At 41.4% G+C, this 72,089-nt stretch overlaps 1 protein-coding gene across 1 annotated transcript; it reads left to right on the top strand.

Annotated features, from left to right (window-relative positions):
• The first annotated feature begins 25,734 nt into the window (after window positions 1-25,734).
• BTBD3 (BTB domain containing 3) lies at window positions 25,735-56,374 on the top strand. Its single transcript, XM_032461823.1, is given in 6 exon segments — window positions 25,735-25,890; window positions 47,566-47,866; window positions 48,359-48,449; window positions 49,016-49,134; window positions 52,385-52,685; window positions 52,687-56,374. Coding segments are annotated over 5 exon segments (1,386 nt in total). The 5' UTR covers window positions 25,735-25,890; window positions 47,566-47,723; the 3' UTR covers window positions 53,419-56,374.
• The last annotated feature ends 15,715 nt before the right edge of the window (window positions 56,375-72,089 follow it).

The raw sequence follows: 72,089 nt of genomic DNA, 5'->3' as shown, positions 1-72,089 counted from the left end.
CTGAGAGGCACTGTGAAGTCCACAGTCCAGAAGCACAGGCTCATTAAAAGACAGAGATCCATTATTGGACAGTAGAATGTTTCCTCTTCCCCGCACCTCACCTCCACGTTACAAAGACCACTTACTGCAGTTCCTTTTACTCAGTATCTTGTCCAGCTTTCAGTGAAAAATGACAAGGCATACTAAAGGCAAAAAAAAAAAAAAAAAGAGCAAGTATCAGAACTAGAGTCAGATATGGCAGGAATGTTGTAATTACCAGGGTAGCAATTTAAGATAACTTATGAGTAATGCACTAAGAGCTTTAATGGGAAAAGTGGACAACATGCAAAGACAGATGGGTGATATAGGCAGAGAAATGGATATTCTGGGAAAGAATCACAAAGAAATGGAGAACACCTTTGATGGGCTCCCTAGCAGACAGGACATGGCTGAGGGAAGAATCTCTGAGCTTGAGGCATGTGAATAGAAACCAAAAAGCTGAGAGAAAGCGAAGACTGAGGGGGAAAACAGAACAGAATATCCAAGAACTGTAGGACAACTACAAAAGTTATAGTGTATCCATAATGGGAATACCAAATGGAGAAGAGAGAAAGGAACAGAACAAATATTTTAACCAATAATGATGGAGAATCTCCCCAAATTCATGCCAGACAGCAGACCACAGACAGATTCAGGAAGCCCAGAGAACAAACAGGAAAAATGCAAATGAAACAAAAAACTACAGCTGGACATATCAAAGAAAATCAAAGGTAAAGAAAAAGTCTCGAAAGAAGCCAGAGGAAAAAAACACCTTACTCCCAGAGGAGCAAAGATAAAAATTACATCTGACTTCTCAGAAACCATTCAAGCAAGAAGAGAGTGGAGTGAAGTACTTAAACTGTTGGGAGGGAAACCCCACCAAGCTAGAATTCTGCATTCTGCAAAACTATATTTCAAAAGTGAAGGAGAAATTAAAATTTTCTCAGACAAAAATTGAGGAAGCGTGTAGCCTGTAGGACTGGCTTGCAAAATAATGTTCAAAGAAGTTCTTTAGAGAGAAGGAACATGAGACAGATCAGAAACTCAGATCTGCATAAAGGGAGGGCATCAGGGAAGGAGTAAGTAAAGTTAAAAAGTCATAGATTAAAAGAGAAAAAGTTTGAGTGCTCTCAATAGATTTAGGAAGGAGGTTTCATGAAATTAACCTTCCATTTATCATATGTGTTAAAAAAGATTTCAGAACAAATTAGGAATATAAAGAAATTGTGTTAGTTTGATAATAGTATCTTGTGAGGAAGGAAGGCAGGAAGGCAGGCAGGCAGGCAGGCAGGTAGGCAAGCATCTAATTTTACCTGAAAATTCTAAAATGTTTAAGAATAGGGAGAAGGAAAAGAACAAAAGCCTGCTACCAACACTTCTATTTGTTATTATCCAATGAAGTGAGGCAAAGATAGAACTATAAAGGATTGAAAAGAAAAAATAAAGCTGTCATAATTCAGAGCAGATATGATTGTCTAGTGAAAAAAATCCCTCCAAAAATCTGCAAGTGAATTATTATAATGAATAAGAGAGTTTAGCAAGTTTGCTGGAACAAAATCAACATAGAGAATTTAATCTTATTTCCATAAACCATCGACAGTAGATATAGAAGTCATGATTAGCCAAAAACCGATTTAAAATAAAATTTAGCTTGTGACTTTCCACAAACCTCTAGCTGAAATATTGACTGAATTTAAATTGACAGCTTAACAGTATTCAGTCCTCTGATCCTTAAAGATGGTATACCTCGCCTTTTATCTAAGTCCTGTCTAATTTCCCTCACCAGTGTTCTGGAGATTCCATTCTACAGGTCTGTTACATGTTATTTTGCTCATGTTATCAGGAAGTATTCCATGATTTTATGCTATTGTAAATGGTAGATTTTTTTTCCCATTTCATTTTCAAATGGTTCATCACTAAATTCACTTATTTCTAGTAGCTTTTGTCCTGTGATTATCACAAAGGTAACATTCTCTGTTTATCAGCAGAGAAAGATTGATATTTTAACAACTGGTTATTGTATGGAAAAAGAAATGAATTGGATTCTTTATTACACACACGCATATAAACATGTGATAAACTAAAAAAGGAAAAGAGAAGAATGATACAACACAACATTCCAGCTGGTTACCTCTGAGGGAAATGGTAGGATGGGATTAGAATGGGGAACGGGGCACTTCAATTTCAATAGAAATGTTCTATCTATCAGACTGGGTCACTGGTACTAGGGTGTTCATAGCATTATTATTCTTTATCTCCTCATTTGTTTTATACCATATTTATTGTATTTGCTCAATGTTTGATAAAAAACAACAGCAATCAATGCTAGAGTTATCACTAGTAGTGGAGAATTATGACATACAATTTTTAAATGATGACAGAAAGAAAAAAGGAACAAATAGATTTCGATCAGGTAACAGAGGGCAGGAAAAAGAAAATAAAGAAATCCCCCAAAACCTAGATGTTCTAGAAGATGGCACAAATAAAATTTGCCAAAACAATTATAACAACTTCGTTAGTTAAACTTGGTTATTATAAGGCAAAAAACCAAAACAACATTCAGCTATATGAAGAAGTATATTCCAGGAAAATACAAACAAACATAACAAAACAGAGAATAGCAATATAGGCACTAGCTAAAATAAAGCCATTGAGACAGAAAGTTTTAATTTTGACAAAGGAGCTCATTTACTTTTCCAAAATTATAAAAACTTCCTGGAAAATAGCATAGTCTTGAATCAGCCAATTAATAATCTCACAATTTACAGTTGTTCCTTGTTATTCAGAGTCCATATTTGTGAATTTGCCTACCTGCAAAAATGCATGTATAATCCCAAAATCAATACTTGTGGCACCTTCACAGCCATTCACAGACGTGCACAGAGTGGCACAAAAATTGAGTCACCTGATGTGTAATTACCCACTGAGGTCAGACAAGGCTCAGCTCTGCCTCCCCGTTTCAGCTCTCAGCCTAAAAAACCAGTGTCCTTGTCATGGTCTATTTAGTGCCATAATTTTTTTTTCACTTTTTTATGTTTCTGTCGGTGATTTCACTGTTTAAAATGGCCTTGAGCATAGTGCTGAAGTGCCAGTAACATCCCTACATGCCAGAAGGCTGAACATGCCTACATGCCTTATGGAAGAAATATGTGTTAGTTATGCTTCATTCACACATAAGTTATGATGCTGGTGGCCATGAGCTCAATGTTAATGAAACAAAAATGTATATTAAGTGAGATGTCTTTAAACAATGACTCAGTGCTTGCTAATCCAGTCTCTGAGGGGACTTTTAGAAGGCAACTACCCCAAATAACTAAAAATCAACCACATAAGGCAAAAAAATCATAATCATAGCAGAAGGATTTAGCATATCTCTGAAAAGTCAACAAACTGATTGGATTAAATTTAATTTAAATAAAACAAAAATACTAAAAATAGACTTACCATATGATTCAGCAATCCCACTCCTGGGCTTATATCTGGAGAGAACTCTAATTCGAAAAGATACACGTACCTTAATGTTCATAGCAGCACTATATACAATAGCCAAGACATGGAAACAATCTAAATGTCCATCAACAGATGACTGGATAAAGAAGTTGTGGTATATTTATACAATGGTATGCTACTCAGCCACAAAAAAGAATAAAATAATGCCATTTGCAGCAACATGGATGGACAGTAGAGATCGTCATTCTAAGTGAAGTAAGGCAGAAAGAGAAAGAAAAATACCATATGATATCACTTATGTGGAATCTTAAAAAAAAAAGAAAAAAAGAGGACACTAATGAACTCATCTACAAAACAGAAACAGACTTGCAGACATAGCTAAACAATCTTATGGTTACCTGGGGAAAGAGGGTAAGAAGGGATAAATTTGGGAATTTGAGATTTGCAAATGTCAACCACTATATTTAAAAATAGATTGAAAAAAACAAATTTCTTCTGTATAGTACAGGGAACCATGTTCAATATCTTGTAATAATGTTTAATGAAAAAAATATGAAAATGAATATATGTATGTATATGCATGACTGGGACATTGTGCTGTATACCAGAAATTGACACATTGCAACTGACTATACTTCAGTTAAAAAAAATTTAATTAAAATATAGAGAATCTAATAATAAAATACAACAAACTCATTTTGGCCTCTAGTTTTCCTCTCAGCCTAAAGTCAACATCCAGAGATGAATTTTCTCACACATCCAGACCCCTGGACCCTTATCCCTTCATCACCAATGATTTCTCCAGTCCAATACAGTCACCCAACCCCCCTGGTCACATCTTAGATATTGTCATCACCAAAAACTGCACTGTCTAAAATCTTGAGTTTAAGCATCCCACACACTGTCTGCCACCTTTGTTCTACCCAGCTCACTAACTCACAAACCCCTACGGCCACAATCCTTCAGCTCTTTGGAGATTGCCAAAATACTGGTCCCATAGCTTTCTGACTGCTTGTTTTTATTTCCCTTCCCTAATCCCAAGTCCATGACTTTTCATTGTGATCCTTCCCTTGCAAGTACCATCAGCTCCCTGTTTCTCTCCCATTCTCTCTCCAGGGAACACTCTCCCTCCAAACCTTTATTTGGCCAGTAGCTTATGATCCTCTAGGACTCTGTCCAGGTATAAGCTCTTCTGGTGGCCTTTCCTGACCAGCCTATGCAAACTGAATGCAGCCTGCTGTCTCTACCTCAGTTCCTCACTTCCTTCGTAGCACTCACGGCAACTTATAAATATTTTATTTGCTATGTCTTTTTTCCCCTCTGTCTCCTGCACTAGAACATCAGTTCTATCAGGACAGGGATCCTGACTCTCTTGTTCTCTCTATATTCCAAGTACTTAATGTGATTCCTTGCAAGTATTAGAAACTCAGTAAGTACTCGTCATACAAAGGAATAGTTATCAACTTTTCTAAGCCTATAAAAAATGCATTATTTCCAAGTGTCTGTGGAATAATTATAAAATTTGATCACATGTAAGGACATAAATATAACCTTAATTAATTCTGTAATAGAGATTATACCACTTGCATTCTTTCACCACTGTGTAATAAAACCATATTATAATAATTTAACCCATTGGAACCAACATTGACGCTAACCCATTGTAAAACTAGAAAGTCTATTTTCAATAACTTTTGGGGAAAAAAGAGAAAATGAAAGACTACAATTACATTACAAATATTTTAGAAATTAAAGAACATTATATATCAAAATCAATTGCATAGATCAAAAGCTATCTTCAGAAAAATGTATAGTCTTTAATGTTTTCTGTTATTAAGCAAGAAAAATAAAAATAAACTAAATATGTATTCACCAAAAAAGTTAAGGGAAAAAAAAGCACTGAAATGAACAAACATAAATGAGAGTTAAATGAATCAAGATAGAAACAATACATTGGAGATAAAAGGGAAAAAAGAAAATTGTTTGAACTTATCAATAAAATAGATAAAGTTTTGTCACATGAAATCAAGGAAAATGAGGTAAAATAAACAAGTAGAGATAAAATTGGGCACATATGCACATGGAGAAAAATTAATTTAATTGCTAAGTTTCTTCTTTTAGCTAAACCTTCCTTTTTGCTTTCTCTAGTTCCCTGACTTGGAGCCGAGCTCAGCGGGACAGAGTTGTACAGCAGTTCACACAATGGTTTTCCCATAAAGGCACATGTGTCAACTTCAAAAGCCCTTCAACCATGCCCTCCAAAACAAGGTAAGTGTCTCTGTCCTGCCCTGAATGACAAGGCTTTCACATTTCCCTTTGGGTCTCCCCATCTCCCTGCCATCTTCCTTATCAAAACAGCCTGACCTTTGACTTCTCAGAAAAAATTGCTGTCACATTTCCCTTTAATGGGTAATCAAACCAAAAAATATAGTAAGGGAAAAAATAAACAATACTGGCTCTAACTTCATAAGATCTTTGTCTGCGTTATTCAGTCATGCATCTTGAGCAACTAAGATAGTCCCTGACCCAAAGCCATTGTTCAAAAATACAATTTGGGGAATGAATGGATAGCAGGTATGCAAATTTCCATCCATTAGAACTCATTCTCTCTCCACACTTTTCTGATTCAATGAAAGCACTGGCTCTCTTCCCAGCCAAGCCCAAGCCTTCAACTCATGCTTGAACTCCTGCCCTTCTCAGCTTCTCAGGAATCTTACATTATCAGTTCCCCTTTTTCTCTTATTCATAGTCTAAACCATACTCTTCACAACTGCTTTTAAACATGTTTGAGTCTGTCCCATTCAAAACAGAATTCTCCTTAAACCAACAGCTCACCTCCAGCTTCCATCTCTCTCCCTCTTGTGTCTTTCACAGAATTCTCACAGAGCAGTTCACATTTGCTGCCGTAAGCCTTGGACAATCTCCATCTATCAGTGTGGTACTAGCATCTCATTTTAAAGACCACAGCCTTCATCCATTCCTATTTGGCTTTCTTCCCCATGACTTCACTGAAGTTATTCTTATCTCAGGAATGGACTATTTGAGCACAAATCCAGTGATTATTTTTTTAATACCTCATCAAACATGACCGTCAATCCATTCTGAGCTGTTGACTGTTCCCTCCTTCTTAGAAAACATTTATCTGAGTTTCCACCTACGTTTCAGATTCTCCTTTTCTGAGTTCCTTGCAGGTTAATATTCTTTTACACGGTCAGTAAATATGGTAGTCTACTTCAGCCTTACCTAAGTCTTACAGGCATAGTTTTTATGACCACCTGCAAGCAAATGACCCACAGAGAGTTCTAGCACCAGCTCAGGTTATCTCTCTGACCCTCTCTGACTGGAATATGCGAGTGTCTTCTTCCTTCCTTTGCATGCCAGTTTGGATATCTCCAAATCCCTTCAAACTCTAAAATCCTTGAGAATTTTGTCCTATCCAAGTCAGCTGTAAACCCAATAATATATAGTATAAGTAGAATAGTCTAACCCTTCTCAGAGTGCATTAATATTTGCCTACAAAATATTGCATATGTCTTCAGGCAGATTGCACACCAGTAATCTTAGAAAAAACTGAACTGGTATTAGTGAGATTGATAAATTAATGTTGACAGATTACGTGATGACAAAGCAGACCTCACTAACATCAAGTTCAGGAAGTATTTCCATCAAGTTCCCACCATATCAACAAACCTAAAAGCAAAGGGCCCATGTATCCTGTTTTCCTTTCTGTTGATTAGGAATGATGTTTCTCCTATTCCCACTTAAAGTAAACCCTCTGCCTGAGCACTGGGCACCTATAAGTTTTACTCTCTCTCCTGTCTCCTCTCTTTCCCCTCTTCTTTATTGAACCATTCTCTTCAGTATTCAGATATGTTGTAATTTCTCCCATCTTAGAAGTATTTTCTTAGTCTCATTTCCCCCTCCAGGTGCCACCTCAGTTTTGTTCTCCTTTATACCAAAGCCTTCGGGGAAAGTTATCCACTCTTTCTTTATACTGCCTCCCATTTCTCCTTTCTCTCTTGACCATCAGAATTCGACACTCACCCCCACCACACCATCAATACTGATATTACAAAATTCAGCTCTGATGTAAAGTTCAGGAAGCAGAGCAGTACCTAGCCAAGGAGAATGAATAGGCTGTGCCAGGGAGGTAGGAGGAAAACCAAGACCATGCGGTGTCCTAGAAACCAAGGAAAGGAAGTAATTCAAAAGGAAGGAGATGACGACTTGATTCAAAAGCTGCTGAGAGGTAGGATAATATGAGGACCGAGAAATGACCTGTGGACTAGGCAACTTGGAAGTCCCGAGGCCCTTGACAAGAGTGGATTCCATGGAGACACTGGAATGAAACCTTCATGGAGGGGGTTCAAAGAGAGTGGGAAGTGAGGAGAGTGACAGAGTCCCCAAGACCGCGTCCAGGCTCGACAATTTGCTGAGAGGATGGCATATAGTTGCATTCACATCTTTGAGTTGTTGCAGTGAGAGAATACACAGCAAAATCAGCAAAGGGAACATGGTGCAAAGGATGGAGTCTGAGAGAAACCAGGCACAAGCTTCCAAGGGGCCTCTGCCAGTGGAGTCGCACGAGCACAAGATGGGTTTAATTCCCGCAGCAATGAGTCGTGACAACAGGTATGAAATTAAGAGAAGCTCCCTAGAGACTCAGAATCTAAGTTTTTTATTGGTGATTGGTCATGTAGCAGCCTCTGCCTGCATGTACCAAAATTCCAGATTCCCAGAGTGAAAGCAAGTGTTCTGCATAAGCCACATTGTTCATGCAAACAATTTAGATATAATCAGCGAGTCTTACAATTAATGGTGGTGGGAGCCCTCTCCCAATTCAAGTCCTTTTAAAGTCAGGCCTGCTATATTAATTCTTTGTTTCACAAGGAGAGAAAGCCAGCAAGTGGAGAGCTTTTCTGTAAAGAAGGTGAGAGAAATCAGATGGCAGCTGGAGGAAATACAGGATGTCAAAGAGGTCTTTAAATTTAATTTAATTTAATCTTATTTTATTAAAATAGGTGAAGTTAAGAATGTTTGAATGCTAAAGGGAAGGATCCAGGAAGAACAGAAATTCCAGTGATGCAGGAGAGAGAGGGATGCTTAAGTAGAAGAGAAGAATGGGAGGCAGCACATGGTTCAAACATAGGCCTTTTAATAGAACATGGGAGGATCCCCATTGTGCCCATGATCACTACTGTTGATTGACATTGTAAATATATGTCTGTCTCAGTTATAAATTTTATTAACAAGAGAGCTCATGATAACAACATATGTTATAAAGTATAAAAAATCAATAGTTGTCTTATTTCAAAAATCTAATGAGGAACGAAAATCTGCATTCACCGTACCAATAGCAAAAAACACACCTAGACACACTCTATGAAGAACTTTTATTAAAAAAAAACACACTATAAAATGTTACACAGTGGCATAAAGACAGACAAGAATAAAAGGAGGGACGTACCAATCAATGTCCTTGGAAAGAAAGGCTAAATATTGTAATAGAGTATTTCCTCCTCAAGTTAATGTAATCCAAATTTATTTATTGAAATCAAAACTAATTTCAGAGGGAAGGAATTTAAAAGACCAATTTAAAAACTTTTTATTAACTAAATTATCCTCATGAATTAAATTAATTTCGATTCACATCAAAGCCTAATTGGTTTTTATTAGAGTAAAAAGTAGGCACTACAGTTTTTTCTTAATAATATTTATTTTTGTATTATACAAATAATATATATTAATTGTTGGAAAACTTAGAATACATAGAAGGACTTTTTTTTTGAATAAAATAAAACCATCCAAAATGCGATCCTCAGAGAGAGCCACTCACTCTGAACATTTTACTTCAGGCTCTTTCTATGTTTGCAGTCCTTGATCTGCAGGGTGTTGAGAGGCAGAGCTTTCAGTTACCATGATTAAGTTATAACTCAGTCCTCCAACAAGATGTTTCAAATTTCAGTTTTCTCGTGGTATTAACTGTGAATAATTGCACAAAGTGCAAACTTTTCTCTAGGTCTTGGGTCCCCCAGCCATTTCACAAATAACCGATATGTGTCATGATCAGTGACCAGTGATACTGTTTCCTTCAGAGTCTGTCAGGGATGGGTCACTGTGCATTTGTTATTCCACTCACACAGACAGCAAAGCTTGTAGCTGTGTTGCCTCCTGGTCTCTCAGGGATAAATCTGTTACATTTTAGCAAAATGACAAATTGAAAGAGGAAACTGGCCAAAAAAGGGAAAGTTCAGTTAAAAAAAAATAAGGGATAATGATGGGAGTGATATAAATGGCCTATAGAGGAAATAGCTGACCATTGGAATGCTGATACTGCTGCCACTGGAGAGGAACCAAGTGAAGGCACGTTTATAGACACAAATGAGGAATGTAGTTCTAATGAAAGGATGAAGACATCCCAAAGGAAGTCTAACAAGTCTTTCCATTAAGGAAACGCTCAGACATTTGTCATGACTTTGATGGTGCACAGAATACAACGCTGGAAGATAATCCATTCTTAAAAAGGAGTCTGACCATTCACCAGGGCACAGAAAAATGTATCATATCGTAAGTTATATGACAAGAAGGCAAGCACTATTCATACTACCTTTAATAATTTTCTAACGAAATAAAACATTTTAATTGCCACTGCTTCTAATGCTTTAAGTTAGAGTGTCCTAAATAGATGTTAATTTCCACAGGCATAGAAAATAAACTTATGGTTAACAAAAGAGAAAAGGGGAGAGGGATAAATTAGGGTTTATTTTACTTCATATATATTACTTCAATATCAACAAATATAAATAAACACCATTTTGCATTCACTGATTGTGTCAACATTCATGCAATGATTCTCCTATTTAAAAAATATGAATTATTGCTTTTGCTTTATGATTATGAACAGTGCTACAAGGCACTTCCTAAAAGTAGGATTGCTCAAAGGGTAGGTGTATTTTTTTTAAATTTGATAACATATTACTGAACTGAGAGTCTGAAAGGTACACCAATTTACACTTCCTTTGGAGTAAAAGAGAACTCAATATTCAAATTCCACATTAAAATGGGTATTTTAATCTAATCTTTGCAAATCCAATCAGTAAAACATTTCTTTGCATTTTTAAAAATTGTTGGACTGAATTAAACTTGTGTTAGAGCAAACTAAGAAACCAAGGCAAATTTCTACTTTACATTGGGAAGTATAAATTTTTAGGTCAGATAATTTAGAGATACTCATATTCAAACAGGCCTTTTTGTAGTTCTCCAAAGACTTCAATTGTTGTATAGCAATCAATGATACCTCTGTTTTCGTGGACTAGAAAATAGAGGATACACAGAAACAGAATACAAGTTTTGGATTCTGTTTATTGTTCTTGTCACTGGTTTGTTGGCTACAGATGTTTCAATGTTCATAATGGTCCATACGCATGTCTATGTATGCTGAAGATGCTTCTAACACTGGAATCCCCAGAAAATGGAGCAGAGGTTAACAGATGTTGGCTAAGGGACTGCTTTTATATCAAGACTCTTAAGCATAACACTGAGAATGGAAAGAGTTGAGGGGAAAAAAGTAGACGCAAGTTAAAACTAAGTAATAAATCAAATTTACTGCAATATTAATATCAACATAAGGTTAATTATAAACCTTAATATAACTTCAAAGTTAAGCAGTAACTTCATAGTTTATTCTGCTATGAAATAATGCCCTTGCAATGTATAAGGTTTGGCTAGCAATTTTTTTAATAATTGACAAACTTTTAATATTAGAAGTGTTCAAATTTCCAATTTTTCTCAAATCCTTGGAAGATCTGATAACGCGATATCTCTCATCCCCATGTGGCAACTGCAGACAGGGGCTGGAAACGTAGTTGCTTCCTCTACCAAGGAGCAAAGTCCACAGTCTCTTGCTTGTCTTTTTTATTCGTTTATATTCCCTGCCTATCTTTTGCTCAAGAGAGTAAATCAATCTTGAATTTCCTTATAAATTTATATTACTGGGGAAAGAAATGAAAACTTATTATGGACTCTAATCCGACTATCAATTATACTTGAAAGGGACAGCAGAAAAGTGTATTACTCTCTTTAGACATTTATTTCAGGGAAATGATTTTTTTTTCTTTAATATTGTTCTATTAAGTTCTTTCTGACTAGCTGCCCAAACAGATGACCTAATGCCCGAACACTGTGAGTTAACACACCATTTAGGGGTTAATAGATTTCCACCGAATTTTCCACGGTCCTGATGGAAGCACTTATCGGCCTTGATGCCAGTGTGATCTGCAGTGTAGATGAGAAATCTAGTCCTTTCATTTATTACCCCCACCCACACTAGTCCATTTTTCCCTAGAAAAGTACACAATCTGCCTGAAGTCACGCTCAATATTTTGTGGGCAAATTTTAATGTCCTCTTAAAAAAGAAGGGTTAGGCCCTTCTACTCCAACTGCAAATGATTTGCTTCAGAAGTGACTTGGCCATGACAAAAATTCTCAAAATACACGTCGTAGATAAGTAACTAAATTTACTTACTTACTTATTATATGTTCTTCAAAACAACCATCACCAAGCAAGATGGGCACTGTGCTGGCGCAGCCATTTCTGTGAAAAGATTTTACTTTTTCAAGTCTTATTCATTTTCAAACATTAGGAAGAAAGAAAGAGAGACATTTAGCTGGTTTCCCATTAAAGAAACAGACTCCATTAGGACAATGAATAGAGTCACGAACAATGTGAGCCTGGAATGAGACTTCCCAGCTCCCTAAAATAAAAGCTGACCAAGGTCAGTCACCCCTTTCCTGATGGTCTCACCTCACAATGACTGTTCCTTGATAAAAAGCTCTTTTTCTTCTCTGTGACTGACTACAGCTACTCGCTTACTGATTGTCAGAGGTCTGTACCTTCATCATCTTTAGAGATGCGCCAGCAGTAACTAGCTTCTTGGTCTGCCCAAAACAAGCACTCCGTAAACGCCGGTAATCCCCTGGCTGGCTCACACGGCACCTGACTGAATACTCTTTACGTTCCTATTGTGAGCAGGAATATCTATCAGGTTGATCCCAATGCCCCATTAGCTCTAGTGATTTTCTGTCATATCCACCCTTCTCTTTATCCCTCCCTCCTTTGCCCAGAGTCAGGGATGGGCCACCTCTTACTTGGACACTTGCGATATCCTACTGTCCTCTCTGCCCCTGTGATCCTTCTAATATTAAATTTTGAACATGCCCTCCCTTTCAAACTCTTCAGTGCCCTCCCCTCCCTACACAATGAAAACTCTCAGGATAATATAAAAGGAATGCTCTAACACTTGCCCACCTGTCTAACTTCATTTTCCATTACACGTAGGATCCTATGATAAATTCCCATATTACTGAACAATGTCCAAATACGCCATCCTCTTTCAGATCTTTTCTTTACGTAGGCTGTTTCCTTGGCCTGGAATATGCAGCCCTGCCTGTGGGCCTGGATAACTCCCACTCATTCCTCTCAGCTCCAAACAGCCTCCCCTGAAACCTCCCCTCACTTCTAAGACACAGCAGATCTCACTGTGCTGGCACACGCCTCCAGTAGAGTATGCCTCACGTTGTAATCAAATTTGCTTGGAAGTGTTTCTCACTCGTAGACTGCTGAATCCCTCCAGGGAAGCAGCTGTTTCTGTTCTTACTTGCATCCTTGGTACTTGTTACTAATAGGTTGACAGGAGCTCTGCACACAGAAGGCCATCAATTCATTCTGATTGAATGTAAGAAAGGACAAGAGTTGACCAGTCATTTCCTTGAGAACTTCATTCATTCATTCACCCATGCATTCACCCATTCATATATTCATTCATTTATTGACTGCTTCCTAAAAATGGGTAGACTATTGTACTGGATGCCATTGAGAGGCTTAATAAAAATGAGGCCACTTCACTCATCAGGGCCAGAGGCATTGAAAGCCAAACTAACAAATCTTGGAATTTTTCTTAGGGACAATACAGGCCAATTATTAGGGCCAATGTGTAAATATAATAAAAAGAATAACGAACATCATCATCACAATGGTATCTCACAGGAATACATCACCTAACAGTTTATGAAGCTCTCAGGTGTTTGCAACCTATTTATCACATTATAAATCATTAGAGATATTTGGGGAAGGGGGCAGCTCTGGGTTATGATCGTCTCTAACTTACTGACAACAGAAATGAGGCTTAGAAAGACTAAGAGACTAGTCTAAGCTTATTCTGTGTGTGATAGCCCAGTCCTTTACCCTTTCCTGTGCCCATAACTTTAGCCATCAAACTTAGCAGTTCCTTCCACTCAGACTCTGGCTCGACCCACATGACCTACTTTGGCTAACGGGATGTCAGCAAACATAATGCTAGGAGAGGCTTGAATAGCCCATGCACACCTGGGCTTCCTTGTTCTTGTCCTCTGCCATCACCACACGAAGCACTGCCCAGGCTAGCCTGTTGGCCCCAGAGGAAGGAGGAAAAACACTTAGAGCAGAGACTTCAGCCATCTGAACCATCACTCTATAGACAGCTACGAGTCTAGACATGAGAGTGAACTCGGTCAAGGCTGGAACTGCTTGGTTCTTCAGCCCAGGATAAATCACAACCCTCAGACTCATGAAGGCACTAGTCTGTTTTTTATTTTAGGCCACTGAATTTGGAGGTGGTTATTCATAAAGAATTATAATGACAGTCCACCCAGTTAATAAAATAAAAACCAGGACTAGAAAACATTCTTATTGCAGTCATTCTTTATAGATGCTTGCAACCCTGTAGGACATTAGGCGTCTGGGTATTGAAGGTGGAACACACCCAGTTTAAAGAGTCCAGATGCCTCTCCATTTCCTGGGGATTATCCACCTTGAGGAGTTCCGTGACTTAGTGAGAGAGTGCAGACACTTCTTTATGTCGTGGACAGCTCATGATTCCTAACTTCCAAAGTATCTTTCCTATGAGGAAAAAAAAATGTTTTTATAGCACAATATCCCAGGCTATGCTAAACCGTGATTTGGAGACCAGTTGAACTATTAGCTGAGGGCACTCTCTCACTGGAGGCAGTTCCTTGGTCAGAAGTGGGAGGAATGAAGAGAGGGATGAAAAGGCCAGTGGGGGACATTTCTTCCAAGCCCCTTCTAGCAATCAAGTATAAGGACCCCAGGGAGAGAGGAAGGTCATGAGACATGATCTGGAATGTGGGGTTTAGATGAGATTTGGCCAGTTGGATCAGCACAAAGGGATGGAAGTGGAGGCAGAGATAATGCTTTGGGCCCAGATAACAAAGAAAATCTTTTGTAGGAGAACACTGAGCATGACTCTCTTGAAGGGAGAACCCAGAACAGAACATGGCATGTGCTCTTCAGTAGTCCTGGACCTTGGCAGCATTTGTGCTGGGCAAAATCCCTCTTGGCGGAGACACAGTCCACTTAGGGGCTCGGCATCCATGGTTCTGATTGAATCACTCACCACACGCCTTGTGGGTACCAAACACTAACAAGTGGTCAGAGACAAAATCCAGAAGCAGTGTTCTCTGGGCTAAATGGACATTCAGAACTAACTGGGTAGCTCTGAAGTGGGTCTTAAAGCCCTGCACACGTGTCAGTAGGAACTAGGGACAACAAAGCAAATTTTAGTGTTAAAATTAGTGTTTAACCTTAAAGGCTGGTGATGCCAAGAGGCTCAGGTTCCAACTATTAAAATTAAAATCGAAATGTACTATCTCCATGATGTGATACCACACCTAATAGAATGAATAAGATTAAAAAAAAAAGATGATATGAAGTGTTGGCAAGGATAAGAAATAACAAGAATGCTCACACAATGCTGGTGGGAGTGTAGATTTTAACAACCACTGTCGAGCAATGTTTACTAAGCTGCCTATGTGCAAACTCTGACTGAGCAATCTTACTTCCAGGTATAAATTGAACAGAAATATGTTCCTATGTTCACCAAAGACATGTGCAAGGAAGTTCACACCACCATTATTTTAACAAGGAAAAACTGGAAACAGCCAAAATGCCCATCAATGATCATACTGGATGATTACATGTTGAAATAGTCACACATACTATACAACAATCAGAATGACCTACAATCACACCTGATGATCTGAATGGGGCTCACAAACTTCACGCTGAGCAAAGGAAGACACAAAGGAGACACAGTGTATGACTCTATTTATAGAAAATCTGAAAATCGGCAAAATGAATCAACACGGTCAGAAATGAGGACAGTGCTCTCCTGGGGGACTTGGGCAATGGTGTCCAAAAGGGGCATTAGATGGGCTTTGGGGATGATGGTCAGGCTCTGCTTCTTGATCTGAGTGCTGGTCACATGGATGCTTTTACGTTATGAAAATTAATTGAGTTGCACACTTAAGACCTGCATACTTTTCTATGTCTGTGTTATACTTTGATAAATTTTTTTTTTAAATTTGACATTAAACATCATGTTGAGGTAATATGACGTGATAAAAACTTGGTGGTTGTACAAACGGCAGACACTGTCTTCATAGCTGAATCAATAAATTATGATCTCTGAGTTTTAGCTGCCTCATTTTAAAAATGGGGAAAATGATAACTGTGCTGTCTATTCATAGGGTTGATTTGAGAATCAAGTGAGTTAATGGGTTTGAAAAAAAAGAAACTTGGTAAATTGTGAAAATGTATGCATATGGAAGATATCCTTGTTGGAATAAAGCAAAAGGGAGTTTTAATTTTAATTTTTAAATGATTTTTCACTGTTAAGGAATAACTCCCTTTGGCAAATGATAGTAATTGCAAGTGTTTTGGATCAAGTTTTAAAAAGCAGGTTTGTCAATTATATAATGGTCTTTAATGTACCCAGATTGTTGCTTTTGTTTCAGAAAAACAGAAAATTACATGATAGCTTGTAAATGGCACATTCAATTTCACACACTGAAAATGCTTGAAAAGCAAAAGGTCCACATACAATGCAGGAACTCAAATATAATGGCATCAAATGATACATAATTTGATTCGTTCAACCGCATTTCCAGAAATTAATCACTGAGTGTCAGTGTCTTTCTGTCTTCTACGACTTGGTTTGTCAAAAGAAAACTGCCCTTTTTGCCATATCACGACTAATCAGTAATAGTTGGTTCTCTTCAATCCAGTGCTCAGCATCTGAAAACATCTGAAAAGGTTCAGACTGCTACTCCCTCACTCAATTTACTAAAGTGTCGCAAACGTAATGAGCTTCCTTTTTGTGCCTCCTAACGTGCTTAGAAACACCTTTAGCAATCAATGGAAACTTTGTTAGAGCAAAAATTGGGAGTAAAGATTAGGAGAGGAAATTGGAATGCACGACCTGTAGCTTCCTCTCTCACTGATGTTTTTTCTCTAGATCACAGTGTCTGAACAGTGTCACAACTGAACTTTTAGGACGGCTAATCGTTTGTGGGGTGGGAGCGTGCTAGCCTGTGCATTGTAAGATATTTAGCAGCACCTCTGACTTCTAACCAGCGAATGCCAACAGTACCCTCCCCCCAAGTTGTGACAACCGGAAAGGTCTCTGGCCGTTGCCAGATAATCTTCGGGAAGGTAGAAGGGGTTAAAATTTCCTCCAGGTGAGGACAACTGCTCTAGATGGAAATCAGCTAATGCGTTTGTCTTCAGATCTGCTCTAAGATGTCTACACCTTCATAGAATTTTTTTCAAAACTGTCTGGAAACAGTCTGGAGGTAAGGTGCCCTGCTCAGGTGTACAAATAACCGGGTGTTTTGGCAAACCCGTGTTGTTCTCTGGGCATAGTGGGTCACTGTCTAGTGTGCACAGCTGTAGAGCATACCTCTACATTTTGAGAAGATTTTGAGGAGATCAGAGAGAAGAAGAAAAGAAAACAAGGGGAAAGAGGCAATCATTGAGGGGAATGAAGATAATATCCAGGTCTGCCTGGGAAGGGGCTTCGTGATGCTGTTGTGGGTCTGTGTACCCAGTGCCCACTGGAGCCGCCCTGCTCACATTCCCTTACACTTTCTGATGCCAGATACCAGCAATTGATATCCTGTGCCTTTTTTTTCTAGCCACGGAACCACCTTCAGCTCATGAGCAAGGGTTGAATGAAAGTGCAGGGAAATCAGTTTCTCTGGGAGCAGAACTTCAGTCTTTGACAGGCTCAATGCTAATCGGTGGATAAGGTCCCTTGATGAACGGGAGTTGGTGGATAATGACCCCAGCTCCCCTGACCCTCGGCTGGGATATCCCTAAGGTATGTGTTCTGCACTGGCTCCCACAGTCACCCACAGGACTGAGCTCCAGCTGGTAACTAGGCTGCATCACCTTTTTTGTTTCAGTCCCCTGCCACACCGTCAATGTTCCCTTGGTTCACCTCCAAAAACATGACTTGTACTTGAATCAGTGGTTTGGTTCTGGGGAAGATCAAAGCAAGATGGTCTGGTGGGATATGGCTTTTTGCTGTTGCACTAGGTTCTGGAATATTCCAAACCCACAAAGCTTTCCTTGGGAGAATTCAAGTCCACAGGGATCCTCCTGGCCCAAGCTATTTGATCAGAAAGAATACCTTCCCTCCCTTTCTGGGGAGCTACACAGTAATAACCCTTTTGAAGAGCAAACAGCACAAGTAGGTGGTGTTTTCTTAGTCTATTTTTTGTCATTTACTCATGTAGGCACAGAATGTTGCATGGTAATTCACAGCTCTATGAACTATAATTTACTGTTATAAGGTTATAATCTAGGAACAAACAGTTTACAATGCCTGTTTAAAGGGAAAAAGAAAAAAGGTTTCTATGGGACTCTGAACCTCCATAGACACCAAGTAAGTAAACCCAGGGAAGGAAATGTACTCGTTCTATTTCTAAAAACATAGCGAGGTTATATAACCAATTGATAAAATACAATGCCTTTTCTGTTAATGTCTGGATTTAAGAAAACCTCTGTATGTAAGTCTTTAGTATGTTTTCCTCAAAATTCAGCTGGGAATGGTTTTACATGATGAACTGGGCCATCAATTACAAAGAAAAGCAGTGATAAACACACGTGTGAAGTACAATGTTATACGAACAAAAGACAAGCAGGAAGTGAGGGTTTATCAACACTGTATGCTTATGAACATGTGTTTACTTCATCTTTTTGAAATCAGGTTTAGAATTCTGACAAAATATACAGCATTTAAAACCTTTTTGGCACTGAAGACAATGCACATTCTTTCAAACACATTATATCTGTTTACTGACTGTTCAGTTATCAAAGATTGTATTCATTTTTGTATGTATCCATACAATGAAGTTTAAAAAATGTAGAAATGACTAAACCTCTAAGAAAAGTTCTGAAACACAGAAGGATACTAATAAAACTTAGAGAAAGAGAGATCCCATTTACAACATGCAGAGATATTCAACACTGCAATACCTATAACAGATTTAAAAAAACATACAGAGTAAGAACAATTGGAAATGAACGGAATCAAACATACTAGGACTAATCAAGTAAGACCTAGGCATGGCAGATTGACTGAACCCATGGCTGTATCCATTCTGGGCTTGCCAACGTGGCCTGCTTTGGCCAATGAAACTGTCAACTTGATGTCATCATAGACTTTAGAATGTGCTTGCATATTTTTACTGTGTCCCTGGAAGACCACCACGGCTCTGAGAACACAGCTGGGCCAGCCTGCTAGGAGATAAGAGACCACCTGGAGCAGTGCCAGCTTGTTCCAGCAGAAAACATCCTACACCAGACTAGCCTCCAGGCACCCCAACAGCTAGATGTGGATGCTTGAGATTGCTCAGGCAAGATTAGCCAAGCCTGGCCAGAAGCAGACCTGCAGAGCAGCCCCCGAGACTTGATGGAGTAAAGGTTGTTGTTGTAAAGCCACTAAGTCTTAGAGTGGTTTGTTATTGAGCAATATTAGGTATGCCTTATATATAAGGTATAGCTAATCAACAATCATTGGAGTAGAAAGCAAGATGGGAAATACTTGTCATGAATGTGGGTTCGCTCTTACACTCGCAGTAGGAGAGTGGGCACTAGAGTTAAATAAATGTAGGCATCACAGAAAAGATTCATGATCCCATTGGCAGACGTGATTTTTCTATTCTAGGGGATTTGCTCAACAAACATAAAGTAAAAATGCCAGAGAACAAATACAGAAGGGCCACTACTCAACAGTACTTACCTAGCACTGAAGTTAAATCTTTACCTGAAATCGTCCATGTTACATCTGAACTCATGACCAGATTAATCAAAGCTTGGAATTTCATTAGGCATTCTTTATTTTATTAAGAAATCCTAGATGTATGTGTGCTATATATGCTATATATATGCCACACCATTAGTATGTTTCAGCATAATTTTTGAATGCTATTGGTCTCAAAGAACAACACTGATTTCATAATAGTTTCAATAATGCTTTAAAAAATATAAGTGAGACTAGTGATTCTCAAACTCTGTTGCATATTAGAATCAATTGAAGAGTTTTTTTTCAATCTCCATACCTTGGTGAAACCCCGGAGCAAATACACTAGAATTATGGGACCATGACACAGGCTTCATTTTTTCAACTTACTCAGCTGACGCCAATATACAGCCACGTTTGAGCACTAACTGATGCAGGAAAAACGGATGTGGGGCATGAGGGGGGCCACGTCCCAGGCCTCGGCTGAGCCCCTCGGATGTGCCCCACCAAGTGTGGGTCCTTGGTTTCGCGCAGGAAAAAATTCAAGAGCGAGCCACAGTTGAGTAAAGGTAGATTTATTTAGAGAGATACATACTGCATTGAGTGGAGGCTGTTTCAGAAGGTGAGAGAAAGGCCATGAGGTGTGGGGGTTGGGGGCTCAGGTTAAAGTAAAAGTAGGTACACACTCCACAGACAGAGTGCGGGCTGTCTCCAGAAGAGGGGGGGGAGCAAAAAGGGCTATGAGGGGCAGTGTTGCCAGATTTTATGGGTTTCGTAGCTTTATATGCTAATAAGTGGAAGGACCAGTCTAACTGTCCTAGGGAAGGGGCAGGGATTCCCAGGAAGTTGGCCATTTCCCACTCTTTGACCTTTTGTGGTCAGCCTTGGAACTGCCTTTGTGTCTGTGGGCATGTTATTCACCATGCTAATATATTACAATGGGTGAGTAATGAAGCTCAAGGTGTAATAGAAGTCAAATCTCCCACCATCTTGAGCCCCAAGGCCTACTGGGGGTTGAATCTTCCGCCATTCTGGTGTTAACTGCTGTGTTGTTCCTTGAAAGGCTTTGCCCTGCCCCCTTCCTTCCTGTCTCATAATGATCTAGTCCTAGATCTGTGCTGTTTAGTACAACAGCAACTAGGCACATGTGGCTACTAATGTGAAATTTTAGTCTGAATTAAGATGAGCTGTAAAGGGAAAATGCAAACCAGATTTCAAAGATGTATAAAAACAAATGTAAAAGGTCTCATTGATAGTTTTTATATTTATTACATGGTAAAATGACACTATTTTGAATATCTGGATTAAATAAAATACATTATTAAAGTTAATTTCACCTGGCTGTATTTTTTTAAATGTTACTAGGAAATTTTAAATTTCATATGTAGCTCAATTTTGTGGCTAATATGTCTTTCTATTAGACAGCCCTGATCTGAGATGGTCCACTAAACTAGCATATAATGCATATAAATAATTTTAATATTCATGTGACTTTACAAAAGCTTGCCTAATGAAGTATGTGTTTACACTCTAGAAAACTTGATATGATGTTCTGTAGGGGGTTCATTTTTAAAGAAATAACCCTCTGTAACCCATTACTGGTTGTGTTACAGTGTTTTTGTCGTTGCTTATGCAAAATAACTGACATGCATTTAATTTTTATGATTATACCCAATTTAATATCTTAAATGTCATACTGATGGAAAGTTTATTTAGGATTTAAAACCACAGGTATAATTAAAATGTGCCAAAATCATCTTACTGAAAAGTTGGGTGTCAATCAATGACATTTTGTCAGTGAGATAAAATATTAAAGGGAAGATGGAGGTAGAATCTGAAAAAAAAATAACTGATATTGTGCCTGCTAGCTATATTGTTAAATTTTGATTTTTCATGATTAAATACTGTAATAGAAAGAAACATTTATATTGCCATTTATATTTGCTTTACTGAATGGGCAGCATTCTACTTGTGATGCTGATTAGGTTGAATTCTTTTGAATAGCATTACTTTAAAAAAATCATGGGAAAAAGGATGCTACATATGAATGTGAATATGTAGGGTAGAGCTAATTGTGTGTTAAGTCTAATTTTAAAACATTTAATGCTAGCACATTGGTTAAATTTGCAAGGCACCATTCCAGGGTTTGTAATGTTTAAAAAATCTGGCCCAGGTTGTATTTTAACTTATTTCACATCTCCTATGACCGTCATTATTATTCATCAGATGATAATTAATATCCATGGCTGGAGGCCATTTTGGATTTTATTAAAACTCTTCTTTTTCTAGTATAGAGTTTCCTTTATCCCATATTAATTTATTTCCCATTCACTGTGGCAAAGCTCCTAAAATGAATATATTCATAAATTCTTATAATAACATCCTGATTATTTAAAAATGACTAAAATGCTGTGTCTTTTCCCCAAATCACTTGCTTTTGTCAGTTGGTTTACTCTCATCCATAGTGGAATATTTCACTTTCAGCCAAAAGGAAAAAGGAGGTCACATCACAGCAGCACTGGATGCAGGACAAACATGACGGCCATCTCTGTCCACCTGGTTAATGGTTTACAGCTCAATTATTCCTTGTCCTTCTATAAACACCGGTCCCCACCCTTTGTTATCGTCATGTTAGTTTTTATGTATTTTCCTCATAAATCTCCATGAGGTCAGGGAAATTTATCTTAGTTTTGTTTTTTCATTTAACTCTAAAGTTAAGTTCTCCTTTAAACAAGACAACAGCCATGACAAAAAAAGAAAGAAAGAAAGAAGAAATAAAAGAGGAGCTTTTACCTCTGACTGGGTTGTAAGGGCCTCTCCTGCCTCACCCTCTCTTACTATACCCTGTAAGCTCTGAAGGAAGTGAGAGTTGAAAAGCTGTTTTATTCAATATTTATCAGCTTTGCTCAAAACGTTTTTAAAAGATGTTGCTCTCCCCCACTGGCTTGCACCAAACCAACTATGCAAAACTAGAGGCCACAGTGAGGGCAAGATTAGGAGAGTGAGCTCCCAGCATCAACTTCCTAAACAAGGTACAACTGGCCCAACCATTTACGTCCCTCCTAAGGCACAGTCTGTCTGAAGTCATAGCTCTGGTTATTCATTTTTTTCCTAGTCTATCTGATAAATTCCCTGAGGTCATGGATATTGCCCATACATAATAAATGGCAATATCTGAAGATTAAATGGAATATCTTACCCATTTTTGCATGCTCCCAGTAGCTATAGGCTTGCCCAGAAGGAATTCAATAAACACACTGAGTGCTATAACAGGCACCTACTCTGAGATTGGGAATTATTTCCAATGTAAACTCTTCTTAGGTTTCTCTTTCCTAGTAGCAAGTAGAATTAATTGAATTGGCAGTTACAGTGAAATAAATGCTCAGAAATGTTCAGATGTGAATTCATATGGTGGCTTTGCTTGTTTGGTGTTTTAAGAGTACAGTTCGAGTATATCTTTAGTTAATGGCTCATTAGGGATTTATTTGCAAATAACTAAAATATTCATATGTATCACCTGTTTGGTATATCATAGTCAGGGAGACCAAAATGTGGTTACCTCCTAAACCAACTTTTAAAATTTAATAGTATTACCCAGTGAACTGAGAGAATCTGTTCATGGTGCCAATATTCACCCTCTCTCCTCTTTTGGTTTTTGCCTCTGGTATTCATTCACAAGTAACAGTAGTTGCCGTTTATTCAGACCCTCGTATGTGCTGGATGCTTTACCCATTTTTATTTAATTTTTCATAACCTTATAAGTTAAAGATTATAATCCCCATTTTTCACATTCAGATGATAATTAATGCATGTAATTGTCGTAACCTCATAAAGTATACTAGTCGAGGTTCTTCAGAGAAACAGAGCCAACTAGGGAGAGAGAAAGACTTATTTTAAGGAATTGACTCACGTGATTGTGGAGGCTGGCAAGTCCAAAATCTGCAGGGTGAGCCGGCAGGCTGGAGGTCCAGGGAAGAGTTGCAGTTTAAGTCCAAGGGGACTATGTTTGGCAGAATTCCTTTTCTCTCAGGGAAAGACAGTTTTTTTTTTCCCATTAGGGTCTTTAACCGATTGGATGAGCTCAACCACATTATGGAAGACAGTCTGCTTCAAAGTCCACTGACTTAAATATTAATCTGACCTTTAAAAAATATCTTCACGTATACATCTAGGCTATGTTTGACCAAATATCTGAGTACCGTGGCACAGCCAAATTGACACATGAAATTAACCATCATACAAGGTAAATATTATGAGTCCATGTTACTGTAGGGGAACAAAACTTACCACCCCAAAGTATCTTTCTGGTATGCAGATTTTTTCAAACTGGAAATAATCAAGGCCCAGAACACTCAGGAAGAAACTTTAACCTCCCCCCTAATTACCTAAAAATTTTAGCTAGAGAAACTACTCCAGGGATAGCACTATCACCAACGAGATCCACAAAAAACACACGCTCAGCGTGGTCGACAAATAGAGCCTGGAGATCAGAGTCCTCTCTGTGTCCCATTTACTCTGCATGGCCCAGCAAACATTAATTTTCCAAACATTTGCTTCCCCACCTTTATATGATTTGCCTTCCTCCCTTGAAGTCTCAAACCACTACCCTGGAACATCTTCTTTTGCCTTGAAACTGAAGACAATATTTAAAGTTAGGGTTTCCACCATTTCGGTGAGTTACTGTTTTCCTGGGTCTCTCCCATGTACACAAGTGGCTGAACTTTGGTTTGATTTTCTCCTGTTAATCTGTCTCCTGTCAACTTAGTTCTTAGACCAGCCAGAAGAACCTAGAAGGGTAGAGGAAAATTTATTCCTTTCTGATATTACAGATGAATGCAGTAAGTTTCACAGATGTTAAGTAATTTGCACAACATCAGACAGTTTGTTATGGCTCACTGGACTTTATAAAGGGGGCTTTTGTTTCCCAAAGTCCATATATTTTTCACTACATATACTGTCTGTCAAATTAATATTTTTTTCATTTAAGTAGAAATACATTCTTCCAGAGCGAAACTCTCGTTAAGAGACACATTTAGTGACTGTAGCTGTATATTTTAGAGGTCTAATTTCTCCACCAATAAATATTTTTCCAAGGATGATGATCTAACCTAATGAAGTGGGTGTCTGTCATGAGAAACAGCTCTCTACAACCAAACAGGCAGTGAGAAAAACTAGGGAATCCTCCTGTCCTTTATAATCTCTGAAAACTTTTCCAGGCATTCTATTTCTGATTCCAACACTTGAATTCAGGACCCTACTACTTCTTTCCTAAAATGCATATTACAGCATTTCATATCTAGTCTTCACTTTATATTCTGAAATTCTGCATTTAATCAGACCACCACCACCACCATCACGCCCTTCTCCCCCACATTTTAAGTATTTCTCAATTAATCCACTGAAAAGAGCTGAAATTTTGAGGTGAGGCATCAAAAATCTTTTCCAGACAAGCTTCAACTATCTTTCCAGCCACCATTTTAGCCCTTCACTATGAAGAATACACTCAAGTTAAACCTGTCTGTGAAAAGGTTCTTGAGCTCAGATATAATTTGATTTTTTTGGCTATGTATGCCTTTGTATTGACCTTTCTGCAAATGAACTTATCTTCTGACTCCATCTCTTGCCCTTCAGGCTTCTCAAAAGTTTTCTCATCACCCCAGCCAGTAGCAACTCTTCTTCCTCAAATTGCTCAACGGTGCATTTAAAGTTTTCAGTTTTAGATACTGGTTGATCTCATCTGTTCAGAGGGTGCTGAAATCAGTTCCCCAAAAGGGATCACAAGGCCAAATGCAATTGGTTCCCCATTACCTGAGGATGTCGTGTGTCCTGCACAAGGGGTCTGCCAAAGTAGGTGCTCAATAAACGCGTAACACATTAACTGACGAATCAACCAGAGAAGAAGACTACAGCTTGTGGGACAAAGGCGAACTTGACTCTCAGTGAACGGTAACTTTCAGCCCTCTCCCACTTTCCTCTCCCTGGCCCAGGGTCACCGTCCACTAGGCCACAGGACTCTAGCAAGGGACTGGCACTGCGCATGCCCGGTAACCACAGGCACCCCCTCCCCGGGCGCAGAGCCCGCTCGGCCCCGCCCCTCCCGCTGCTCGTGCGCGCGCGCGCGGCCCCGCGGAGCGTGCCCTGCGTGCGGGTGCCCGCCGAGCCCGCCGGGCGCTGGATCCCCGAGTGCCCAGGCTGGGGCCTGAGGAGCGGGCACCGGGCCGGGGCAGCGAGTGGCGAGCGGCGCAAGCGGCGGCGGCGCCGGAGGGGACGAGGACCGCGGGCGGTGAGTGAGGGCGCCGCGGGAGAGCGTGCGGGCGCCTCCGCGCGTGCGCAGCGTCGGACCGCTGGGCCAGGGGCGCGCTCCCGGACTCGGGTCGGAGGGGCCGAGCGCGTCTGGGTCGGGACGGGCCGCCGATCGGTGTCTGACCGGGGGACGTGGGGGCGCAGGCATCACCCGCCCGGGCTCGAGAGGCGCTGGCCGGGCGGGTGGGCTTCCCGAGGGGCTCCAGGCGGGACAGTGCGGGGCCCGAGCTGGGGTCCTGGCGCCCCGGCCGGGGGTGCAGGGCCAGCTGCAGCCGTGGACCCCGGGGAGGGCGAGGCGAACCCCCCGGAACACCTGCGGGCCGTACGGGCACCGGCCGAGTGCGCGACCTCCGGGGTGGCCAAGGTCCAGGGCGGGGGCGCGGCCGGGGAGCCTCGGCGCCGAGCAGGTGGTGGGGGCCGCGCCCCTCGCCCGGTGAGGCGCTTGGTTGGAAACCGGAGCAAACTTCCCCCAAGTAACTTTACTGAGGCGCTGCCTGCGGGTTCTGGAGACAGGACCCGTACTGGGGGCTCCGGGAACCGACACCCCAGCCTTGCCTGGCCCTGGTCGCCGCAGGACCCCCGCGAATGATAAGTGGGCTTCTGTCGGTTCACTTTCCTTCTGGTCCTGGAGCTCATCCTCCAAGTTCTGAGCGGCATTCGTGGCCCATTCACTCTTAAAATAGATGTGTAAGTTTGGTGTTTTGGTAAGAAGGATGTTTGCTCTCTTGGGAAGAAAAGGCTTATACTGCCTTGTCTTTTTATCTCAAAGAAAGTATTGTTAGGGCTTGCTGGGGATTCCTATTTATCAAGAAACCTATTGTCCTGTGTGTGCTTGGACAAAGCCAGCTAATTTCTATTATTAGTCATAAAAAGACAAAGGGAGATAATTGTGTCCTTTCTAGTTTCTTTTCTTTCTTTCTTACTTTTTTTGGGTTTAAATCCACCTCGTCACATTGCCAAATCTTGGAATGCTGTAGTTCTCAAAATTGGCTGCACATAACAATCACTGGAGAGTTTTAAAACTCTATACTCAAAATTGCACCTCAGATCAATTAAAACACAATTATTTTAAAGTACCCTCGGCGATTGCAACGTTCAGCAGAGTTGGGAACCACTGGTTTAATCTAAGAAAGTCAAGATTTTCTTTTTGCGAAGTAGCATTGAGTTTGTAACTGATGAGGTGAAACTAGCTTCGTTTTCCGTCGGTAGGAACTCACAAAGAGTGGTTTGTTCCCCACCCACCCCCCTCCCCGGGGAGGGAGGGAAGCGTCTCTAATAGTTCAAACTTTAACTGAACTATATAATCCAACTCTAGCGTCCAGAACGTTGTTCTAACTGGTATTTTGAATTTCTGTTGGATGCATTGAATTTCTTAGTAGTAAGCCCACCTTCCCTGACTCCTGCAGCAGCCAGGGAGTTTCATCTTCTTTTAACCCACTCTAGCCTCCCTCTCCTCGCCCTCTCCCAGCTGCCCTCTTTTAACCCTCCCCCCAGCCTATGGGAGGATCCCCCTCCCTCAGAAATGTACTAACTCTGAGGGGTTACTGCGGGTTCCCATAGCAACGGGTCTTCCAGGGGAAGTGGGCGGGTCTACCTTTGGTTTTCTGAATAGGACTCTTCCTTTTCTAAAGATTTTAAATCACTCTTTTCAGTTGTTGGCTTCAGCTCAGGTAAGGGTGAGCTCATGCAATTCCACTTTTTCTTTCTAAGTAATTGCTGAATTATTTATTAATGCCGTTGTATGGAGTGATAATGCTAGCAGCCATACTGTTCTCCCCTGAATGTTTGTTCTTTAACAATCTTTGCACCGAGAACTTGTCTACCAAAGTCCCAAAAGAGGTGGAAACAACTTTAATTTTTTTTCCTTTGGGGCACATGAATCTAAGAATTGTGTGCATCATTTTTCTAAAGTCCGAAGACGTATTTAAGAAATTTAAAAAATGAAATATAATCCTATATCCATACAAAAACCTTTGGCAATTTGTGGCCAAAAAATGACACTGTCATTCTAAGTTGTTTCATTCCTAGAAAGTGCTTTGCCATGATTCTTTACAAAAAGTTAAACCGCTTGTAATGTTATACTTTAAAATAACAAAGGAAAGGCAGTTTGTCTACAGACTCCCCCACCCATTCCTTTCCTTCCCCAACACACACACATCCAAAGATAATTTTTTTTTAATGTTCACTCTTTTATGCTCCATACAGGTACTCTGTAGCCATCTAATTCCAGATTACCTTGCAAAGAGCTCTTAAAACTGTTCCAAACAAAGTAGTACATATAGACATATTTACGTGTCTCCAGGCTTTTTGATTTTTGAAACCTTTTAACCTTTATTGAGTAAATAATAGTCAGAATTCAGTCAGTCCAGAATGCTTATAGTAAGTAGTACAGTGATTCCCAGCATGTATTGGGTATTGAAGAGGTTCTGTCTATCTACTCTTGTGTTATGTGCTAGTTAAATTTCAGAACTGGACTATCCAAGCAAATTCTGTAAGGCTAATTTCCCCCATTTCATTGAGAAAAGAATAATAATGGAAAATCCTCTCATTAGATGGACCTTATAGTTCAACAGTAATGCTGTGAGCGAAGACAGTCACCTTTCACCTAATCTTTTATCACATGTTTAAAAATTGAGACCTTCTAAGTAACTGCAGTTTAAAATTACTATTGTTTCTATGGTTTTTAAACATTTTAAAATAAAAAGGAGTTATCTAGGTTGTAGACATTTTGAGAATTATCCCCCCAAAATTAAAAAAATTAAAATCACAGTGATGTCATCCAGAAATAAATAACTGTTCGTGGGATAATGTGCTTCCATTTGTTTTTTATTTGTCTGCAGAGATATACTTTTAAGCAAAATTGGCATTTTAATTTCATTTGTAGTTTTAAATACTGCCCTTCACTTAATGTATCACAGACATTTCCTATGCTCTTAAATCTTCTTTGAAAATAAGATTCTTAATGATGGGTATGCCAAAGTTTATTTAACTGATTTTCTCTTGTTTAACGTATTTCCATGTTTAGTGTTTGGGAATACGATATTAAACTCTGGTTGCACATCCTAGCTTGGGCACTTCTAATCTAAGTGACCTTAAGTACCTAATTATTTGATTGTGTTTCCTTTATCCAGAGAATGAGGGTAATAATTATGCCTGCAACATAGAGTCTTGGAGTGATGAAATGAACCAAGTAAAGAAAGGTCTTCATCAGAGTCTGCGAGAGGGGATAGGCTCAGAAAGTCATAGTAGACACACAGGCAGAGCTGGGATAAATGCCCTTGTCTGAAAGTCTCACTCTCTGACTTGCTCAGGCCAGATTTATAGCACAATTCCTGCGGCAGAGGTGAACTCTTTTATGACTCTTGAGGCGTGTTGCCAGATTGCTTATGCCAAGGCACATTGATTCCCTTACACGCTGAATGGTCTTCCCATAGTGTCACACTCCAGTGTTTAATCTTTCCTAATTTTCTGTTAACATGTGCTCTTATTTTAATGTCTATTTCTTGGTAATTAGTGAAAGTAGCAATTTGCTTTTTGTTTGTTTTATCTTTTGAGAGTTGTCCATTCAGGTACTTTGCCAATTTATTCTTAATCGATGATTTTTAAAGATGACTTAAAATATCTGTCTGATACAAAGAGTACTATGCATTTACCACGTTTGTAGCAATTTTTTTCTCCACAGCTCATTATTTGTCTTTTTTATTTTACTTTATGGCAATTTCCAAACAACAAGATTTTTTTCACTTTTATGTAGTCAGCTCTCTGTTTCTTGTCCTTTATGACTTATCCTTGTAAATATTTATGTTTGGAAAGGCCAGAGGTGAGATAAATGAAACAAAAGTTTTGGAAAAGCTATTAGATTTTTACATTTAATTGTATCTTAGTGTGTGGATATGAATTGTCTTACAGCACCTCTTCCTCCTGAGCTAGCCGGTTCTTTGTTAAATAGTGCATCCTCTCCTCATTGGGTTGTGGTCTTTCTTTCCTTTGTTGTATTTAAAGATCTTGACTAGCTTTTGAGTCTGATTGTGTTTTAAGTCTTAGGCACCTAACATTGATCTCTAACCTTAATCAGTGCTAAATCTTTTTAACTGTACATTTAGAATACATAGTGGAGCAAGTCACAGTATTCTTTAAAAGACCATTATTCAGCTGTCCTTTCAGATAATCATCTTATTATCTTTCTCTTTAAACTAACACATGCACACAAACTGTAAAATAAGTTATCCCCTATGCTCACCACACAACCACCAGTCCCCTTGGTCTCCCTTCTGCTTAGCAGCCTTTTGACTGTTAAGGGTTTCTTCTGAGGTCTTCACTGGGGCCATGTGTAAGGTCTTTCCTCTTGGGCTGTCAGAGAGTGGTCTTCCTCTGGCACCCAGGGCGGAGGAAAGGGTGTGGCCACTGGTGTTCAGGAGGCATCTGGCTGGAGTCTTAGCATCTCCTTTATACGGAGGTGCTTTGGGGAAGGTTCTGGTATTCTCACAATCCAAAGACTTAACCTTTACCTACTCTCCTAAGAATCGATTTCCGGGCTCCACAGTGAGGAGGTGGGAAGGGCATCCAGGGAGGTAGGGCTTCTCAGACACCCTGTGCCAACCTTATTTCAGCCCGTCGCCCTTTCCCCTCTAGTTTTGGAGCACACTGGAGTGCTGCTCAGCTTTCCCCTCTGGTAGCATAGTGCTTCACTCTTAGGTCTGCTAAGTTGATGCTTGTCCCATCTGCTTCATGATTTTGTAATTTCCACTACAGTTCTTTAAATCCTTGGGTCTATATCTTCTGGAAAGATCTCTTTACTACCATTTTTGTGGAGTTTAGAGAGAGGATGTGCTTGAATGTTTTGTTAAACCTGCCATCTTAACCTGGAAGACTCTGCAGATGAATGCTTGAAACTAAGAAGTATCCAGTTATTTTGGTCCTTTGGCAGGGACTGTCATGTACATGTAGTGTAGTCAGTGTTTCTATTAAGACACATGAAAAGTTATGCAGACCTTCTGCCTCTTAGCAGAGATGTGTTGTCTGTTTAATCTTTATGTAGGTCATAATATTTCTTGTTAGGGTTCTTCTTAGGTAGTTATGTTTTTGTTGCTGTCCTGATGGAGTCCTCAAAATGGCTATTGTTGGCATAAGATGGTTGTTGACTTACGTATCTTTATTTCATAGCTGGGTCTTATTCTAAGGGCTTTTTGCAGTTTATATAATCAGTTGTGTATAATGATGCTTGTGACTCTTTCTAATAATTATGCCTCGTATTTTGGTTTTATGGCAGGCTGCACTAGTGTTAGCATTCTGGAACACTATAAAATAGCTCTGGAACATTACCAAATAGTAATGGCAATAAGGTGCAAACTGATGTTGTTCTTTAATAGGAAAAACAGTAGTACAGTATTGGCTTTTGGTTTATCATAATTCCTCATAAGGACAAAGAAAATCTATCCTTTTGTTTCCAATTTACCTAGAGGTATTTTTATTTTTTCTAAGGGATAGGAATTGAGTATTAGCGAATTACTGTTAGCAGGTACAGCTTATTATTGGTATTTTTTAGTAAATCTGGCGACTTGAGTCCCAAGTACTAAATTGGAGTAAATCCTTCCTTTTGAATAATTCTTTAGAAAAATAAATTCAATTCATGACAAAATTGAAAGATAACATCATATTCAGTGCATATTCACATCTTCTCAGGTGGGGTACGGTGACCAGGACTTTTTCAAAAGAAAATTATAAATTGCTAAATCCAACAATTAGTCCTCATTTTTATATGTTGGCAGCATTTGGTACAATTGATCATTCCCTCTTTTTTAATTTGACTTTTTTCATCTGATTTTGAGGACAGCACAGTCTCCTGCTTTTCCTACTGACTTTTCAGTCATTTTTAAAAGATACCTCAGTTTTAACAGGGCTAAAGTAGAATTTCTGATCTTCCTCTCTAAACCTGCTCTCCTTGTAACCTGCACCACTTTGGTAGGGGTAGCTCCATTTTTTCAGGTTATTCAATCCAAGAAGCTTGGAATCACCCTGACTCTTCTCTTTCTCTTGCACTTTACATTCAGGCTGTCAGCAGATCCTGCTCCTTTATCTTCAGAATGCATCCCGAGTCATACAGATGTCTTCCAGATAAACCCAGGAGCTCGGCCCTTTTCCCGCTTCTGCGAGCGAGCACCTTCGTCCTAGTCTCCAGCACCTGTTGCCTGCATGGTTGCTGTGGCCTCTCCTTTCTCCTTCCCTGTGATGTTATCAGCATAACAGCCCAGAGTGATCTTTTTGAAACATAGGTCTGATATGCTTAAAACCCTCCAGTGGCTTTTCATGTTACTCAGAGTAAAAGTCAGATTCCTCATGATGATTCAGAGGCCCAACACAGACCCGTTACCAGGAACCCTGACCTCCTCCCAACTCCTTTCCCCCTCATGCTCTTCATTCCAGCCATCCTCACCTCCTCGCTGATCCCATAGCACCCCAGGCATGTTCCCACTTCTAGGTCTTTGTGCTCGGTTTTCCCTGTGCCTGTAATATTTTCTCCCCAGATATATTCGTGGCCAACTCCCTCACCTCCTTCAAGTCTTCACTAAATGAGCACCTTGTCGGTGATGTCTGCTCTCTTTACAATCACAAATCATGCCCTGAATCTCTCTTCTAAATTACTGTGTGACTTACTTATTTACTTGTTTGTTTATTTTTGGTGATTTGTCTCTTTCCGCATCCCTGCTAGACAACGTGGGCAACTATTTTATATCTGTTCATGAATGTGTCCCAAGTGTCTGGAACATAGAAGATGGTCAGTAAATGTTTTTTGAATGAATGAATATAGTCTGCCTTCTCTCTCTTTTTTTTTTTTTTTTTTCCCAAGACTGTCTCATAAAGCAGTGTAGTCCTTTGGCATCTATGGATCCAGCATTGATGATTTAGCATCTCACCAGCAAGAGAGAAGTTGCAGGACATGTATAGTTTATAATGGGTATTACAATACAGAGAGTGGTTATGAGGATTCAGTAGGAAACTGTGAAGTGCTAAGCTGTGCCACTGTGTAGGAACAGGTCACCTAAGTATCAGAAAGCCTAGCCAGCTGCCTCGATTCACATCTGAATGATGTGAGTTGAATTCTAGAACCTGCTTTCTTTGGATTTCAGTCTTTAACCAAGGGCGGGCAGTGGCCTCGCCTTGGGAACATTTCCAAACACAGGGTGCCTGAGCTCCCTGGTATCAGTGATGTACTGTTGCTGTATTTGTTCCTCAACCAGTCTGTGAAAGTGGATGTGATCACTTAGTTTCTCCTTTTATACCTTCTTGCTGTTCAGGACATCTCCCCATTTCTCATATCCCCTTTAAACTCTTCTCCCTCTGAGGTTCTAGCTGAAATGAGTTATTTTATAAGGTGATTTTGAAGTCCTTCAGAGCCACAGAGAAGCACATAATTGAACATGATATTAAATCCACAAAATGAAAGGATCTCAGTCCTTTGCCTTCAGTTTCCCAGACAGGCGTGCATTGCAGCCATCCCTGTAGCAATCATTAGAGCAGTCATTTTAAAGTTTTGCTTACAGTTTCTAGAGACTCATTTTGTGACCTTCAAATTTGAGAACTTCTGTCTAAAAAACATCAGACTTCTCCTCTTTTGATAGAGCAAGAAATACTTGTATGCTTTATATTGTTGTAATTGCTGTGCAAATTAGTGGAATTGTGTGCAAGAAAAATATGATTATTTTAGAGATTGTATAGGCAGCGAAAGAATAGATAATAAAACAAAATCATGATCTCTATATCTCCAGAAATGCATAAACCCAATACCACCCAGTACCAGTAACCTAAACATAAAATGTGAACATTTTCCTCAGTTTTTATTTTTTTCTTAAAACATATGCAGTTCCTTATTTTTTTTAAATCTATTTAGTTTTTCTGTAATAGTATATGAGCAAGGGAGGTCCCATATTCAGAGGGTATAAACATGTTAGCCACAGTTGCTATACATGTTGGAAATAAAGTTTTGCAAGCACCACTAACACCACTGTTCTGAATGCATCTACCTGATGAATTTGCCTTGTCTTTGAAGCTCGGATTGTATCTTGGTTTTGTAATTGTGAGGATTCAGTCTTTAAGAAATATCACTATTACAATTTACTTTGAACCCTAAACAGTCAGTACTATTGGCCAAGGCAGAGTGGAAAGCATTGACTGCTTTTCTGTTGCTGAATTGCAAAACAGTCCTTAGTTTAGGCTATTAATGGGTAGCCCAGTTGGAAAAAGCAGCTTGTTTTTATAGTTCTACAGCTGGGCTGGGGACCTATGTATTTGTTTTCTTCGTGAATTTTTTTTTTTTTAATTGCCACCTTTTCTTATATTTATCCAGGGTTTTGGAAGTGGCGATCTCACCTGCCCAGCACTAGCAGACGAACCTACTCTGTAGTGAGGGGCTGATTTTTGGCCTTCAGCTGTTACACGTGAGGTCTGTGCGAAGACAGGGCTTACGTCTAGACTGCCACCTGTTCTCGTTTTGTGCATGGACCATGTAGTGGAAAGTTAAGTGTAGCAGTCACACCACATTTAGATGTGTTGTTGGGGGCTTATTGGAGAGGGAGCTACATTCCTAGGAAGTCTAGAAAATGATAACATTCTTAATTAGGGTTACAGCAGGTCTCTCTCGTTAAAATAATCTTACTGTCAACGTTAAAGCTGGTGAGAAGCTGCCCAGAAGCACCTCCTGCTCCAGATGCAGGTTCAGGCTCCAAACAGCTGTTGAAGCTGTCGCCACCTCTCACCCAGCCCTTCCCCCACTCCCGTGTAAGACACTCCTGGCAGAGGTGCATCCCAGCCTGTTTCGGCCCTTCCCCTGGTTTCTTCTTCACCCCTCCCGTGGCCTCAGGACCTAAAGGTGCCAGAAGCTGGCCCCAGCTGTTGATATGCGCAGGCAGGCACCTCTGCTCCCTCCCCCAGAGGACTTCAGCACACATTTCAGTAAATGCTGTAGAACTTCCTTATGGGAATTAGTGGGTTTCCTTGTTAATTTAATTCCCTAGTTAGTCACCAAGTATTTCTTTGGGACCTGTGGGATCAGCCCATGAAATTCTGGTTTACGTTACTACCTACTTTCTCCTTGAAAGGCTCTGACACAAACAGTTGCACAAGTATTTCTTTTTTTTTCCGAGGCAACCATTCTGTTTTCATTTTCATCAGAAATGCTTTAAGCATACTTCCATTTCATCACACAGAATATTAAGAAAATGTGTACTTGAGGGTTGAAGTTTAATAAAATCCACCGTTTTTATTGCTGCATCTCCTAGAGATCCCTGTGAATCATTGATTATGGCGAAGGAGTGCACGGTAGCTCGTCTGCATTCACACAAGCCATTTCATCACTGTTCCTGCATCCTCCAGCCCCGCAGGTGTGACTGGGGAGGCCTGGGGAAGGCAAGGCCACTGGACAGGTCCTTCAGTGATGTGCCCTTTGGCCACTTAGAATGCACTGGAGTGACCATTCAAAGCTAAGGAACCAGCAGTTTCAGTAGTGAAAAGGAGTCTGGCTGTGAACCAGTCCTTATAAGTTTGAAGCTCCCTTTTCTGTTTGGAGCAGATGGCTCCTCCCATGGGGCTTTTGGTTATGCATGACCACTGCCGGATGTCACAGAGAGGTTTCAGAGGGCCTCAGTCACTGCAGCTACTTCAAACTTTCTGAACCAACGCAGTTCGCAACTGCTTAAACGCCTAATACTTTAAAGTTATACACACTTTAACCAACAGACGCAAAGCGATGTGTTTACTTCATCCCACTTTCCAGAAAATACACTTTTATAACCAGTTGAACTTGTTACTTAAAAATTCAAGTTATATTTTTTCCAACACACAATTCAAGCCATTATTTTATGATAGTTTGTTTACATTACCAATCCTACTAATGATTTTTAAAATCATTGCTGGCGGTAAGTTTCCTTTCATAAATGCACCAGCCCAGCGAGAGACTTTCAAGGCACGGCTAGTATATTCAGCTTTTCCACTATTGAAATGACCATTTCCATTTATTCTGACTCCAGTATTGTAAGATAGTATATAGATTGAAGTTGAGAATTCTTTATTTTTGAGGAAAAAATTAAAAGTGCGATTACTTCGCACTCCAGTCCTTAGTAAAGTGTGCCACCGAAACGCACTGATGTTTTCCTGGTTTTGCTTGTGCTCAGAGGTAATTTGAAAGGTGACGTTGCCCATCCCTAGCAGTGTGGTTTGTTTGCAGGGTAGGCATGAGTTTCTAGACTGTTCCATACTCAGCCCTGTACACACAAGCCTATTTTATCGTAACTTTGTTTGAAGATGGGCTATGTCTAATATAGTGGAAATTCATCCATTCAGTATTAAGTACAGACGAAACACATTTCAAAGCCACATATAAAAGTCTTTTTAATTATCCATTTTTTAAGGTTTTTCATATGACTGCTTTCCTCCTTTCATGTGAATTGCTGAAAATCCTTTCTAGTTCATTAAATCACTAAAATTCTCTACTGGTGTTATAAATAAATACGCCAGACCCTGAAATGAGACTAGTTGATAAAGGCAGCTTTGTCCTGGTAACTGAGCCTTGCTCTTCATTAATCCACACTTCTGAGTATGTGACTGTCTGTGTTACATGAAGTTTTAGACTTCTAATTAAGCAAAGCCTTGCTCTGAGTACATGTGGAGACTTGCTCTAAGTCGAGCTTTAGTATTTTCAGTTGCACTAGCTGCAAGATGAATGTGATGTGATAAAACCGCATTTGTGCTTAGACATGTTCAGGAGAGCCTCCGGGCACATTTAACAGCTGTCTGGGTTCTCTACCACTGTACCTTGTGTAAGCCTGCATCTCAGACAGCTGGAAACCTCACAGCCCTGGGTCTCAGACCATTTAGCAGAGGACCAGTTGCACTCCAAATGGACTTGGAAGTGTTGAGGTTGATCCTTCCTGTTATGTAATGATTGAAAGCCAGGTGTGATGCTCTTATCTCTTGTTGGGAGGTCTAGAGATGCTGCTCAGAGAACTCATCTAATCAGACCACCTAAGCCCAGATGGGATGTGAGAGAGTGCGGCACCGACACCGAGAGTCTGGAAGCACCGGGAAGTCCTCCCTGTTGAGGTGTCTGGACTGCATTATGAAGGGTGGATAGACTCTGACAGGTGGGTTGCAGGGAAGAAAGGGTAGTGAGGATGCCGGGAAGCAGTGGGTTCATTTGCAGTTGGGGAATAGTCTTGTTCGGAAGGTAGGGGGAATGAAGAGGACAAGTCGCAGCTCGGAGGCAGATCATGGAGATGCAGAATGCACTGTAAGCCATGTGGCTTCCTCTCTCTGAGAAAGGTGAGGCAGGATTTCTTCTCTTTCCTTATGGGTAGGTGCGTGGTCTGCAGTCCTGGCATGCCGATGCAGCAGGAGACACCATCCTCGTTTCACGTGGAGCCTCTTACCGAAGAGCAGCACAGAGTGGATGGTTACGACTTGGCCACCTGCCACTTAAAATATCCCTTTTAATTTCCTTTTTATGCCATATTTTAAATGTTGTAAGAGAGTGTTAACATTAAACAAATACTGACGCCAGCCAGGTCTCCTGTACTGAACTGTCAGTGGATCATGGCATCCCTGCAGCTGGCTAGTAAGACAGGTATGCAGAGACCTGACTCGTGTAAGCTTTGATCACCATTCTCAGAGACCGTCAGCCCTTCCATGGTTTGGTTCCAGTAGTCATCACTACCATGGGTCTTGTATGAGTCCATGCAGTTCTTGACTGTGGTAAATGACTGCTTCTCTGTGTAATAAAAATAAATAAATAAATAAATAAATAAATAAATAAATAAATAAATAAATAAAGTAGTAACAATTGAATTGTCACTTTTTGAAAATAAATTTTGACTTGAATACTTTGATTCTGCTCATTATAGTTAAGATACACACAATAATGTTGTCGGCCAGAGGTTCTTGTCTTGTCACAGAAAGAATTCAGAAACGAGACATGGAGGTCAAGAAAGCAAAGCAAGGAGTTGTTAAGGGATAGATAGTACGCTCTTGAGGAAAGAGCGGGTAGACCCAGGTGAGTAGCTGCCCCGAGTTTCCTTGGCAAGCTGGTTATATGGCTGTGATTGGGCAGAATAGTCATTGGCGAGGAGGGGTTTGGGGTCATCTTTCCTGATCTTCATCGCAGCCCCACCTTCCCAGGTGGGGAGGAGGGATTTTTTTTGTCCTTATTTAGTCTTGATTGGGAAGTTGGATGAGGTCATAATGAACAAAGGTTACAGTCTGATGGGGGGGGTGGTATCATAAGCAAAAGGTTACATTTGGACAGAGGTCATAATGATCAAAAGGTTACATTCAGATAGTGGAGATTCCTGTCTTGTCCCACCCTTTTGCCTCCAGGACACTTATCAACCCAGAAGGTATGATTTTTATCAGTCCAGAGGATCCTGTTTTTCTTGGTCTGTCCAAGGACCCCCGTGGTTCACAAGATGTCTGGTTTTCTACCATTTGGCCCATGTCCCCCTTTCTCTGCTCATATTTAGCTACCTGCTTGCTCTAACATAAATACTGTCTGCCTATTGTTATATGATGCAGAGATTGAGGAAACCCAAAATTAAAAAACAAAGTTCTATGAATAGTCATGACTTTCTAAGTGAGACTTCTTTGAAGCATTATTTTATGAGCAATTAAATTATTTTATTCTATAACTCTGGGCAGTTCAAGTACTGACCTACTTATATAGTAGCCCTTAATTTAAGAAAAAACTTGCTGAATATATTATTAGAATTGAATTTTTTGGGGGAATACCTTGTTTTCTTAGTTCTGACACATACAATGAAAGTGTATAGAACCGCCTCAACTTTTTGCTCTGATTATGACAGCATGAGAGATCGAAGCAAAAGAGAGAACTTTATCAGTGCCAAGTAATTATTTCTGCAGCAAATGGTGGCCGTCTCTGAATGCGACTTGGTTTTGATATAGTTAAGGCTATGCCAACATTACAGTACAATGTGCCTTTATATTGTGTCCTTCACAACAGTCATGGGGAATTGAAGACTTTAAAGCTGATTAAAAGTAGCATAAAACATATTTTTTTATTTGGACTTTGAACAGATTTTACTTTGAGTTTTTGCCAGAAGCTGGTTTCCATAATAACTCTCTGTCACAGGCTTCTAATTCTACTTGGATGTTTTGTTAGAAGATATTTTTGTGACTCAGCTTAGAAATGTGTGTGCCTTTTTCATTTTCATTTGTTGGTCTCCACTCCAGAAAAGGTATGTAGAAACTCGGGCGTGAAGATGCCTTGTGACTTCAGACGTGTCGGTGTTTTCCCACGGCGCAGTTTCTCCCAGCATAGCAGAGCTCTTATTTTTAGATCTTGTGTTTTTTGCTTGAAATAAGTATATTTCACTCTAGTCACATACATTGTAAAAATGAAAGAAGGCGTTCCATTAAATAGTAACTAATTGAAGTCTTTGTGGATATGGGTGTTATGATGGTCAAAACACAGAATTGACAACTGGTCTTTTCTCTGTGTTTTTGCTAAAATAGGAATGGAAGGTTGCTTTTTGTTGTTGTTGTTTGTTTTTTCCTGGCATTTACCAACACTATCCTGTTCATTTTGCAGTGATAAAAATTTTTAGTCTAAGATAGTTTGTATCATCCCTTCAGGTGTTTTAGGGGGAGGTAGGAAGCTGAGGGAAAGGAGAGCAGTGATCGTTTCTAAGCTCCCTTGAGTGACTTATGTTTGGGAATCTCATTTTACCTCGCAGGGCTTTTTCACTGATTTGTGAACGTTGGGAAAATTCGTTTGTGATACCCTGTTAATAATCAAGACTGATTGCGGAATATCTGATGATTTGAAGGTTGTCTGGATTTTTTCTTCCTGTTCCATGTGCTCGTTGGAAAAGGGTGACTTCACCACATAGAGGAAGACATTCTTTGGTTAAGTACATAAGCGAAGAGGGCCTTTGGATTAATGTCCCCTGTTGGGTCACAAGAGCCCCCCTTCAGGCCTTCTCAGAAAGGGACCTCCTGAGCCCTCATTTTACTTTTCTTTGAATTAATTGTTTTCAGGTACCTAGGAGAAAGCCATATATCTAATGGGATCATTGTAATATGATGATATTTCTTCCTCTTAAGACTAACATTTTAGAATAGATTCTATTTGTTTAAAAATTATTAATAATTTCAAAGGAGTCATTTAGCTCCAGGTTTAACCAATGTATAACATCATTGTAAGTTAATAAATTTTTGATTGATGGATAAAATATCTTTAGCAAATATTACCCAGAGAGATCGTAGCCTTCTTTTAATTACACGTACATGGATAGCTGTGTGCCATGGGAAAATATTAGAAACACATTGTATTAATGCTGGAACTCTTACCAGTCCTGGCAATGGAAATTCTCATTTTGGAATTTCCATCTAGACTTTCTACCATATCATCGGTTGTCATAGCAGCAGTCTCAATTGAGAATTGTGATTATATACTTATCAGATGATTTCTTGATGAAAGCTCAATTTTTCTAATGTAGTTCAGCCAGAATTCTGAGCTGTCACCTTGCGTGGTTAGGGGAATAATTAACCAACCTAAAGAAGAGAGTCCTTTTTTCCTGCTGAATTACATATATATATATATATATATATATATATATATATATATATATATATATATTTTTACCTTATTTCACAGGCTGTAAGGTGTCATCAGTTGTAAGACATGCCTTTATTTTATGTACCAACAGGAAAGTGGGGAGCCTAATAATTATACTCACAAAACGCCATTAATTATAAGTTACAACCCAATTTCAGAGACGTTAAAATGTGGAGGGGAGAAAAAAGGAATCCTACTAATCAATAAAATATGCCATGTATGTATACTCATAAGTTTAAGTTAGATATTGGCCATAATCATAGTATTAAAATATAAGGGAAACTATATTAAATAAATCATTGTTTCTGCCAAACATTATACAGATTATTTAACCCTAGAAATCTAGAATTGGGAAAGGTAAGAGAGATTATGTGGTCAATATGAGGAAACTTAACATGAGATCATGCAGAGTATATGGAAATTAGCGATTGATTTCCTTGTTTACCAAAGTATCTTAAACTTTACAAAGAATTCATAGTAGTATTCTTTTAAATACCTATCTTTAGAGTATCTCCTATGATATATCCTATATGTTCTTTTTCAAGATCACTTCATTTAACATATGATAGAAAATAATTTAGCATTTATATGAGTTTAATACTCCAAACAAGTTACAGACACAGCTATAATCATCAAATGTCATGTTAAATACTATATGAAGTTTTAAAAGAATCATTGTTTCTGCCTTCAGAGAATTGTCGATTCTACCTTTGGACATTTCTTCCAAATTTAAAGTACAGTTTAAGGTCAACTGGAACTTTGTGTGGGGAAGAGGAAACGACTTTCACCCGTGAGCCCCATCCTTCGGCCAGCACTGAGGCTTGCCTTGTCCATTGTTCATCTTAGCTATCATCACCCTTGATGCTAGAATTCAAACTGAGTCCTTGAGAGGCCAAATCGAGCTGCTAGTGTAGACATCGCTGGGTGGCTCTCTCAGGAGGTGGGTACAGCAGGGCATCTGCCAGCAGATGGTCTCCAGGTCCAGTGGACACCCTGCCTGGGGTGCCGGTTCCAGGTGCACATTTCAGGCATTGACCTGATCACAACGCACACATCTTATTGAACCTCACCTGCAAAATCTGAGCAAGATCCACAGCAACCTGGGACCTGCTTGGTGGGGCTGGAGCACGCCTGCAGAGTGATGAAATACCAGTAGCCCTGAAGCCTGGAAGATTACAAGGCAGGGAGCCAGATTAATCTTTGGGTTTTTGTGTTTTGGAAAACTGTATCACAAATGTTTCCTGCTTTCAGTACATTTGTTACTAATGGTGGAAGTTTCCCTTTCCAGAGTGTTTTCAACTTTTTATCAAAGTGCTTTCACAAACATGTGATCTTGCCTTCACAATAAACCTGAAAGCGATGAGCTGGGTAGAATCACCCCATTTGGCAGACAAGGAGAATGAGGCTAATGGTGTCTAAGTGACTAACCTTAAGGCCACTTGTTATTGGCTCTTACTTTCTTCACTATACCATACTGCCAGTGCTTGACTCCATCTTTATTTCCAAATTCAGCGTGCATGTAGTCTGTTTTCCAGCAGCTGCTGCTATCCTTAGGGACGGCCAACATTTTGTCACTTATCTCTTTTACCTCCCAGATCACAAGCGTAACTTTTGCTCAGTATCAAAGAGAAAGATAAGCAAAACCAAAACACTGTTCCATCATAATTTATCAGGTTACATATCTCTCCTCTGTTAGGCTCTGGAAGTGACTCTCATTTCTTCAGTCTACCCTTCCTTGTTTAAACCTCAGTTACCCTCACCTCTGTAGCTGGTTAGGTGTCTTGTAGTAAACCAAATACAAGTCCAGACAGGGAGTGCAGGGTTAGAGCAGGTTAAGCAAGAGTTGCCTAGCTCTCTTAGTTGTTGGCATAGGATCTGTTGGTGTTAACCAGGAGTGGCCGGTTCTCTGACTCTCATTTTACCTGGAGAGCCTCTTCTGTTCTTGAGCAGCTAGCTTCCTCCCCGCCGCTGCGCTCCTGGGTTCCTTCCTGGTACAGTTCCTCTGTTTCCTTCCAGAAAGTGTCTCTCTGGCATTCTTCTAGCAGTTGCCCCTTGCAGGGTTCGTGGTTTTCACGTCTGTAAATTTGCACATGTATTTTTCTTTTAAAGTAGATTAGAAGTATGAAGATAAAGCATTACATCAGGATGTGGAGTAATTACTCTGGGTGAAAATTAGAGTGGAACAGACACAGTTCAGCCAGCAGTCAGGAAATCTGCATTTTAGTCCAGAGATTGCCCAAACCCAACTGAGGACTTTCTCTAATCCTGTAGTTTTCTGGACCCCTAGTTGCCTTATCTGTAGGACATAGTTGCATTAAATGATTTCTACAGTCTCTTTTAGTTCTAAACTTCACTCAAGACCCCCAAACTGAATGAACAAGATTCTACTAGATAAAAGCAGGGTGTCTGGCAAACCTTCCAGTGGTGAAGAGGATGATCTAAGTAGTGAGCTTAAATTCTGTTTATAATTTTGTTGTTATTGGTAATTGAATGGAAGTAGATAAAGGTGATTGAACTTTCTGGCAAGTATAAAATTACCTGAAATCCACTATTATTAGCTGACTTTTTAAGCTTCGTTCCTAAGCTTGCTCACTATTGCATGCCTAACACCTAATACACTGTGTGATCAGCCTGTTGTGTTTTGAGAATACTTTCATAAGACTGATAGGCTTTTTGACTTAACCTATTGTTCATTTTATTAGGGTAGATTAACCATGTCTCATAATAGCTTTAAAATTCAAGATGTGTAGGAACAAGTGATATCTAGACAGAAAGAAATTTTAGAGGTGAAATTTGACAGTAGATACTGTGCTGGTGTCCTTTATTCTTCAACCCCATTGGTGATGTTTCTGGGTTACAGATTCAGTAGATAGGGTTCCAACTGTTTATATTTAATTTCAAGATGGAGGAAGAAGCTATAATTTGTGTTTAATGAAATAAACTATAGAAATGAAAGCAGAAAATAAAATAATGCGATGAATATTCTGAATATTCAAATTCATCTTTGATTTCTATAACATATGTAATTGTATTCTGGGTCATGGATTACTCTGAAAGACAGATGACAGCTATGGGTTCTTTTTCCAGAAAAATAAATGCAAACTCGCAGTTTTGCGTGTTATTTGAAGGGTTTCATGGGCTCCATTAAGTCGATGCAGCCTTGCCTTCTGCCTCATCTAGTGGCCTCTAGTCCAGATTCTTGATAGAAAAGAACCCTGGAATGTTAAACCTTAAAAGTCCCTAGAAGTAATCTAGGCCAGTGTTATTTAAACCGTGGTCATGAAATCAATTGGATGTATCAAAGCCAACATAGAAAAGAGTAAAACAGAAAGTATCAGAGTGTGTCATAACATGCTAAGCGCAAGTTTTGTTTTGTGACCTGTCTCCCCATTTGTTTGTGTGTGTTAGTACTGAGTCTGAATACATAATGCATTTCTTACTGTGGACTCACGGATTGCGGGTAAAGTTCGAGAAACACTCATCAATTCTAGATGAACATCTTCATTCTGTAGGAGCTTTAAAGGCTAAATGATTTGTTCAGACACCCGCCCCCGCAACACACACTCTTTAGTTTGTAGTGGCTGAGCCAGGACTGAACCAAATTACTTGATTGCTAATTGTGCTCTACCACACTGCTAATTTTTTGAAATAGAATTGTGAAGTAGATTATTTAGAAATATTAAGTGATTCACCTGTTTCACATTTGGCATTTTTTAATCCTTTGTTTTTCCTACTGATTTTCTCTCTCATTGCCCTTTAAAATAATCTGGGCTTGAGCTTCTTTCCCAGAGAATTGAAAAATATTGGGGGGGGTGCTTATCATTTGGCTGTCTACACACCTAAGCCATAGAATTTTGAGTTAGGGGCTAATCAGAATTTCAGAACAAGGCATGAATGTTGCTAAGTTTTATGCCCAAACCAAATTAACTTATTTTGAATTATTTGTCTATTCGCTTGTTAATTGAATGTAAAACATGCCTCTAGATGTTGATACTGGCTTATTAGGAAGACCTGGTAACATTCCCTTAGTCATCTGTGTGAGGTTTTCTCAAATTTGACCGTCGTACAGATTGCTCTGAAGGTTTTGTTAAAATGCAGATTCTGATCCAGAATCTGGCTGAGACCCGGGGTTGCTAACAGGCTCCCAGGAGAGGCTGCTGTGCTGCTTGGACGACACTTGCAGCAGCAGGGACCTTGTATTAACTGCCTTATTATCATGACAAGACACGGTAGCCATAGTACGGTTTTCATTGTCTTGATTTTATTAACGTTTTCCTGCCTTTCCACGTTGGCTACAAAAATTAAAATGGCATTCTTATTTCTTAACAAACTGGATTACTTTTTGTACTTAAGAACGTATCTTTAAAACAGCTGTGCTCATGAGTCCCCACACCTGTGAATGAGAACGAGGCCCCTCTTTGCAGCGTTGCTCTATGTGATTTCTACTTAGCACCACTTTGTTTAGCCAGTATTTCCAAGTCTTTCCACAAAACTTAATTTTCTAAATAACTGAAACATTTACTTTCATAAAGAACTTTTTAAAAATATTATGTCATTTTCTTAAACGATTACATGCACTTTTCCCCTCATTTTAGTGGTGTAAGAGCAGTGTTTTGGTGAAGGGTGTTGAACTATATGCAAAATGAGTAAAACCCACAAAACCTTCTAAGTTCTTGTCTGCTTATTATGTTTTTTCTGTTTTGTCTGTCCAGCTGCTGGTATGTCTGTCTCAAAACCCTTCATTTCCCTTCCATTCTAGTTGATTACTTCTGACCTGGAAAGCCAGATGCTAGGTTTGCTAGAAATATGCAGGGGGTTAATCCCAGTCAAAAGACCCCCTGTCCTGGGGCCTTTCCTAAGAGCGTGGTAGTCAAGAAGTTCAGCTGCCCTTGAGCACTAGGGAAATCCTTTGGTCTTAACCATATTCTGAATAGTTAGCTCTAAAAGGGACTCACTTGTTCTTCATGCCTTTCTCCATGTGCTTCTCTCTCTCTCTCTCTCTCTCTCTCTCTCTCTCTCTCTCTCTCTCACACACACACACACACACACACACACACACACACTTTGTGGTAGAATGTGTTTGAAATATGTCTGTGTGTATTAGCCCTGTGACTGGGAATACGTAAGCGGCACGTCAGGGTCTGTATGAGATGGGGATGAACGTTCTGTGCTAAAGACCATGGTTCTCTTTGCACTCAGTCTGTCTTGCAGTGGCTTCATAGACAGTTTTAAGAATAATAACGGTGACAACAAAGAGGATATTCCTTGGTTCAGTTTGGTGATTCAGGGTCCCAGGAATTTAAAGTCTGACTTCAGTTGTGTTGTCTTTAGTAGGTGGTTGGTTGTAAAAACAGTCGAAGGTCCCATTTGTTGGATCCTCTCTCAGGAACGCAACATTCAGATGGGTGTTGTGCAGGGGGAGCAGGGCTGTGGTCGTGGAGGTGTGTCGGACGGGGGCACGTGGCTGCTGCCCTTCAAACCAGCGAGAGTCCCCCAGTACTCGCGGTGTGGCTACATTCCCTCACTGGTCCCTCTAGAGATGAGTACGCAATGTGTGGTACCTACAACAAGTGTCCCAGTTTCTTCTTACTCAACAAAGCTACAAATTGTTGGAGGATTCACATCTATGAAAAACACATAGTAGTTAGTATTGTTCAGATTCAAAGCAGAGAGAACCTGTTTGTGTCTTAGCGAGGCAGCATCAGAAAATGTGTTATTTTAGACAGCCTTATTGGTTTTTATGTTAGAATTTGTGGATTATATTGTTTAAAATTCTGACAAGACTGAATGTAACCATAACATTTGGGTTGGATTTTGAAGCCTTGAACCAGGGCCCCCATCTGACGTATTTTCAGTGAATTATAACCTTTAAACACTGATTAACAGACTTGTCTCATTTGAATCTTTTTTTTACATCCAGAATATGTCTTACATTTCAGCGCAGCTAAGCCTACTGATATCATTTTAGTCTAATTAACAGTATTTTGCAATCTGGGACGCCTGTCAAAGATTATTACAGGAGCTAGAAAACACTGGGAGGTAGAACGAACACATGACCTCATCTCTTATTTTGCGCTCGACTATAACTTGCATTCAAAGAGATTAAAAAAGGAAAAAGAAAAATAGCATTCCTTCCCATTAAGCTCTAATAAATATGATTAATATGGTTTTGCTATTAATAATCCTAGACTTCTAACTGGTAGAATGGAGGATTTTGTTTGAGGTACTAGAAACTAAATGCTGCCAGGATAAAGATTTGACTAGAAACAGAGTAGATACCAGTCTCTACCCTTTGTTAACTGATCCTTTTTGTTTAACTGAGGGAGTAAAAATGCACATCTCCTGAAGAGAAATCTGTGGGCATAAACTCTTCCTGTTTTTAAATATATTTCATAGCTTGTTTATCTTATTTAAATGTAGCCAAGAGAATGCAACTGCTGTTCCTTTAATATCAGAACTATGCATGTTACAATAGGTGTCACTGTTTTGCTTGGTCCAATCATGATTGGTGACTTCAGCTATTGGCTCCGAGCACTGGCTGTCTGACTCCATCTGCAGGGCTGTAATACCTACTCTCCTCCGATCCATTCACCACACAACTTCAGCCGGCTGAGCAGACTCACGGGCTCCAGCACATCTTGCTAACCTAATTCAGAAAACAAGTGCCACGGCTCTCTGCCTGTCATCTTCGCTCACTGTAGCGTTTTCAGGTGATCTTGGAAACTGGGTTATTTTTATGAGCAAATAAGAGAAACAGGAATCATGATGGGGATGTATTTAACAGACCCGGTGCTGGATAAAACTTAAAGCCAGTTTCTAATTTCAACATAGTAAAAAGGTCACCTTGCCTGGCTGAGGAAAGAAGCAGAGCATCGGCTGGTCGGTTTCTGTCCACATCTTAGCGCGTGCTGGCCTCTTTCCCTTGAAGCTCGTGCCGATTTGGGATACCTAGCTATAAACAGAGACCTACTGTCCTCATGGTAGATGACAAGGAAAAGAACATGAAATGTCTCACCTTCTTCTTGATGCTTCCAGAGACGGTAAAGAACAGGTCCAAGAAGAGCTCAAAGAAAACAAACCCCAGCAGCAGCAGCAGCAGCAGCGGCAGCAGCAGCGGCGGCAGCAGCAGCAGCAGCAAGTTGCCCCCGGTTTGCTATGAAATAATCACCTTGAAGACTAAAAAGAAGAAGAAGATGGCTGCTGATATATTCCCCCGTAAAAAACCAGCCACCTCCGGCAGCACCACGGTCCAGCAGTACCACCAGCAGAACCTCAGCAACAACAACCTTATTCCGGCCCCGAACTGGCAGGGTCTTTATCCCACCATCAGAGAGAGGTGAGTGCCGGGCCAGCATGCTTACTTTAAAAGTTCTCCTGTGTTGAAGTTTCTGCTTTTGCACAACCTGTGCTGTATTTTAACTTAAATCTGCGCTTCCTCTTTTCCCAGAAGCTTTATTGGTAATGGAAAACTGCCTTGTATCTTTCCCAAAACAGCACAGCTGTTTTCCTCTTAGATAAAAATGTTTTTGTAAGCTGCAGCATTCAAGTGACAGGGCTGTGTCTGTGGGTTGTAGAAGACAGAAACCTTTTATTTGTCCCTGGTCTAAAGAAAAGTTTGGGGAACTCTCTCTCCCTTTAGCTTGAGTCACTGCGCATGTGTCTGCGGTGATCACAAGCACAGGTGTGTAGTGGGAACCTCTGTCTGTAGCTTGACCCTGAAGTTAGTAAACTGTTGCTTGGCTTGTGCATCTTTTGTGGGTTTTGTCTGTTGGGGAGGGGGTGTTAAAACGCCGGCTGCTGTGAATTAATGAATTGCCTCTGTTTATAGAAATGCGGTGATGTTCAATAATGATTTGATGGCAGATGTCCATTTTGTGGTTGGGCCACCAGGTGGGACTCAGCGGTTGCCGGGACACAAAGTAAGCAACAGCTGCATTACCGGTTTAGTCCTGAGATTTACAAAGAGGGACCCTCTCCATGAGCCAGGAACTTGGGGTGGGCAGCTCGCTGACGGCCGGTGTGCGTGTTTCACCAGATCACAGAGAAAGCGCAGCCTCTCCAGAGGGCCTTGGCCACGCTTAATTTTTTTCTTCGTCTCCTTCTACCCAGCTTTATATGTCACCCAGAAACATGCCCTCTTACCTCTTCAGTCATGGAAAGTCGTTTTGATAGGTTAGGAAAGTCGTATGTTTACCCTTCTCCTAGAAATCAGTTAGATAAGCCTTTATGTTATTTATTCTGTAACGAGGGAACCTGTGCATGAATCTGTTAAAGCCTTGATAATAAACAGCAGAGGGACTAGTTTGTGTGAACATCTATCCTTTACTTTCACAGCCAGATCCACTGTACCTGGACATTGTCAGCAGAGCAGGTGTTAGGTGCCCTGTCTCCACTAAAGCTGATGGCTTAGAGTTGTTTTTTTGGATTGATTTGCTGAAACTGTTTTCAATTTAGTGCATGAAATAAGATTTCCATTTCTCCACAGTATGTTTTAGCTGTTGGGAGCTCTGTGTTCCATGCAATGTTTTACGGAGAACTTGCTGAGGACAAAGATGAAATCCGTATACCAGATGTCGATCCTGCTGCTTTTCTCGCGATGCTGAAGTAAGCACCATGCGTATGTCTGGAAAGAGTTTGTTTATGCTGTATTGGTACTCTGCTGGTTTCACAGTTAAATCTAAGTTCCAGGTAACAGAAAAGGGAGACTGACGTAGAAAGAGGGTGCTGCTTACCCTTTAAATATTACTCTGTGGATCTTTCCACAGGAAGCTTGTGGACTGAAACAGGCATTTTTAATCACACCTTGGGGGGCAAATGGCACGTACAGTGATTTCATTTTGAATGACTTATAATTAAAGAAAAGTAACTTTCTGGTGTAGTCATTATCTAATAGAGCATGTTCTAAAAGCAGTGTGTGTGGAAAAGTCTTTAAAGAGACACAAATTATATTTTTGCTTCACAATTCCAGAAATTATATACCTTATTTAAATACTACCAGTTAGGAGATTTTTAATTTTTCTAGGAGTTATTGTCTCCTGTCAGCAAATATAAAACTTATTATTTGTTGAAATTATCCAATCTTTATGCACACATACATACTACATACATTTATAAAATCACATACTGTTTTCTCAGGGATAAGAAGTATTTGCATTTTGTAGTAGAGGAGAAATTTTTGAAAGATATGAGTAGTTTTCTATAGTTTTCTGTGGATGTGTTCAGGAAAACTTTAATTGGTGATATAGAAATGTAAAGTTATAAGATTTATATTTATAAAGAAAAATAGTTTTCTATGTCATGGGTCTTTTTCAGAATCCAGTGCATGTTAACCAGATAAATAGAATCTGCTTCTTTGACATGTATGGTTTCCAGACAGCGTGACAGGCTACCGTGTAGTCAGAACCCAGTGACTATTCTAGACGAAATTTATGTGATCTTCGTTGATCCGTATTCTAGCACACCACCGTGTATCAGAGCTCAAGGTTATCTGCTGCTGTAGGGATTTTGATTCACTGGAATAAATACAATGTTGAAAAAAATTATTCATTGGGTCCACAAGTTAAAATGTTGATAGATATTATCTTCTGCCTACAGAAAAATACATATGATAGCTCAAGAACTGTAAAGTGCTTAATTCTTTATCTGTAGTGTAGTTTTTAAATCCATTTGCTGCCAGCTAGAACTTTTACAGTGGGAGGGAGGGAACTTAAAGGCAAGTGAGCATGTGAAGTACCAAGAGGTAAACTAATCCACCGCTTTTATTTATTTGCTTTTCTAATGGAGGCACTGGGGGTTGAACCCAGGACCTTGTGCATGCTAAGCTCGTGCTCTCCCACTGAGCTATACCTTCCCCCCGCTAAGCCACCACTTTTAACCAACAGACCCTTTGTGACCTCTGTAGTCTTTTAGAGATACACATGCAGAGACGAATTTTATGTGCAGGGGTTTTGTGTGTACTTTTCCCCACCAGTGAAGTCAGCCTCGTGTATCTGACACTGTCTGTGCTGCAGAGGAGAAATCCGGCACTGGCTGGGCGTTTTGGCTCCACTGTAGTCGAGTGGAGTGTTGAGTCGCTACAGGTGCAGGTACAGTGAGGAAACCTGAGTGCAAGTCACGCAGCTCCCTTTCACCGAAGCCCTTCGGTTCATCATTTGACAAGCATCTTTTCTTACAAATGTGCTGCCTAGAATGTATCTTCGTACAATTTTTTAAAAGTACAAACGCAGTCCACGTAAAGTGGTAGGAATCAGAAGTGTAGCAGGTGCCATCTGCTGTCGCCTGGGATAGCAGAGGCCGGGTTTCCCTCCTCCCTGCATTGTGGGTGAGCAGCCGGCACTACTGCAGAGGGGCTTGTCGAGAACAAGGAAGACTGGCCAGTCCCAGAGTAGGAGCCACAAAGTGCTGACCGTGCTGCAGATCCTCCCCCCGGTCCTGGTCCTCTGGTCGCAGCATCCCTGCTGCAGGTGTTCTGTCGGGCAACCTTGCCACCTTGCCAGGGGCAGCTGGCTCTATTCTGTCTAAGAAGAGTAAGGGCTTCCTGAGAGCAAAAATGCAGGTTCCATTTGCGATTGTGGTCATTTTTCTCATTGCCACCCTTGTATTTCTGTACTGTCTTACAGAAGCCATTGCTGATTTCTCGTTACATGTGTTCCACCAAGAAAAACTTCACAGCAAGTAGCTAAACACCTTAGCTAGAAAATTTTTTTTAACATTTTTTATTGATTTATAATCATTTTACAATGTTGTGTCAAATTCCAGTGTTCAGCACAATTTTTCAGTCATTCATGGACATATACACACTCATTGTCACATTTTTTTCTCTGTGAGTTATCATAACATTTTGTGTATATTTCCCTGTGCTATACAGTGTAATCTTATTTATTAGAAAATTTTTTAAATCATGTTATTAGGATGTATTTTTCACCCATGTGCAGATCTCACTGACCATCTCTTAGGGAACCCTAGGGAAATAAAGGAAGCAGATGATTTATCGCTTTATGTACCATTTTGGGAGACTGCCACTGTCCCCCAAAACAGTAAGAAGTGTCTTTTCTCCTGAAATAGGGTTACTTCACAGAAGTACACAAATAGTGTATATTTTGGCTTACTTTGTCTTTTAATTAAATGTATCTGGGAATAATGCATTCTTTAATTCTGAAGGTGGAAGGGAATGTGTGGGGGAGAAGAAAGAATTTAGAGTATAAAAAAAAGCCAGATACAAAGCCTACATTGGATTCAATGTAAAGTTAACTGAAGATAGCATCAGAGCTCATATTTAAAAATCCATTGAACTTGGAACTATTAAAAAATATCTTATTTAAGATCAGGTTTCAGTTTGTGTTTAAGGAAAATCCAAGTCATTGCTAACATTCTTGTATTAAAGATATTTGTTTCTATCTGAATGTGTAGAAAAAAATTTAAGTAAAATTAAGTAAGAAAAGGAGACTTTTTCTCCTAAAATATATGGGATTATTTTAATTAAATATAACACAGTATATTTAATAGGATTTTGCTACTTTTTCCTAATATTGACTATCTGCGATGACAGTCCTTTTTCAGACAGTTCTGGTATCTTTTTTTTTTTTTTCTTCAAAAGACACTGAATGTAGATTATAAAACAGAGGCTACAGTGGTTACATGAAGTTAATGTCTTTAATTATACAAACTTTCTGCTGAGTTGAAATATTAATAATACATGAATATATTTCACTTGTTGCCTTCATGTCTGATCATTTTTTAATGACTGTCACATCAGATGATTTTCTTGGCACTAACTGAAAGTAGCTGCATCTTTTCTTGCTGGACCCGCTCATTTTGTGAAAACTCCGTTTTCATGCTGTGCTCTTTCTTTCAGATATATCTATTGTGACGAAATTGACTTGGCTGCTGACACAGTGTTGGCCACTCTTTATGCTGCCAAAAAGTACATCGTCCCTCACCTCGCCAGGGCCTGCGTCAATTTCCTGGAGACCAGCCTGAGCGCCAAGAACGCCTGTGTCCTCCTCTCCCAGAGCTGCCTGTTCGAGGAGCCAGACCTGACCCAGCGTTGCTGGGAGGTGATCGACGCCCAGGCCGAGCTAGCCCTTAAGTCCGAGGGGTTCTGCGACATCGACTTCCAGACACTGGAAAGCATCCTCCGCAGGGAAACTCTGAACTGCCAAAGAGATTGTGGTTTTTGAGGCAGCTCTCAACTGGGCCGAGGTGGAGTGCCAGCGGCAAGACCTAGCCTTGAGCATTGAAAACAAACGCAAGGTCCTCGGGAAGGCGCTTTACTTGATCCGCATCCCGACCATGGCCCTGGACGACTTTGCCAACGGCGCCGCGCAGTCCGGAGTGCTGACTCTCAACGAGACCAACGACATCTTCCTCTGGTACACCGCAGCCAAGAAGCCCGAGCTGCAGTTCGTCAGCAAAGCCCGCAAGGGCCTGGTCCCCCAGCGCTGTCACCGCTTCCAGTCGTGCGCCTACCGCAGCAACCAGTGGCGCTACCGGGGCCGCTGCGACAGCATCCAGTTCGCCGTGGACAAGAGGGTGTTCATCGCCGGCTTCGGGCTGTACGGCTCCAGCTGCGGCTCGGCCGAGTACAGCGCCAAGATCGAACTCAAGCGGCAGGGCGTCGTCCTGGGGCAGAACTTGAGCAAGTACTTCTCCGACGGCTCCAGCAACACCTTCCCCGTGTGGTTTGAGTACCCAGTGCAGATCGAGCCGGACACCTTCTACACGGCCAGCGTGATACTGGACGGCAACGAACTCAGCTACTTTGGTCAGGAGGGCATGACGGAGGTTCAGTGTGGCAAGGTCACCGTCCAGTTTCAGTGCTCCTCGGACAGCACCAACGGCACTGGGGTGCAGGGCGGGCAGATCCCCGAACTCATCTTCTACGCTTGAAAACACTTTCCGAAGTGGCCTGGGCTCTGTGGTCGCATTGGGCCCCCTGCTTGCTCAATGCTTAGCGCGGCTGCAGGTGTGTGATCAGCACAGGTGATTTGTAATGAATGGAGCTGTAGGCAGTTTCTAGTTTCTTTCAGCCTTTTGATTATGTACAAGCAAAAACGCAGCATTCAGCTTTCAACTCTATGCCTGAAAAAGCCAAGTTCTTATCAAGGCTTGTAGGCTTTAGAGTGGCATCTATACATATCTGGGGAGATTTTGTGTTTTTTTCCAATTTTTTCAACTGCCCCACTGACCTCCCAGTTTTGTTCCTTTTAAGAGAATTTTTGGATCACCTCAGTCCTTTTGGACTTTATTTTGACAAATAGAAGTAAATAGTCTAAAATAATAATAACAGGAATTATTTTTAAACAGAACCCCTCCCTCCCTCCAAAACAGATAAACCTCAGTGTATAATTTTGAAAAAAGTTTTGCTTGATAAGTAATAATTTAGAAAGTAGACAGTAGTCATATTTACCTTCCTATTTTATTTCCTTTTAAATATTTTACTTTTAAGCATTGCTTTTTCTTAAATCTGAAATTCACAAAATTGTTAAATTTTAAACTCCAAAGTGTAAATGTAAAGTAAGCAAGTAAGAAATTGGAAGTTTTAGGCCATGACTTTTGCTACAAGCAGGTTTACGTTTTAGTCCAGAAAACAAAATATTGCAGTACAGAGACTTCTTTTTAGTAGTAACTAAATTACAAAATTTTGTCGTCATTAGAAAAAAGTTGAGGCCTATTAACTTAAACTAACACAGTTTAAAAAGGAAGCCTAAAAGAATCCCATACTACAAGTGCGGATCAGAACACACGGTTTGAAAAAGTCAAACTCTTTTCTCCCCACTTAGCTTATGATCCCTACCATCTGCTGGTTTTCAAAAGTTGTACTGTATAGAATCCCTATTCCCTTTTTCCTATGAAAAGAGGACCAAACGATTCTTTAGATGAATGGAATAGCAATTAGTTTTGTAGCACCACATGTTAATGTAGTAAGATACTTTTATTCATTGATTTTTTTTTAATCTGAAATATACTTTACGTGGTCTACTTTGACCACATTCTATCTTCTTAGTTAATTATAATTCTGTCCTGTTCCTCGACTGCTAGAATCTGGCCTCTGGCCATCTTAAAGTGCCAATATATGCCTGCAGGGTTTTACAAAAATGGTCTGGAGCTTTGATGACACGTAATGTTCATTGCATCAGCATCACATCCAGCACTCTTATTTGTCCATAGTTATAATGTAAACAAAGGAGGGAAAAGCTCATCAAAAATTCTCCTTCAGTGAAGGCTTGTTCTGGGTTAGTGCCCGAGACCCTGGTAGCGTCCACTGTGTTCACTCCCAGCTGAAGTATCCATGTGTTTCTGGGCAGCTTTTCTGCTCAGTGTGATCCTGAGATGGCTTCCCCGCCACCCAGAGTGTGGTCCCTGGCCGCCTCCTTCTCCTGCTCTGTGAGCCCGAAGCTGGCTTGTGTGGAGCAGGTGTTAGTCCTGGGGTGGGTGTGTGCGTGGGGGCCCGCGCGCCTACGAGTGCGTGCCGGCTCGGGAGTTGTCTCCTCCCTGCCTGGCCAGTGAGGGACGGGACAGAAACGGTCCCCCTGCTGGCCCCAGCGAGGCCCCAGTGAGTGACTGCCTGTGCTTCTGGGCCACTTCTTCCCCTGTAGACGTGGGCTTGTTGCTTTGGCCGGCTTCCCTGATGGAGGAGAACACTGGATTACAGGAAATGTTTTAATCATCTTTGCCATTACCTGTGTCTGTTAGCACAGAGGATCAGAAGCTGTGACTGGTGATGACGGACAAGTAAGTCCTCCCAGGGACAACTTCCCAAGATATCTAACAGTTATTTCTTATTAGCAAGATGACAGGTAGTAGTTTTGGCAAGCCATCTATGAAACAAAGAAACATTTTCAATGTAAAAAATACAAAGGGTTTTTATTTATAAATTATGGTTAAACATTTCAGTAACTCATAGCTACCTTGCGGAATGGTAGACTGTGTACCTGATTGGAAGGCACTCATTTTTAAGCCAGCGGAGAAGAAACTTTATGTAGCACTCATTTCATCACATCAGGTTGTTGAGGTGGGTGTGACACCCTTAGAGTGAAGATTGTCCCTTCAGAAACACTCACTGTCAGTGGTCCTGGCAACGGGCTGCCCTCCACGGGGCCCGGGAACCGCCAGGTGAGGCCACGAGAGATTGTACACTGGGTGTAGAAGAACTTAATTTTAAATTAATTACTGTCACTTTGAAAAGAAAAAAAAAAAAAGACACATCCACCATCTGATTGGCTGGTGCTGAAAACTGTGGGTTAAATTTGAAAATTGTGTTTCAAATAAGAAAATGTTATCTTTTAAATCCTATTCTCCCTTCTGCATTTTCCACAACATGGAATTAAGGCTAATGTGCTTGCTTTATTTTCTTTGGTAACCTTGACTTTTGTAGCTTTTAAAACTAGAAACTATCATTCTGACAAGGCAGGCAACTTAGCGTATAAACACAACTTTATTAACCAGTGCCCAGTAGATGCTGTTCCCAGTGTGTCTGGCAGTCTTCGTCCTTGTTCACGTCCTGGGGACAAGGGGGGCTAGACTAGCAGTTCTAACGTGACGTTCTTTAAGCATATCTTAAAATAGTATTTAAGTAAATGGTCTAATTTCTACATAATTATTGCACTGAACTGTTTTTTTTTTAAGGTGTTTAAATAAGCTCAGCTAATTCAAGACCACTTGTGCATCAGAGTGCTTGAATTCAGTAGCTTACAGCATTATTTATGAAGGAAAAATACATAAATATGAAGTACCTCATGTTGAATGTTATTGTACTGTATTTTTAATGTAACAGTGCAGATCTTGTTAGACACATGAATGTGTATAATCATGTTAAATGCAAATAAAATAAAACTGGTTCATAGATTGTTTTCCTTAGCATTTTTGTGGGTCCCTTGAAAGAGTAAAGAACTCATTCTGGCACTTTGGGTGGGCACTTACATTTTGCAGAGATGGTTTTTGCAGGAACATTTGTTTGCTAAGTATTCACATATCCTTGATCCCTAAAGAGGTAAAAATTTGAGTCAAAAGCATAATAAAACAATAAATATGTTAATCAGGTGCATTGCTGAATGCCTGGAGAGGGAGTGAATGGACATGTTTCTGTTCCCATCAGGGAAATTGTGCTTGGCTGGCATTCTGATGGGATAGTTGCTCCGAGGTCTGGATCTCCCTGTCCTGGGGTGTGGACAGCAAATCACATCTACCTTTAGGTGTGACTAGTGCTGCTTGTTCCTGCTGTCTTATATGATAGCTTGCATTTAGGAATAAAGATGATACATGTCCCATGATAATTTTGAATATAAGTTTTATGTGCTCAACCAGTTTTCCATTATATTTCCCCATGGCAAGTACATATATACACAGATTTGTTTATAACTATATACATACATACATATTTTTTTCTCAGCAACTTCTGTTGCTTTTATACTAGAGTTTGTTATGAAACCCTGTATATTTGCTGAACTACTTCACCTACTCACAGTTAAGTTTCTATAGCACACCTGCTCAAAGGAGGTTTGGAATTATTCCAGAGAGTAGGAGAACTGGAAATACCCATTCTCATTAGCTTAATTACAGATACAACCTGAACTGCAAAAATCTTTAATCCAGGAAAGTCTTGGCCATTATCTCGTCTCTGGTGCTCTTTAAACTTAATCCACATGTGTTTGTTTTCAGTATCCCAACACAAGTGGAAATGATCCTCCTCCTTTGTCAGCACTTAGGATCAACATGTCACTGAAGTTACACTTTCTTCCCAGTTGACTCTTTGGCTTGCCTGCGGAAGCCATGGACTTGAACTTGGGAAAGAATGGGAAGAAGGAAAGCATTCCTGAGGAACTGAACAGCATGAAACTTAGAGGACAAAACAAGCAAGTGGCCCAGAAAACCTGTGGTACCTTAATTGCCTGTTAGAGAGGCTGTGTGTGCCTTTGAGATGCTGCGTAGAAGATGACTACACTTTTTTTTCTAATTGATTAGAGTTCAACATTTTTTTTCTGAGCCATTTACATTTATTGTCCAGCTATTTACTTTGCTCGACACTTCATGTTATCTTCCACTTTTTAGAATATATCATTGAACAAAACTGAAACTGGGGGAAATTTTCAATAATAGAATCTCATTTATTTCCATAACCAGCATAATCACTGGGGGAGAAAAGTTTCTCAACCACGATGTGGTCAGGTAGGAGAGATGAAAGTATTTGTGAGGAAGAGAGGAAGACGATGGCTGACCTCGTCAGGCACCAAGCAGTGTAAGACCCCAGTACCTGCAAATGGGTCGCTGAAGAATCTTTGGATACATTTCCCTAACTTGGGCATCTCCCCTCTTTGCCTCTCCTGAGCCTTTTGAGGGGGAAAAAGGCAGTGGGGAAGTTTTAATTCCTATTTATGCAGATCCCAAATGTCCTTAACATGGTCATTTTCTATTTGCCTGTTCACCTAAACGTCCACTGGGCAGCAGTTTTGCCAGCAGTGCTTCTGTTTCATGCTTGGCCATCCAAAAAGTCCCTCTCCTCCAGATACGCAGACAAAACACTCACTGTTCTTTCAGTCTGTGCACAGGACGTAATTAAAGTTACCTTAAAATTAGACTACTAGCACTTAACCTTCAGTTTGCTCCCACTAATTCTTTAAGCCGTTCTCGGTGGTAACCAGGCTAAGCGTCATGGAGAGGGGCGGCACGTTAGTACTTCAAGGACGGTGCCCTTTTCCACTTCACGCAACAGCGGTACAGAAAGTTATTTCAAAGTTAAGTCATTTTTGTTTGTTTTGATGACTTTGGTGAACAGTTTATATTCAATGGACTATCTCTCTTACATCTGTTTGTTTTAGAGGAATGAAATTGTACCTGAAAAAATTAAAAAATAAATCATCCTAATGGCCTTGTTAATTTTAACACGAAGCGTCGCAGTGAATGAGCAGCACACAGCGTAAGGACTTTTGTTTTGTGAGAAACTGGAAAAGCCTCCGAGATAATATTTTGATATGTAGCAGTCTTTACTGTGGCTGTGCAATTGGCATTTTCCTTCTTAAACTACTATATTCAAAAAACAGCCAAAAGGAAGATAATGACTATTTAAGGAAGCTGCAAATAATCTTTCAAAGCTTGAAATGGAGGGTCCCACCTTCTGCTATACAGTAGAATACACAAAAACTTTTGAGAGACAGTCTATGCGTCTTACGGAATTTCCACTTCTGCGCTTGCTTTAACCCACTCTAAACTCAGTATTTCAGCACCTCTTACAAATAGTGCTAAAAAAACACTCAGAACACCTGGGCCTTAACCAATTCAAAATTAAAGAAAAATTTCAATTCTAAGAATATTTGGAGGCATTAGTGGACTGAAGAGTATTGAGTATTTCCTGGGTAATTCAGCTCCCCAGGAAAGAGACATTTAATGTGTCACTCCAGGATTAACTTGACGTTCATTCATTGATCATCTGTGGAGCTTTTGCTTCATCCCCGGCAGTAAGAGGTGCTAGGAGACATGTGAGTGCTTTCGGAAGCTTCTGGTCCAGGGCAGTGCTGCTCTGCTGTTAGGGGACCATCACGGATTGCTGGCCTCCACCCCAAGAAATTCTGATTTGGTGGGTCTTGGGTGGGGCCTGAGAAAGTGCACATCCAAGGGGCTTCCCTGTGATGCTGACACTGCCTGCCCATCTCACTTTGGCACTGATCTGAGTGAGTTGGGAGTCAGGCAGGGGCCTGTGCAGGAATGAAGCAGCAGTGCAGAGCAGCAGACAAACGCTGTGGCTACCACGGGAGCAGTGGAAGAGGCGTCTAGGTTGGCCTTGGGTGGAAGAAAAAGTGATGCTTGAGCTGGATTTTGAAGGACGCATTAGAATTGTCCAGTGTAGATGGTTGATGCAAGTCAGAGGGAGGGGATAGGGATGAAGGGAATTCCAGAAGAGAAACAGCAGGGGGATAGGACGGGGAACAGCTCAGGAAGGCTCAAGGAAAGGGTACCTGTGGAAGAATGAGACCTACTGTGTGCCAGCCATGGAGCAGGAGAATGAACTGGGCAGAAACGTGGAGCACTCCATGTGTTACGCTAAATTATCTGGCTTTCATCCATAGAATAAAGCAGTGACATTGAAGAGATTTGAGATAGACGGGACAACAGTTTCGCATTTTAAAAACATTTCTCGGACCTCAGGGAAGGATAGACTGGATCAGACTGGAGGCAGGAGGGGTCAGGACTGTGAATAATGCCAGCAAAGATCAAAGGGGACCAGGGGATGGAGAGAGGGATGAAGACTCTAGAAACAGAGGAGAGAGAACCAGGATGCAGTGGCTGTAACATCAGTTAAAAGGGGCTTGTGATGCTGGAATGAAGCTTCTTATTTGCTCTTATGGAAAGGGAAAGAAAACAGTTTTTACCACCGTCCGTAGATGGGTCATAAGTACCCAACCCTTGATTCTAAGATTCTTTTAGGAACAAGTTAAAACATGAGAGTCCACTTAGTGTACTGGTTCCTAACTGAGACTCTGGGGCAAGACTGTCTGGATTTGAAGCTGGGCTCTAGCTGCGTGTGACTTCAGGCAAGTTACTTAACCTCTCTGAGCCTCAGTTCCCGACAGGAGTAGTAATAGAGCTTCCTCACAGGGTTATTATGATGATTAAGTAAGTTAATATTTCTAAAGCACTTGTGACAGTACCTGGCAGACAGGGTGTGTCACGTAAGTGTTGTTAAGGGAAACAGAATAGAAAAGGCCTCAAACTAAACCCATACATTTCCCCCATAGGCATTTCCCTTTAAGAAAACCAGTTTACTTTTTGTTCGCACACACTTGTAACAAGGCGTCAATGCAAGCAATTAAAAAGAGTCATTTTGTTGCTGTTTTAAATAAACTATGGTGATAGGTAGAGAGTGTATAAAGTTACAAGGAGCTGTATTGCTGAGGAATTCTGGTATCTTAAACTGAGTTTCTAGTAAGTATTTAAATGGTGTCATGTTAATGAGAGACAAATGACGTGGGTGAGTTCTAGCATATCAGATGCCGTCTATGCTAGGAAATTATCCAGGATTCCTCAGAGAATTACTCTGTAAAAGCTGACCATGAGAATGTAATGCGTTTTCTGGAAGACATTTTCCAGGAGGAGTCTGTTTTGCAGGTAAAAGAAAATCCCCTTTAACTAGTTCTGCTAGAGTCAAAATGAGCTCTTTTGTCTTGGCTTACAGCCTTAGACAATTTTGGGTATAACTCGTTCTCCAAATATTTGGGGATTAAAATGAGTTTTAGCACTGACATTATTTGTCGTGTGTTGAAAGCAGATTTGACCTTTATTATGAGTGATGTGAATATTACAGGGAATATTTGAAGGACTAATTGTTCTTCTTGAGTAAACACAGGTGTACCAGAAGTCCTGGCACTTCTGAGTCTGTGCACCCCCTCTTGTTGTTGCTCCACCTCCCTTCTGCTGCCCTCCCCACGGATGCCCTCCATCCTCAGACTCACCTGGTCCCGAGCCAGTGTGGGGTCTTACTCGACGATGGCCCTGATTTCCTGGAAGTTAGTTTCTGGTCCGTCATTCTGGATTATGTTTTGCAAAATAAGCCTTCAGGAGCCTCACACCACCCCACCCACCCCTGCCCCTGAGATTCTCATTCAGGGACCAGTTACTCTCATGTGAAGCTGAGAGCAGTTATGTGGGATTCTGATGCACATGAAAAATTGAGAACCTCTTCTGTAGACAAACCTCCTGGAACTTTCACACCCACACAGGCATGGACTCGGACACCTAGTTTCAGCGCTCTGCTCCCTGCTGGGGACTCAGGGACCACATATGCCCTGAAATCAGTCTGAACCCATGAACCCTGGAGCTGACCCCAAACAAAACCACAGTCTACGTTAGTGGATGAAGTAAACCAGGGGTATCAGAAGGCCCAGCCTCTGACTCCATAACCCCTTGACCCTGACCTCTACCTGTTAACCTCACTCTTGTCGGTCTTGCTGTACCCCCAGCCCTCCACTTGCCCCCTCAGAAGTTCATAGATCCCAGTCCCTCTATGTGTCCTGGTCCCAACTCTGGTCCACTGGACCCTGCCTCCTGCTTACATTCTGATCACCATCCACTGGTCTCTGTGACTGCCCGTGTCTGGGACCCCAGTTCTGAGCCCACGTCTGTAACATTCCACTTCCTCCAGGTGTGTGCCTCCCACTGGGCCAGCAGCACCTCCTCTCGAGGACTCTAAACCTGCTGCTCTTAATGGAGCCCAGCCCAGCACGCTCTGCAGCCCCAGCCCCATTTTTTCTTCCTTACCTCCGACCTGACCCCTATACTTAACATTTGTGACAGCTTTCTGTGGTCCAGATAACACCTAACAGATCACACAGCAATACATGTACATTCTCTTGTCTTGGAGCAGCTGTGGGCTGTCTTGGTGGCTTTGCAGACCTGACTGGCCTCATGTGTGGGGTTTTGGCTGCCTGCGGCTGGGTTGGCTTGGTTCCCATCATCTCTCATACTCCAGCAAGCTAGCCCGGGCATGGGCTCATGGTGATGGCCAAGGCGCATAAAAATCACCTGCATCAGGAGGAAACAGGCAAGGCCTCTTGAGATTTGGGCTCAGAACTTGAACATCATCACGTATGCTGTGTTCTGTTGGCCCAAACAAGCCAGAAGGCCACCCAGATGCAAGAGGTGGGGAATTAGACTCTCCTTCTCTACTGAGAGGTGCAGCAGAGCCACGTGGTGGAGGCTGTGGGTAAAGAGGGGGTGGCTATAAATGGGCCATTTATGCCATCAGGCAGCCATAGCATTTAACCTGAATGTTGGCAGGACCCACATGTACACACTGTGCTCCTTCAGACTTGGACCCCAGACCCAGTGCCCCTCGATGTTACCCACAGAGAATCCTCTTGCCCGAAAAGCATTAGTGAATATGATTCTATAGGGAAGAGTTGGAGGAATCTTTCTCGTACTCATAGCATAAACTGCCCAAACATCCACTTGGCAGGTCTCCTCCCCAGGTAACTAGCTGGTTCTGCTAACAGGAGTTGCTTCTTGGCCCCTGTCCCCAGACCACATCTCACTCCCAAGCTACAACCAGAGGATTCACCTGGAGTTGGCACACACCTCAGTGGAAGGTTTGTCTTGTCACTTGCAACGTCACTTCTGCTCTCTCTTCCCGTTAGCCCCACTGTGGTTATGCTCAGAAGACCAGTCAAGTGAGGAAAGGTTTCGAGGCGGATCGGAAGGAGCCTTTCCCCTCTGTTTCTTCATCATCATAACAGCAACACCTCAGGCAACATAAGATGGTCCAAGAGCTTCTTCCAGGTACAGGGAGATGGGGAATGCTGGCCCTCGGAGGGTCAGAAAGGAAAGAGGGAGTTGGACTTTGATATAAGAGCCCAGCCAGCCCTTGGGGAAACAGAGATGGAGGGTTGCCTGCAGCTGCTCTATCTGGAGCTTTTCATTTCCTCATCTCAAGAATTCCGGACCTGCAACCCACCTGCTGTGTTGAACCTGGGGAAGCTTAGCAGGTGGCAGAGTCTAGGGACAGCCCACCAGCCGGTGGCCTGGGCACATTGCCTGGACTCCTAAGGTCTATTTGGTGAGGACTTGCTTAATCTGTTCTGTGTTTTGTGACCATGTCACCAGGGCCTCGTCATCAGAACAAGTGTCCTTGGTGGCCTTTCCAACACTGCTTTGTCAACTCTCACATGCGTTTGTAAGTCAGCTCTTTACTCTCTGGTCTTTGGGGAAATATGGTGAAACCCCTGATTCTGCTTCCTCCGTGTCCCTTTCTTCTCTGAGGACCCCTTCCCTTGCCAGAGCCCCTGCTTTCTCTCTGTTCCTCTCCCACAGTACAGAGTCTTACCTGGTGGCGTAACCCAGATCCTGCCTCCCTCACTGAGGAATCACATTGTTAGTAATTGGTCAGAACCTAAACTAGCAGAAGAGTTGCGTTCCTTCTCCAGATTTCAGGTTTATCTGCCACGTGTGTTTATCAGAAACCAAGAGAGAAGTAGCTCATACTGTTTCCTTTCTTTGGTCTTCCCCTTAAAAATATCCCATGACTGTAGGTACAGTTTGGGTTCGAGGGAACATCCAGCATGAATGGGGGCCTGGGAACCTGGTGGCTTCCCAGTGATTGGCTGTCATCCACCCAAACACAAAACTGGGCTGAACTTGAGCATCTCCCAGGCCACCACTCTTCCCAGGTACACAATTTAAAGGTTCTCAACCCCCTTTCCTCCCCTCTCCCACCACACTCAGGAGGAACGTGCCTCCTTATAAAGACAGCTCCCAGGAGAGCACAGTCAAGCAGAATGGGCTGCGTCTATTTTCAGCAAGATGCCAGGGTCCAGACTGACCAAATAAACTCTCTCTGGAATGTTTTCTGGCTGTTGGTAGTGGGTTTTATTGTCATTCTTTCATGTTTCAGTTACTCACACCACGTTCAGAAGTCAGGAAGGAAACGAACTGAGCTCTTTCCTGTAATTGCAAAGAAACCCCCACCTTTCCAGGTAAACAGTTACTAGATTAATAAAATGAAATCTTCTGTAGATACAAGTCACCTTGGCCTCCAACTCATGACAGCTGCAGAAATGAGCTTGGTTGTGACTAGAAACAGGATGGCGCAGGCACAGTGAGTCAGGGAAGGAATGGTGGGGAGAGAGACAGACAGAGGCAGACAGACAGAGTGAGGAGAGACAGCCTTACCATTTCCTCTGAGAGGCAAAGTCTTTGAAGAAGGCTGAAGGAAAGCAGTGGACTTCTTTGGGTGGCATGAGTGACGTTGAATGGTGACAAGCCATGGAGGCTGGGGACATGGCTCTCTTAGACCTCCCTGGTCTGCCATCCACACTCTGTAAGGAGCCTTTGTAGGCTGGCCATGCCTTTAGCCAGAGTCCCATGAACGGCCTTCTCAGGTCTCTTCATCTTCTGGGCCTCCAAATTGTGTGCAGGCCACCAGCCATTCAGAGGTGAGGCAAGAAACCAGGCCATCCTTGACTCCTCTTCGGGAAGTGTGGCCCTTAGGCCCGGGCACAGTTGAAGAGATATGTGGCTTTGTCCTTCACCAGAAAGAACCAAGTCTGGCTCACGGTGGCCTCAGGCATTCCTGGAGCCCAGATGATGGTCTCCAGGTTTCCTTATGACTCTGCGATGGCCCACCCCTCAGGCCAGGTGAAGTCAGCCTCACATGGGGAGCCAGAGGCCCTCTTGGCTCACACACATCTCCTCTTCCTTTTCTGTCCTTCTTGCCTCAACGGCATCATCCCACTGTGGCTCGCTGGCCTCCAGCTACCGCCCTTGACCTTGGGGAATCTGTCCCACTTCCTGCTCCACCCCCAGCCCCACATTCATCAGCCAAGATGGTGGAGGTGAGGGACTTTTCTCTTGCAGAACAGCATCCTCCTCTCACAACTGCTAGACCCCCTCACAGCAGGTGGGAGGAGAGGGAGGGTTGGAGCAATGGAAGAGGCCGCAGACCCCAGTCCCCAGTCACAGTGATAAAGGCCAGTGGGGACAGAGGCAAGTGTGGCCAGACCTCTGATCCCCCACCGGCCCATGGGCAAGAAAAACCAGGACACGTGGCTTCTTACAGCCGAAATAAATAAAATGAGCTCGTTCTTGGGCTTTGCCACGTGTCTACCATTTACACAGGAGCCATGCAATCTTCCCAAACTCCCGCTAAGACGCCCTGGTTAGAAAAACAAATTACTGAGGGCACTCAGAAAGCAGACTTTCATAGGTCATTATCAGGCCTTGTCAATAGCGCACCTGATTGGGAGCAGCTCTGGGAATCATTTCGTTTCTCTTGTCCGGGGGAGGCTTTCTTAACTGCTTCCTGCTGTCCTGCCATTTTGTGCTCACCCCCAAAGGCAGTGTTAAATTGATGTCATCTTTCCAATTTCTTCCCAGAAGCATTTTCTTTTCTGGTGAACAATGGGACTATTTGCACAATAATTGGGGGAGAAGCGTATCCAAACCTGAATGCTGAGAAAACTCCTAACTGGGGATGAAGGCATTTATTTATTTCCCTGTCCCCATCATTCTGAGAGTCCATCTTTCTGACGGCACAGAGAAGGATGAATCTCATTTGGGTGGCAAGATAAAGAAAGAAAAATAAAGAGGTAAAGTGAAAGCAATCCCAAACCAAGAAGAAACCCATTGCCTTCGGTCACGAAGAGGATCCAATGTGAGAACTGTAGAATTAACACCAAGCAATAAATTAAAGAGAATATTGATAACAGTTGAACTGGATGAGGGGATACCTGGGTTTCAATCTGGGTTTGTGTATGTTGGAAACTTTCCATACTAAAAGTTATTTTAAACTGTGGTAGGAATTGGATCAAAGAGCATGTAGTTCCTAGACAGAGACCATTTCCCCCTAAATTTGGTTAGCAGTGCTAGCAGGACCCATGACTTACAGCTGAAAGCATGTTTGAACATAAACCTGGCTTGTTTTAGACACAGGTGGGCAAAGGGTTCTCTGTGATCAGCCCCCACCTCTGGCATCGCATAACTTAGACTGAGGTTTTCCCCAATGCTGGACTTCTGAATTTTAAAACTTAAATTAGGCATCCACTGAAATGCAGGGATTGACATTTATGCTTAGTTGCTTAAATGAAGACTCCCACTTCATAAAGTGCTTAATTAAATGGGAAAAGCATTCTAAATTCTTGATCTTTGTTAATCATATCTAGGAGAAGGCTGGAAGTTTAGATCATGATTTCATTAGGGCATTCTTACAGTTCCCCCGATGGCAACATAATCTAATTTTAGCAAATTTTAATTGCAAGTACAGCGAGGGTTGATGTGGATTGGAGTTGTCTAAGATACTCTGGCTTCTGGGAGTAGCACCACCAGCCCCTCCACCTCCTGCCCTCCATTCAGCAATGCCTAACCCTAAGAGTCATACAGCCCGGGGCAATTGTACCAATGGCTACCTGTGTGTTATATGCCTAAATATTAAAGGTTATAAACCCAGCTAACAAACTGCTTAAATAAAATGTGCTTTAGCATTTGACCTTGACAAATATGACTTTGTGGCAATCTGTAAGGCTAGGTTCAAACTTCGAGTCCTTGGCCACTCAGAGTATCGCACCAGGGAATGTGGTGGTGGAGGAGAGGTGGTCCCACTCCTGGGCTCCTGTCCATAGCCCACACCCTTTCTCTTAGAACCCTTGTCTTTATTTTGTAGCACAAGGAGTCTCCTTGCACACATGTGTCTCCCTAGCCCACACATTGAACTCTGTCCATCCCAACCCAACACCAAAGAGCCACCCCTGGTCACCCATGGGACCTAAGGATGCACATCTGGTGGCCTGTCCTGTCCTCACGAGGAAGTGGGCTTGAGGCCACAAGGACAGAGAATTCGAGGATGCCAGCTATCACACACTGCAGAGGTCGAAGCAAGGGTCATAGGTAGCCATGACCCCTTGACCGATTTGCAGGGCCAAGGGGTCCAGCTCTGCCTCCTCCTCCTCTGTCAGACACCCCAACTGTTGGCATGTCCCCTAGGGATCAGGACTGAACCCTGTAATCCTCTAGTATTTTCTTCCTAATCTCATATAGTTCCATGGTTTTATATACCTGTTAATTCCATCCATCCTTCCTTCGTTCATTCAACAAATGTCCCCATTTCTAGGTACTGGGGACAGAGTAGTGGAAAAAGAGACAAAAATTCCTGCGTCACAGAGCTCTCTCTCTAGTGGGGAGATGGATGGCGAGTAAGATGTGGTAGTCTAAAGCATGATCCTAAATTCTTCGGTACCCCATTCAGTGCAAGGTAGAGTCAATGTCTACTCTCCTGAATTTGGGTGGTCCTTAGAGCCCAGTGGAAGTGATGCTGCGTGACCACCGAGCCTCAAGGCCATGACCTCGTTTGCTGGAAATACTCACTCCTAGAGCCTTGCACAGTCACATGAGAAATGCACTGAGACCACCATGCTGGAGAATCTACATGTTGGCGTTCGGGGCGACATTCCCAGCTGAGTCAGTCCTTCAGCCCAGGCACCAGATGGGAGAGGGAAGCCATCTTGGGAGTGGATCCTCCAGGCCCAGCTGTTTTGGTCTCAGCCATTTATGTCACTCCCAGCTGAGGCCCCAGGCATCAGGGAACAGAGGGGATCTGTTCTCATGGTGCCCTTCCCAATACTGATCCAAGGGATCTGTGAACCGAATAAAATGATTATTGTTCACCCCACTATTTGGGGTCAGGATGTGTAATGAGTTCTAAATCTGTACCTCCAGCCCAGACCTGAGTTCCAGGCTGTATGTTTAGCTGCCTTCTCACAACGGCCTTTGGATCTCTCAGTGGGCATCTTAGAAGGTCCACTTCCAAAATGGAAATCAATGGCCACCGTGGCCTCCCAACAACAACAATAAAAAACAAAACAAAGCAGCAGCTCGTTCCTCTTTCCAACCTCAGTAAAAGTCCCAGCTTCCAATCTGAATGCTTACCTAAGACAGGATCACCCTGGATTCTTTTTCCATCATTTCCTACATCGGATCCATTAGCAAATCCTGCTTTTTTGACGTTGAAAATACAGCTCATCTGCCAGTTTCTCCTCAATTCCACTGCCCAAATGCTGTCCCTCAGCACCCTTTTCTCTTACCTGAAGCAGCCTCCTAACACACTTCCCTGTATCCAAACCTAGCATCTCACTATGGTTAATGTACCAGGGAAATCTACTAAGGTCACTTTAAATATGTCGTTATAGGAATATTTTCAAGATGACAAACTCCTTAGTTACATGTCCCTGTTTTCCACAGCTCTTTAATCCAATTTTCCTTAAGTCTTAATAAGTGAGTCCTTAAATATACACAGACTTTTTAATGTTAAATCCTCTCCAATCTGGCCAGTTTTCACACCAAAATTCCTCAGAGTTACCTTCTTTCATCAGTTGCCAGAGGCTTCCCTTAAGCTTTGATATGCTGCCTAGTGATAAAAGCCTGACTGCTTACAAATACTATTTTTAAAATGCCATTAAATTGTTTTCTTAGGACTGCAGCTCACTTCTCCCAGTACACACATGCCTTAGCTCTTTTTCTTCCAAAAGCAGAAAGGAGATTCAAAAAAGAAAATGCAGTGCATGGGATGTGTACTTGCAGAAACCCCATGATTATCTCTCCCCCTAGTTGGAAGGAAATACTGTTCCCCTTCCCTTAATGGTAGCTCTTTGCCCTTTGAAGTCCAACTGTTATTGCTGATTTTGTCCTGGACGATTCTTTTGCAACATTTATACCTGTCAGGTTGGCAGACTTTTGCATAGGCTTTCTTTTGCTTTTTTCCCCCAATGTTAAGCATAACTTTAACTCCTTTCCTGTTGCATTAAAAAAAAAAAAACAAAACTGCAACATAAAATTTAAAAGGCATATTTAAGCAAAACTTGACGGTGTCTTAACTAACTTAACTCCAAACAGAGTTGTTACAAAGTGGTTTCATTACACTGATACGGACTGCAGGAGTCATCCCTGGCTACAGAAAGCACCTGGAGAATAGGATGTATGAGTTAGGGGCCTTGAAAGTCTGCACTGGATACTCGTGGGAAAATGTGCCCTACTTAGTGCAGTTGGCTCTCTTCTTTGAAGGTTTTCTGAGCTTAAAAGACATGGGATTTGGTCTATTAATATTTTCTATATGGAGTGTGAGAAACCATTAGTACTTAAAACATTAATGTTGGTGGATTTGACATTTTGGTTTCAAGAATTTTCAAGCAACCTGAAACTTCAAAGCAGTCAGTAATCTGTAATTCTGTTGAGGCAGGGCATTTAATCTGAATGTGCTGTGAGGCTGGCTTTTGGCTAAGAGTCACTCAACCCAGGAGGGCCACCTCGACATCTTCATCTCATTCCATCATCACCCACCTGGGAGCTCTTTTGAAGCAATGGTAGTAGGTCGGTTGTTGTCCACAGCATATCCATCCCCACTCTCCAGCTTTCTCCTCTCCTCTTCCTAATAATCTGTGATGTTCTTTTAGGTTTCTACCTCTACTTCCTCATTGTAGGTCAAGGTGGGCCTTGATTGGATTAGATCAACCATCATGATTGGCTTAGGGGTGACTGAGAGACTTAAAACAATGCAATGACAGCAACCTTAGATGATCTGTATATGATTTAGCTATCGCCATGTGATGAACCATCCCAAAACTCAGTGGCTTTAAGCAATGAGCATTCGCTGTAACTCTACAAGTTAGCTGTGTGGATCTTCTGACCTCAGCTGGGCTTACCTGGGTGTCTGTGTTTGGCTGCAGGTCAGGAAGTGGCTCTGCTGCTCCTGATTGGACCCTCATGTGTATGGAGGTTGCTTGGCTGTAAATGATCAAGGTTGGGCTCAACTGAGTGGCTTGTCTCTACTCCATGTGGTCTCTTATTGCCCATTAGGGTAGCTCCGGCTTGTTCTTCTGGTGGAGACAGGATTCCAAGTGAGAGTGAAAGTGTTCAGTTCTCTTGAGGCTCATGCTCAGAGCTAGCACCTTGTCACTGCTACCACATTCTATTGGCTAAAGCAAGTCATGAGGCTGGCCCAAATTCCAGGGTGGAGAAATAGACTCCACTTCATGATGAGGGGAACTACAGGTCACATGGCAAAGGGCATAGTTTCAGGGATTGGGGGGAATAGGGGCCATTCTTAGTCAGTCTACGGGAGTCAGAGTGAACTGTCAAGATTGACTCTCTCTCTGTCTCACTTGGTGATATCGACAAGGAAGTAGATGGAAGCCCTCAGAGCACCTTGAAGCCTTCTTGCTGTCAAAAGGAAAGCCACCTGAAGACCAGGACAACATAGAGGGGAAGACAGAACTAAAGGAGTTGTAGAAGGAAAGCACCACAGCCCTCATGACTGTGTGGGTGTCTGGATCAAGCCAACACTCTCCCTGGACTTTACAGAAACTTAAGCCAGTTTTTTCTGATATCATTTCAGCCTGTGATATTGGAACTTTCTTTTTGGAACAAAAGATACCTAAACGATACTGCAGTTCAACAAAATAGCAGCTTTTCTTCTCCCTTCACATTACCCTTCCTCCAAGCAATTCAGCTGCTGGTGCATTTATGGAAGCGAAGAGAATGCAGAGATTTGTAAGAGACCATTCTGAGTCAGGAAGTCAAAGTTTCATGTAAATTAAAGAGAGAAATATTTTACTCAACAGAAGTTCACATCTGTGACTTTAATCCTATATTTATGGAATATTCAAAATCTGAACGGGTCACTTAAAATTTTCAGTTATAATTTAGTGTCTCTTATGGGAAAAAAATTACATGTTTCTGTAGACAGTTACTCAAGCTGTTTTCTTTTTTTTTGTTTTAATTATGTCTTTTGAAGTGCTCTCTCAGTTTATTTTCTCTCTGTTCCTACTCGTCAAGATTTTGTTGACCTTTGCGTTCTATGGCTTATATTGAAAGTACTGTTGTTATGTTGAATATTCTTTTCTTAAACTATACACAATTCTTCATGATTCCAACAAAAATATCTAGGGGGAAAAAAAGGAAAGAAATAGAATAAATAGAAAAAATAGCCTAGGGGCACTAAACTCATACTCTTCTCACCTACTATGAGAATTATAGCTTTCATAGTATTTGAACATTTGTAGATTCACAAAGGACTCTGGGACATATTTTTCCCAAGGGTCAAGTGCCTACTCTATTCACCATTCATTTCAACGACAAGTGGATATAGAAAGTTTACTGTAGTCCTCATTAGCCCAATAATGTATTAGTAATTTCAAGTTCCAGTGGAAAGAACCCTGGGAGAAAGGCCAGGCATAAAGCTACCAAAGCCAGTTGTGCTGCTGAATGGCTGTGAAACCTTAGGCGAGTCACATCAGGACCCCCTAGGTCAGTTCCCTGGTTGAGGAGATGAGAATCACCCTTCACCCGCATTTACTCCCAGACTTCAGCTGTTCAAGTGAAGAGTAGATGAAGCACGTCTGATTGACCTGAACTCAGGATGCAAGGTTTCGAGTGCCATGTGAACAGCCACAGCGGCAGTGACACAACTGGGAAGACACAGGGTGCCATTTTCCCTCCACTGTGAGGGGAAGTCAAACCTGGAACGGAAACACTCTAAAAGAGCATGGGAAATCAAACAGTCTCAGATCTGCCCCAATTCTCAGCAAGCAAATTTTGTTCGGTAGACACACCATTCCCAACTTTGTATTGAGTCTGTGTTTGGTCTAGTCTAGAGGAAGTTGTCAGTGTATCAAAGGGCTGTTATCAAAGGAACTCGGAGAATTTCCACATTTGCTTAATAATTTCCAGGTTTCCACCTAAGCAGAGCAGCCATATACAGCTGTGCAGTTTGCACACTGCACAACATCAGAGAGCAACGTTTACATAGTCTGTGAGGTGAGGGGCTCCCTTGGGCCTTACGCAGGGACCATACACACAAGTAGCTGTGGCAGCCTGGCACTCGAGTTCCTTGTGTCATTTGTTAAGTGGGTTGGCACAAGTCCTATCCAATTTCAGAAGCTGTGTATCAACTTGCCTTGACTGTTCAGTCTTCCAGCATAAGCTTGTCCTTATTAAGGAAAAAGTAGGCCTGGGACATCACTACCCCTTAGATGCCCCAAACCTAAGGAACTTGAGGTCAGTTATCATCAAGCCTCTCCTGGGGACATGAC

The sequence above is a fragment of the Camelus ferus genome, chromosome 19 (assembly GCF_009834535.1).
Source record: "Camelus ferus isolate YT-003-E chromosome 19, BCGSAC_Cfer_1.0, whole genome shotgun sequence".
Lineage (NCBI taxonomy): Eukaryota > Metazoa > Chordata > Mammalia > Artiodactyla > Camelidae > Camelus > Camelus ferus.
This window is presented reverse-complemented; position numbering and strand designations above follow the sequence as displayed.